General features: G+C 39.2%; 3 protein-coding genes across 3 annotated transcripts in view; 1 reads left to right on the top strand and 2 right to left on the bottom strand.

The window, feature by feature from the left end:
* LOC121381451 (glycoprotein-N-acetylgalactosamine 3-beta-galactosyltransferase 1-like) overlaps window positions 1-12,269 on the top strand; it is a 25,664-nt gene extending 13,395 nt beyond the window's left edge. Inside the window, exons 4-5 of the mRNA XM_041510770.1 lie at window positions 5,567-5,683; window positions 7,509-12,269. Coding sequence (XP_041366704.1) covers window positions 5,567-5,683; window positions 7,509-7,658 — 267 coding nt within the window. The 3' untranslated portion in view covers window positions 7,659-12,269. The remainder of the gene's footprint in view (window positions 1-5,566; window positions 5,684-7,508) is intronic.
* A 6,999-nt stretch (window positions 12,270-19,268) lies between these two features.
* Window positions 19,269-25,176, bottom strand: LOC121381887 (cGMP-specific 3',5'-cyclic phosphodiesterase-like). Its single transcript, XM_041511283.1, has 2 exons — window positions 22,993-25,176; window positions 19,269-20,519 (listed from the first exon to the last, which is right to left on the bottom strand). The coding sequence occupies exons 1-2, from the start codon at window positions 25,064-25,066 to the stop codon at window positions 20,065-20,067; spliced, it is 2,529 nt and encodes an 842-aa protein (XP_041367217.1). The 5' UTR covers window positions 25,067-25,176; the 3' UTR covers window positions 19,269-20,064.
* Window positions 25,177-32,023: 6,847 nt separating this feature from the next.
* Window positions 32,024-70,268, bottom strand: LOC121382387. The gene is made up of 19 exons (XM_041511975.1): window positions 70,142-70,268; window positions 69,024-69,301; window positions 67,187-67,405; window positions 66,106-66,255; window positions 65,251-65,360; window positions 64,495-64,613; window positions 63,830-63,951; window positions 60,304-60,436; window positions 58,287-58,405; window positions 57,512-57,646; window positions 53,099-53,281; window positions 51,493-51,649; window positions 50,824-50,927; window positions 49,293-49,412; window positions 44,884-45,018; window positions 38,728-38,919; window positions 36,885-37,092; window positions 34,943-35,237; window positions 32,024-34,040 (listed from the first exon to the last, which is right to left on the bottom strand). The coding sequence occupies exons 2-19, from the start codon at window positions 69,190-69,192 to the stop codon at window positions 34,032-34,034; spliced, it is 2,679 nt and encodes an 892-aa protein (XP_041367909.1). The 5' UTR covers window positions 69,193-69,301; window positions 70,142-70,268; the 3' UTR covers window positions 32,024-34,031.
* Between the last annotated feature and the right edge of the window lie 1,821 nt (window positions 70,269-72,089).

Raw genomic sequence — 72,089 nt, 5'->3', positions numbered from 1 at the left:
AATGATAACAGCAGTGAGAACTGTTAACTTGATATTTTTGTCAAAGTATATTTAGGTTACCAGCAGGTCGGTGAATTGTGGTACCTTGTGCATGGGTTAACACCGCAATACAAGGTACTGTGCTTGTCTCGGTGCCTGCAGTAACACGCTTTATTACCCCTCAGCAGGCACTCATAACGGGGAAAATAAAAATCAGAATTTCTCACTGAGGAATTATCATGCATTGGTCTAACGAACAATACTATTGGATTATTTGGCGCTTATAAACCAATGACCTTGTCGGTACTATATATGACGTCATCACAATTTGGCAAACACACACAATGACATCATGTAGTTTAAAGAGTTTGCGTTTACGGCTGTCTTGTTTTTGGTGTTAAAGTTATATCAAAATGTCATTTTAATGCACTTCATTATAGAGTTTGTACCAGAATAAAGAGAACTTTTGTTTTTGAAAATTATTTATGAATGTGATAAAATAACAAAGTTATAGCAATATTCAGAACTGTGTAAAGTGGTTTATATCGTTTCTATACATGTACGTGCATGTGTGTCGAAATAAAGCCTTTTAGAGAAAAAATAGCTGAGGTAATAAATAGAATAACAAACTCAGTACCAGTTATTATCAAATTTATGTCCCTTATGAAATAATTTTCATTTGTTATTCACTATAGCTCGTGACAACTGAAAAGTATTTCACTCATGACATAAATTTTATAATAACTGGAAACTTGTTTATTATGTATGTAGTAGGTGTACAGTTTCTGTTAAAGTTTGGTATGTCACAACAGTTACGTGAATTATAATAATACCAAATAGAAAATGCCACATTTCTAATCCATATCAACTAATGTTTATCTAGTTAAAATGTACCAGTAAGTTTGGCCCCAGTTGTAGGTTTTGGCAATGACTTGTACAATTAGCCTTGAGCATAATTAATACCCAGTGGGAGGAGAGAGCTTTTCTACAGATCTTTCTATCCAGACATTTCGTGTATACATAGTGAAACCTCTTTAAACCAGATGTCCATGGGACCAAGAGAAAAGTCTCCTTTTAAGAGGTGTCTGGTTTAGAGAGGTTTTGTTCTGTACTGATATTTAATAAGGGAAGGTGAAAAACATTTAGGTTTGAGGGAATTTCTTTTAAAAGCAGATATTACTGAACTTTGGTTTTGAGGGGTTTTACTTTATACGAGTATAACAATTTAGATTTATTAAAAGTCGTATTTTGAGATTTTCAGAATACGGGTATAACATTCAAAAAGTAGTACACATATTGTTTACAAAATAAAGATGAACGTTTAGTGTTATCATTAGCAAGATTAATTCAAATTTAATTTTAAGTATTGTCTGTTATTTCTTTTACATTCATCTGGGTATGAAGAAAACAAATCACCTGCAAACAGTGTGAATCAGTGAAGTTGTTCTCACATAAGTTTGTAGATTGATTTTTTTTTTGTTCGTACCCAGATGAATGTAAAAGAAATAACAGACAATACTTACAATTAAATTTGAATTAATCTTGCTAATGATAACACTAAACGTTCATCTTTATTTTGACTAATTTGTGGTTCATAAACGTGCCCATATAAAATGATGTTATCAGATATGATGTTCCCTGATGATGTAATTTTTACATTCATTGAGAATTAATAAACTACCGTTGCTACCAGGGCTGGATTTAGACTTTGGGTGGCCCGGGACACTTCAGGTTCAGGGGCCCCTCAACATAGAAATGAAATTACATGACATATAAAAAAAAAAACCCACCTAATTTTATGATTATTACATTTTTTTTAAAGGAAGTCCTTAGTCTGGGGGGGCCCCCTCTGGCAGGAGGGCTCGGGGCAATTGCCCCCTTTGCCCCCTTATAAATCTGGCACTGGTTGCTACATCTGGACTAATGGGATGACGTTAAATTGTAATGAATATAAGGGAAATTTAATTATTACAGATTGACAATTTAATGTTCTGGATATACATGTTCTTAACCCTGGCGTTTCCAGCTTTAATAGGAAAGACATTTTTATCATTAGTTATCTTGGAAAGTGATATTTTAATCAGTTTGTGAAATGCATGTATCTATGTCCATTATGGTACTTTGTGGCCAGCAGTGGAATATGCTGAGTCTGGCAACTAGCCAATGATTGCTGTAATATACAAATTATGAGACACACGTGCAATAGCTGACTACCTGTATGTATTACTAATACTGTTAATACCTATATCGTTATCTGTACACACGCATGTTGCAGGCCCTGACCTAGTTGATACAGGCAGGTTGTGTTCATGCAATGCTATTAAATGTAATCAGACCCGAATTTTATTACTTACAATGTCCGAATATCCGTAATTTTGTCCATCTGTGTGTGTGTATGTGTTATGATCCAGGCAAAATTGCATTGGCAAATCAAAGTGTTCATTCATCCGAGTGTACACTTTATCATACGAGCTTTGAGGAATTATACATTCTTTGTCTCGAGTGAATAAATGTAAACCCAAGCCTTTGACAAGGCTTTTACCACATTTATTCATGGGGGACAGATAATTTGTAGCTTTCAGTAGCAAGTTGGTTATTCTCTTTATAACCCATTATCACTTTAACTGGTTTTTAATGTAAAAATTCGTCTGCCATCTACAACAAAGCTATCAGCCATTACGTCATGTAACCGTATGCACATTATGTGACATAATGTACCGGTAAGTGATATGGCATTGCATGGCAGCATTCTTTTTACAGCCAAATGTTTACAATATGACTGTGGTTGCATCAGAAAATAATTATTTTTCTATGCTATTAAGGCCACTGCTTATAAAAAATAAACCATTTCATGTCTATGAAACAAATGAGTCAAAATTTCCATCTAAATCTTTGTACATGTGTGTGTTATCTGACTCATTAATGGATCAGTGGGTGTGACAGCAATCTGCACACTGCAATTATTGAAAACTATTAACATATTATTTTGAGTCCATATGGGTAATAAGATAAAGTATTATTGGTTTCAGTTTAATATTTTGTCTTACTTTTTGATCATGCATCACAGTGGAAGTTAGTTATGTCTAATGAGCGTCTTAGCTGAAACAGGTGGAGATAACTCTATTCCAGATGACGCGACGATCGACAGGGTCCCAGAAACCTGGTTTGTCTCTGACTGGCTTCAGGTTATAAGCAACCAACTGAGTGACTTGAAATTACGTACCAGTTTGTTTTAACAGTAAAGTAATATTTTAAATATCAGAATGTGTTTTGTTGCATTTTTCTTAATGTCTATCTAATTGGGAAAAGTACATAAAGCAAATTTGGGTGGCAAAGTTGAGTTTTTATGCGGCAAAGTATACCCATGCACACATTTTATACAGTGTTAACACGAACGCATTGAGTATGATACAAAATATATATTTATTACTTTTACTGTTAATGTCTTTTCCACCATATCTAAGTATATAAAATACTAGACCGCCCTGTGTAGGAACGTCCTGTATAGAGCCGTCATCACTATATATATATATATATATAACAACAAAAACACGAATACGATATTTACGGAAATATTATTCTACATTTTTCAGCTACGATACGTGAAACAAAATAGATTTTAATCATTTAACGTAAAAAATCTACAATTTGGATGTAAAACAAATCCATTCTAGTAAACAGTGAAACACCCTACAGTAAACAGGAAAAAGTGCGACATTTCTAACTGCTTTCAGGCGCATGCATTTGCAAAAAGTATCGTAATGCACATGTGCAGTTCCTCATTTTCCATTTTTAAGACAACTACATGTACATGAAAAAATTAATTATGCACAGTTGCCGAACACTTGATTTATTCAATTTTTTTGAAAGGAAAAATTCAATTTGTCAAGCATTCTGGTCCAGTCCATGTTTTATCAACACACATCGCTCACACTTGATGTCAATACTGATAGGCATTACATCCATACCTGCACATAGTTTGTAAAATATTTTCTTTTTTAATGAATTGATTTTAAATTAACAAAATTTATATACTCAAAATTATTTACAACTGTTATGAATGTATTATGAATACAATTCACTACAATAGAGGCACAAAAATGTAGCATACCTTTTGCAGATCGAATATAATAATTGAAAACAAATTCTAACAACAGGGGTCCTAAAAATCATAAAAATTAAATTCTTTGGCCTTGTTGATCTGGCACGTGTGAGGTCATGCGACACGCACCGAAAGTTAATTCGTCTTTCTCCATTTTAAGTCAATTTCTACCAGTCATGTGGATCCGATATCGGTAATTTTAAGGAATAAACAAAAACGACTTAGTAAAATTAATGGTTTTAGGGGTTTGTAAAATTTTGTATTTAGATACTTAGATACAACAAAAGGATGTTGATTGCGCGAACCGTGCACGAGAAAACAAAGTGAATTTGAAGCATAACGCAGTTAGGGACGTTGACGATACATATGCACATATACATTTTATTGATTATTATCCACAATATACATATATTTTCTTTATTATTACTGACTTCCACCCTCATATCTCAGTACACGTGTAGACAAACGTCAACTGGTAACGACTGGTAACCATTCACTGCAGCGTATACTATAGACCGTCCTGTGCAGAACCGTGCTGTGTAGGAACGTCCTGTACAGAGCCGATACGGTTTTGGTCCGTTAAGATCGTGGTATAACAAAGAATGACAAAGCAATGAAAAAATACAGCTATTGTCCGAGTTTGTTGGACCCTGACGAGTAACGCGCCACCTGTTTTATTATCTCCCCTGTTTTGAGCTAAGACGCCCATTGGGTTATATGTACTAAAACTTTGTATAATCTATAATATAATGTGCAAGGCCTTTTTTAACAGTTTCCTAATTTCATGCATCACAATGGAAGTTAGTTATCACTAATTGGGTTATATGTACTAAAACTTTGTATAATCTATAATATAATGTGCAAGGCCTTTTTAACAGTTTCCTATCATTCTGACCTTCTCCCCTCTTTTGATGTGCACTGCCGACAGCCTTGTTTGTTTTTACTCGATGCCGCACTTCGCATGAATCTTTTTGTGCTCTGGTCCAGTCAACTACTGAACACACATCATACTAAATATTGATTACAAAGATGAATTTCATGCAGTGGAGGGGCGAGATGTAGCCCAGTCGTAAAGCGCTCGCTTGATGCATGGTCGGTTTGGGATCGATCCCCGTCAGTGGGCCCATTGGGCTATTTCTCGCTCCAGCCAGTGCACCACGACTGGTACATCAAAGGCCGTGGTATGTGCTATCCTGTCTATGGGATGGTGCATATAAAAGATCCCTTGCTGCTAATCGAAAAGACTAGCTTATGAAATGGCGACAGCGGGTTTCCTCCCTCAATATCTGTGTGGTCCTTAACCATATGTTCGATTCCATATAACGTAAATAAAATGTGTTGAGTGTAACGTTAAATAAACCATTTCCTTTCCATGCAGTGGATGTCACTATCTTTGTCACTTAACCTATTATTGGAACTTTCCCTTGTTTACATCTAGTAATACATATCAGTACAGTGAACCTACATGTATGTTTGTGATTTCAGGGGCCCGAGTGCTGTAGTGACTATGCTATAACATTCCACTATGTTCCTCCCAACCTAATGTACGTACTGGACTACATGATCTACCATCTCAAACCATATGGCATCCAGGTGAAACAGGTGAGTTCTTTGCATCTACATGTAGTTACAGTATATAGTGTATGTACTTTATACCATTTGTCAGTGTCATGATAACAGGTGGTGCACATAAATGATCGACCATCTCAAACCATACTGTCAGTGTTCATATAAAACAAGTGAGTTTTTCACTTCTAATTAGAGCCTTAACCATGTGTCTAACGCCATATAACCATAAATAAAATGTGTTGAGTGCATTGTTAAATAAAATATTTCCTTCCTTCTAATTAGAGTTTAAAAATACTTGTATTTTCTGTCATCTCACAGTCTTAATAACATATGCTACTAAAATTTTGCTACAGATATTTTGAAAAACACATGCCAGGTAAAGCAAATCCATTTATTATGTTCGATTCGTGACATATCTAAATGTAGTTGTGCCTTTCTATGGTGATGTCAGGGCTTCTAGAATTTTTATAAAAAAAACTAACCATGGGATCAGGGATTTGAAAGACTTACTAGCCATGTTTAGAAATTCACTAGCCCTACTTTAAGGTAATACAATTTTACTAAATAATAGTAATAATCATATGTCACCTAAAGAGGGAGATAGAGCTTTAAAAAACTAACATTGGAGGTTGGGATGAGGGGCTTTATATTCATATTTACAAAATAGACTTAATTGTAACATTTGATCTTTTTTTTTCACTAGCCGTCAGGCATGGCAGTAGTAGTTATTTACTAGCCCAACATTGAATATCACTAGCCATGGGAGTGGGGCTACCATAATCTTGAAGCCCTGGATGTACATGCATGTGGTATCCAAATTGCAGTTTCAGTTCAGAGGAGCTTGATGGTTCCAGCTTGGCCTCTTGTTTTCTGGGGGTGCAATGTAGCCCAGTGGTAAAGAGCATGTCTGATGCACAGTCAGAGTTTGGGATCAATTCCTGTCAGTGGGCCCATTGTGTTTCTTCTTGTTCCAGCCAGTGCTTCACAGCTGGTGTATCAAAGTCCATATAAAAGCTCCCTAGCTGTTAAATCAGTAGCCTATGAAGTGGTGGTCTCCTTAACCATGTGTCCAATGCCATTTCTTACACACCTGTTGGTGAGAACATCATTTGCTATTTTTTATAACACATACTTGTTAACACATGTACACGTGTTAACAATTTCAAGACATACGATCCAATGAAAAAACAGCACAATCAAAATCGATTACACTGACATATTATATATTTCTGTCAGAAAGACATTTTTGGGTATGGCGCTATGGAATTGAATGCAACCACAGTCAACAGGGAGTATTGGAGGCCTCCCCCAGAAAGAAAATGGGTTAAGTTTAGAGTTAGTGTTAAGAAAATCATACAGTAATGATAAGAGTAACTAATTATGTCTAAAAATTAACTTAAAAAATAAAATCTGCAAACAAAATTTGGGTATGACACCATACCCGTTTTACCCTCTGGCAGAAATCTACTATAGTTAACCTGACAATCATTTGTCTGTGACGTTTAAGTGCAAGGGCTGTAAATAACTTTTAGATGAAAAGATGTTAAAATTTGCTTACAGCCTGCCTTTTGAGGATGTGTAAGAAATAGAATAATATATTCGTGTCCATTAGATACCATTTATCTTACAACTCGTTTAAAAATGCATTAAACTCACATTCGCTTGTTAGATACATTTTAAAACAACTCGTAAGATAAACAGTATCTAACGGACACTCATGTATTATTGTCTATATAACTATAATTAAAATGTGTTGAGTGTATCATTAAATAAAACATGTCTTTCTTCGTGTTTACTTTTATGATTTATTCTTGTTGAAACACCATTGTACTTGAGATTGTTTTGTTTTTTATTTCAGCAATGTCCAGCTGACACCAATAAACAAGTGGCTGAACATAAACACACAGAGAAGGAAGCCGACAGCTCTGAACTTCTACTAGACAGTAACACCATAGTGAAGCCAAAGAGTGCAGATATCAAAGTTAACACACAGGCACCAGGAAGCTAACACTCATTTGTCCCCATCATGTCTGGTTACCCGGTCTACACATGGTCTGTCTGCTTTTCAAGCAAACTGTATGTTAGGGAAGTGGTGAATATTTATGTATGTCTGTGTTAGGGAAGTGGGGAACATGTCTGTCTGTGGCGGAAGAGGTCACTATTTGTGTGTGTGTGACAGGGAAATGGCAGGGAATATTTTGTCTTCAAAGCTTTGATTAGCAAAAGTTGTTAATTGAATGAAAATATATTAGCAGCTACTATTTAATGTTTAGAATTGTGTAGCAGTGTCTGAAACCTGCGTAGTGAATTGCAGCACAATACTAGACGAAGTGTTCCCTGAATGGAGACAATCTCTGTTTGTTATGTGACTGCTGAATGAAAAATAGATATGATTGTTTAACATGGGTCAAGTATTTCAAAAAAAAAAATTTTTGTTAATGAAGTAAATCCATAACAGTTTTCTCTGAAGTTGCATATAATTGTGACACTAGTTTCGAGCATCACTTTATGGCTTTCAAACCAGCCCTTGAAATTCACACCATCTTGCGACCATTTGGGTATCTTGTAACAATTTAGTGCAGATAATAAAGTACAGTCTTGACCATGAGAAAAATCAAGGCATGCTGAAGTTTTGAAGTTTCAAATGATATTCATTAAAATAAATTATTGCTAGGTGATCAATTTGCAGCTCTTAAATCTTTCCAGTCATTCGACATTTTTGGCAAATAATAATAAAAATGCTGTCGCTGATCAATTTTGCCACAGCTTTTTTGCAGCATCACTGCTGATTGCTGTAGTGAATTTCAGGGTCTGTAAAACTAAAGATTGACTTGTCTAACTTCAATATTTCGGTAGTTACGCCATGGCTGGGTTAATCTGCTTTGCTTTGATTACATAGTGTACCTTAGAGATGTTCAAGGTCATTGCTTTAGCAGGGGTGCAGAAATGGAAAATATTTAACTAGCCTGCCGGACCAGAATCAACTAAAATTTACTAGCCCACCAGAATCACTACTGGTCCGCCAGTCTAGAGAACAATATATTATTAACAATATTATAATATACAGTGTCTTCAGTTCAGTTCATATGCATGTATATAGATATGTTGACAAAACATTATTAAGAACACTTAGTAAGTGATCAACATCACGTGGTAAACGAAATAAAAAAGACAGGTAGACCATCGGACTGGTAGTTGTATTTTTGAATTCGTCCATCAGAATTTTTACTCGCATTTGGCGACCGGGTCGAGTACTTTCTGCAAACCTGCTTTAGGGAAATGACAATATTACACAATACAAGTAGACTCTTACAGATTTGTATTAAATTGTTAGAAAAAAAAGAGAGGAAGAATCATGTTTATTATGTCCTTTATGTGCAACTGTAAAGTTGGTCAAATTATTGAAAAGCGTAAAAATTGGTATGTAAATCAAAAGGTTATTTTAACTCTATGTTTAAAAGTCGTTGTCCTGGCAAATTTTTATCTTTTACTATATTCATAGTTTTTAGAATGTAACAACAATCCACATGCTATTACAGGCATTGAAATAAGCAGTGTCTCTGGTAACCCATTTACAGGTTACCACAAAATATAGCCTGGTAAAGTATGGGTTACCGGTACCACAACTACACATGTATATGAAAGTTAGAATTGAATTCCTGGACGTTCAAAAATTGTATCGGTGCATGCGAACATCGGTACGAGAAACGAAATCCAGAAGTAAATTTATCTAGTGGGCGCTGCTTAAATGCAGATTGTCGTAATTGCTTGCAATTGCACAAGTGCACACAAACATCAGTGCAATTTTGTATGAGAAAACGAAACACGCACGTAAATTCATCTAGTGGATGCTGCTTAAACACGGAATGACTATAATTGCTTGCAATTGCACAAGTGAGCGTGAACATTGATGCAATTCCTTTTAAGAAAATGAAACGCAGAAGTCCGGAATGCATTGCCTGGAAACGAAACTACCGCCAATGTTGAAATTTGTGTCGAGAACGAAACACCGTTCTCGACTTTTCTTACATGCAGTAACCTCCTGGTAACCTGAACAACCGTTCTCGACTTATTTCAATGCCTGCTATTATATAACTACAAAAATTTCAGCAGATATTTCTCCCCTTTCTGTTTTTCTCAGGTTCACAGTAAATCTGAAGAGTACAGTTTCACTATTTTCCTTCAAATTGTCATTTGAGCTTTGTTCACCAATGATTGCTCTGGCATTACATTTGAGCTTTGTTCACCAATGTTTACTCTGGCATTACATTTGCCACCCCATCTTCACTACCATCATTCAAAAGTTTCAGATAGAAAGAAAATGTTTTTCATTTTTCAATAATTTCTTAGACATTCAGAGTCTGAGGTCGTGGGATTTAGCTCATGCAATGAGATGCTTGGGTTGTAGAATTGAATCTCTTTGGCAGAGTTTTGGTTTTTTTTACCCCTGGTATATCAAAAGCTGTGGTATGTGCTGTCCTGTGTGGAAAAAGAGATCCGTTGTTACTAAAATTCCTTTGAAGACCAAGCGTTACAATTGCCAAATGTTTGAAATCCAATTTGCAATGATTAATTAATCAATCTGCTCTAGTGGTGCTGTTAAACAACAACAACAAAAACGTTTGATATAATGTTTGTTTTTCCATGTATTAATTTCATTTCAACTTATTTTCATGGATATATCATATTAAGATTCAAGCACGCTGTCCTGGACACACACCTCAGCTATCTGGGTTGTCTATCCATTACATCATGTATTTAGACTTTGGATACTCAGGGGCGGATTATGCTTTAGGTAAGGGAGGGGGTGTTTCCGAAACAATGTGTAAATGTTTATAATTTGAAATTTTTCGTGGTGGAGTTGGGTTTTTTTAGCCCGGGGGGGGGGGGGTGTCCATACAACTGGGGAAACCCCCCATAATCCGCCCCTGATACTTCAACCATTATCTCATGCATGTGAATACAGTTGACTCATCAACACCATTACATCATGGTTATGATATGTTAACTGTATTTAGACTTTGGGTACTTCAACCATTATCTCATGAATCTGTCTGAATACAGGGTACTCATCTAAACCATGGTTCATTCCATTTCATGTTGATGTATGTTATCATTATTTTCCAATATCCACCTTTCATGTATTCAGATGTATAAATTTATTTATAATAATTTGGTGCTTTATTTATTGGCTTTTTAAAATTGTTTTTAAATGCCGTCTTCTTCTTCACGCAGGCTCTTACAGGCCTGCTGTTTTAACACCAATCAAAACAAGGTCTTATGATTTCATTGTGACTGGACATTCGTCTGTGTTGATTATCAAAATCTGTGTAATGACGTGTAAATATAGGGAATGACTGGTTATTGTCTTAAGATATCGGCTTTATCCTGCGATGGTTAGAATGGCAAATGCAGCGAGGTTTTGCCAAGCCGCATTCACCATTCGACCTGGGCAGGATAAAGCTGATACCTTAAGACAGTAACCAGTTATTTGTTTTATCCTGCAGTCCTACTGGAATATTTAGAAAATCATTATTTATTCCAGTTTTGTGTACGCAAATCGAGTATTATCCACCTAGCAAGGCTTTTTCCGTATGACATCATACATGTTACATGACATCATTATTTGTAAGACGCCAGCTATATTCTGTCATATTAATAAAGCATTTCTGGACTCATAAATAAATGTCCAAGTTTTGTATTGTTATCGCAAAGCTAAAAGTTATTTGTATTTACTGTACTTCAACAAATGATTAAAAGAGTATGTTTATTGAATGAAATACTCAAGTTGAGTCGGGCTTATGTCACGTGACCTATATTTTTTGTTCAGTGACAGAAAATATAGAGATTTATCTAGTCATCATATCTTGCCAAATGTATACAGTGATTACTGGATAAATAAAGAATAACATGTTAATCAGCCCTAAACATTCACATCATCGTGTGACTGCAGTTTAGTATTTGATTGAGGAATAAAATATTGTTTAAATCAACAAAGTCAGTGCCTGTTAATGATAAAAATTCTTTCACAGACCAATATTAAAACAGCTTTTAAGTTTATTTAACTTTATTTGCATCACCAAGTTTGAGGGCTGATTAAATGTTAGATGTTAGCTATATCCTGTAAAGATATGAAAGAGGAACTCTGCAAGGTTTTGTCAAAGGTTCCTGAACGAGATAAAGCCAATATCCTTTGTAATTAACCTGTTATTGTCTTTATCCTAAAGGCTTGCAGAAAATGTTGCAATTTTATTTAAATTAACTTATTAATTTAGGAATTAATAGGTTGTTTTAGCTCATCCAATGAAGAATAATGTTCTGAATTTGGTATGAAGTCGTGCTTCTGAACACTTCATTGTTTTGTGCAGCAGTTTCAGGCATATCAAAGGCCGGGAATAAATATGATTTCCCCCATCTCTTTTTGTTGGATTGCAGGATAAAAACAGTAACAGGTTAAGGATCAGGACTAGTTGTGGCACTTTCCTAATTCACCAATTGCCAATTTTAAAAGCAATTGGTGAATTTTATTTTAATTTGACAAAATAGGTTTATGTAATATAGATTGACATTTTGTTACAAAGTAACTGGTTTTCTGCTATTTTTGAAGTTTAATTGTTAACTTTTAATTGACACAAAACTTTATTTTTATATATCATATTAAAACTAACAATGTTAAAGGGACAGGCCCTAGTTTCAACCCGTGAAAATCAACACTAATAAGTTTAGTTAATCTACAAACCTGTAACACATTTGGATAAAGTTACAGTTTGAGTGAAACAGGAGTTCCTCTAAAAATAGACTAAAACTTGACTCCATAATTGTTACTTCTCAGACATTTTAAAAACATGAGAAATGCATTTCGTGATATTAAAAACACCAGGATGACCAAAAACACTTTGATTGTACGAAAATGGATAATCTAAACAACAAAATCTAAGTAAAGTATGATTTCAGTTATCAAAAACAGCTCTAATAGTAAAACATATGCCTTAGTGTTTAAAAACTAGGGTATGTCCCTTTAAAATATACAATTAAAAATCTAGTCCGAAGTAGATTAGTATGGTCAGGCCTGTCACATGACAGATGACATCTTGTTACTTGTAGAATTCCACTGTGCTTTGTTTAGTCATCATATTCCTCACTGTGACGAGTGACTGCAGGATAAAATGGAAATAGATATAGCTATCATGACTGATTTGCAATGCAAACTACTTAACTTTTAATTCAGGTAGGAAAAAGTCCTTAATCAGTATCTGGTTGAGGACAGTTATTTTTCTCAAGTTAAATGTACATATTCAACAAACATTTAGGTCCCAATTCAGTGTTTCTGCCAGAAAGAAATGTTTGGGTATGGCGCTATGGAATTGAATATTTGCTGAATGCAACCGCAGTCAACAGGGGGTATGCGTGGCCTCCCCCAGAAAGAAAATGGGTTAGGTTTAGGGTTATGGTTAAGAAAATCATACAGTAATGATAAAGAGTCATTAATTTTGTCAAAATATTAATTTTAAAAAAAACAATTGGGTATGGCGCCATACCCGTTTTACCCTCTGACAGAAACCCTGCAATTTACGAAGCCTGGGTTTTTTTTTTAACATTCAGGTGTTTTAAACATTGACAATACATGTAATTACATGCATGTCAGTCAACAACAGGCTTTGTAAATTCGGCTTTTACTGAACTGTAATTGGTAAATAAATATGTACATTTTGTTATGTTTACTTTATTATATTACTTTATACATGTATGTATCTATATTTACCTCATTGAAACCAACGATGTAAGAGGATATTTCATGTTTTTTGTCAAATATGATTTATATCTCATTGAGTGAAGTTTGCAATCATATCTCATGAGTCGCGCTTGTGCAACGAATGTCATATGATTGCAATATTCACCAGATGAGATATAAATCATTTTTGACAACAAATTTGAAATTTTCTATTTATTATATAACTTTTGGCAGTTTACCTTTATTTTTAAAATGTCTTCAGCAAAATAGTTCCGGCTTTCTTACAGTGAAGATAACACTTTCTACAGTGACGATAACACATTTTAGAGTGAAATAGTTAAATTTTAACTCTAAAATGTGTTATCGTCACTGAGTGAACTGATAACACTTTTATTTCACTGATATTTTAAGATATTTCACTAAATGTTATATAATAAATACCGGTACCTGTGTGTGTATGTTGTTTAAAATCTAACCACAAATAAAGAGTTGGGCTTATGTCACATGGTCTATAGTTTTGGTCATAGATCGAAACACACAGAAACTTATCTAGTCATTGTATCTTGCCAAATTATATTTCCTTGTTGTAAAATAAAGCAGGGTAGGACGTTCAGCCAACTGTTTGCCCCTAATGCTTGCCAGTATGCTTTTTACACTAAACCGAATGACCAACTTCAGGAACCGGTCAAAATACTTATAAAATGTTTAGTAAAGTAGCATTTGGCTTAATGTAGGCCAGCATAACCATACTTTGATTGGTAAGTTTTAATGGCTGACCAAACAAAGTCATAGTCATGTTATTTTTTCAACAGTTAAAATGATTTGTTCTTTAGTTGGAATAGTTGAATCAAATTAAATGCAGTGAAATGCAAATACAATTAGAATAATAAGGCATTTTGTGTTTGGCCTTTCTTCGGTGTTGGTACCAGTAATGTGGTTTTGAGAACAATCCAGCCAACCTTCTGGTGCACCCAAAATGATAAATGCAAACAGATATAGTAGTTACATAAATGTGTATTTATTCTTTGTTGTATATATGAAAATACTATAATAACCACCATCATTAAAAGAAGGCTACCTTAAGTGGAACCCACCATAAGCCTACTTCCAATGACTAAATTTAGGTCACAACCTATTCATTTTATTTACTGATGTCATATATGATTTACAAATGACGTCACATCGTATTTGAAACATTACACAATACTGCCACAGAGTATGATTCTTAACATTAAGTAAATCCACGAAAGGAGTTTTGATCATAGACTTAACAAAGTGTTGTTATGACGTTAAATTAAAAACCGTGTTTGTAAAACATAAAAGAAGGTATGTAATAAATACAGAACTTTACATACCTTGTTTTCATTTCCTATTTATTGAACTTGTTTATTTTGCGAAACAACATACCACTCGACCACTACGCAGTCTCGTCGTATATATTCTTGCGCAAAATAACTTGTGCAATAAATAGGAAGCGAAATCAACGCATGTGAAGTTCTGTATTATATCATAAATTCATTTTACATTGTACTTGCAAGGAAAACAATACCATTTCTTATTCTGATAAATGTACGTTATTGGGAAGAGACTTAAATAAAACAAAAAAGTTTCCAAATTGGGATTAATGGTTTGTATGTTTATGTAAGAATTTTTCATGGACAATATTAGTTGCGCTAAATGCTATTAGAGAGAAAACCGTTCTGAATATACCCGGTAACCGAAGAATTTTCTTTCGACAAAGGCTTTCAGCTAAGATGTAATAACATCAATAGGAATTAAAAAAAAATTGACTATTTTTCTGTGAATTTAAATAAAACCATGCGAAGAACAGCCTGGTAATTGGACAAAGATTTGATTTGTTTTTTGACATGTCAGGTTTCCGCAAATTCAAAATTTTGCATAACCTGTTTTGGTTTGTGTAACATTGTTGTATTATTGAAAAAAACAAAATAACATCCATGAATTGATTTTGCCAAATAAAACTACATAACCAATGCATAAACAGAATTTTCAAGTTAACCTGACTTCTCACCAATGGCATTTTTCCCTATTTAAATAGACTGGTCCGAACATCCCAACAGCCAATGCAATGGCTTAAAATCTTCTGCTTCCTGTTCCGGTCACATGACAGCAGCTTACTGTTTTTTACTCCTTCAACTTGTAGTCCATTCCTAGTGAAAATGGTACAAAAGAGCTGGAATTCTTTTGGCAAAGTTTTGTCTCCTTGGAGACGGGATGTAGCCTAGTGGTAGAATGCTCGCCTGATGCACAGTAATTATATGATCGATCCCCATCAGTGGGTCCATTGGGCTATTTCTCATTCCAGCCAGTGCACCATGACTGGTATATCAAAGGTCGTGGTATGTGCTGTTCTGTCTGTGGGATGATGCATATAAAAGATCCTTTACTGCTAATGGAAAAATATAGCAGGTTTCCTCTATGCCTGTTTTACTAAATGGTTGTCATCTAGTAGTCAATGATTAATATATCAGTGTGCTCTAGTGGTGTCATTGTACAAAAGAAACATCAACTTTTAATTAACTTTCTGGTTTCTGCTGATTTTCCCCAGAAAATGATTGTATACTGAGGCCAGCATGCTTTAATTTACTGTTACCCAAACAGATGGATGTGAGCACGTGCCAAATGGTTGGTGGAATTGGTGATTCAGTGTTGTGGGATTTTATACCATTTGTGATGTTATATTCCTTTACAAAGCATATAGTCACAATTGTATTTAGCTTTTTATTCTGTCTAGTGCATGTTTTATACTCATTTTAGTTGTATATTTTTTATATATTAAGCATGTTTTAATGCTTCAGTGTTTTGGGATGGGTTGTTTAAAAAGTTTAATGTAATGAAAATTACTGCAGGCCTCCAAAGAACTGAAATTTGGCTTATAGGTTATGCAAACACAATATCAGGTAACCCATAACTCGACATGACCATATAAATGATGTCTAAAATTTAATGCGACAAAAAAAAATGGGTTCTGCAGAACATGATTTGGTGTATAAGCAAGGGACACACAAATAAGGCCTGTTACTGACACCAAGTCTTCTAGGAGATCATAGGTCATGTAAATATTAATTACAATCAATGTGTATGGTTAGTGGTAATTTGTTTTAGTTGTTGCTCTTTTAATGGTGGGGAAGGGGGCTTTTCTTGTTTTTATTTGTGGTTAACAATCAATGTTGAACATTTCAAGATTTGTGTCAAAATAATAAACTAAAGTAGCCCTTTTTTTCTCTCTTTTTTTTCAGGGGTCTAGCTTCCATATACACAGGTACGCAGATGCGTACCACCTGAAATTACAATTTTTTTATTTTTTATATGATGTAAATGCATGTAGGCACAGCCAATAGCGATTTATTCCATCGCCGAAAACGTCTGTGTACCACCTGGAAATCCCAAGCTAGGCCCCTGTTTTTAATGCAGCTTTATGGTGTAATTAAACAATAAAATGTGTAACAATGTACAAAATGGACATACTGCTTTGCTGTAATTGACAATATGTTGTTGGAAGAACAGACTTACTTGACAATAGATGCGATTTCTATAAAACTGCTGTGATTTATTTATGATTGATTACCAACAACAATTGTAGTATTGTTTCGCTGTTACATCAAAATTGATCATCCTTTTATTCACTTCATACTTATTTGCAGTTTTTTGTAATCAGAATAGTTTGTTGAACATGAATGTCATGTTTGTATAGCCATTATTTATTGTCTGGTTATGGGCAGATCAATGTATTTTAGTATATATTTTGTAAAGTGCAAAGAAATAAATCTTATATATTTGTCAGATTGTTGTTTCATCCATATATCCATGTGTTGTGGCATGTGACCAGGATCTTTTAATGTCAACACTGGTACATATCTAGGGGGAGAGTGTTTCTCTCCCCCCCCCCCCCCCCCCCCCACTTTTAAATACACTCTGCAGGCCCCAAGATCATCTGCAACAGCAATTTAGTACAAATAATAACAAAGTAAAATATACTAAATACTCCATTATGGTATAAATGCCACTGTAGATAAGTTTACAACAGTTTTTAGGCATGTGCAAGGATTTTAGCAGGGATTGGGGAGGGTTCTAGACTGTTGACCGGCCCCGTTCCACGAAGCGATCGTAGAGCTAAGATCACCTTAAACGCATCAGGTAGATATGCACTTAAGGTGATCTTAGCACTAAAATCACCGTATATGCATCAGGTAGATATGCATTTAAGGAGATCTTAGCGCTAAGATCGCTTTGTGGAACGGGACCCAGGCCTGGTGCTTATAAAACATTTAGAGTCTGTACTTAAGATTAATAGAGTCTGAAACAGCAAGGTCATGACAACGCCATACACATTGTATGTGTGATGTCATTAAAGATAAAAGTCTAGACTCAAAAAGTTTTATAAACACAGGCCCAGATGTATGTACAATTGGGCAAAAACAAAAATCTAATTTTTATGATAAAAATGTACACTTTCAAACATCAAGTGATGTAAAAAGTCGTTTCTCAAATCACACCAAAGATGGCATGCTGGGCCAGTTACGAAACACCTCGATGACCTAAAATGTTTCATTACAAGTATGATTGGAATTTCCTGTGAGAAAATATGAATATATTTCCCTGTTATGACTTATGTGATCCCAGTTTTCTCCTGAGAATAAAAGAACGCATTTGAATCCTTTGCTGAAGTGAAAAAGACGTATTCCAAATCAGCAATATGTTTATTCCATAAAATATATCTGTCCGAGGCGGATCGGGGGGTGGGGTGGCAGGGGAACGGGCCTCCCAAAATTTTGCAATAGATATAATTTTATTATATATTAATTTTCATTGTTTTACGATCTCTTCCAAATCTTCATGCATGCGTAATTTAACGTAATTTGCATTTAGGTTGCAAAACAAAAAAAAAACAAAAAAAATACCTATGAGAATTTGCAATCGGTAGGAGCACGTTGTGTTGCGTACTCTTCGCGGGTACATTGAGACGTTCACGTGCACATCAATCTAATTAAAATTAGCTCCACTATTACATGTGGATCTAACACCAGCCAGTTGGAGCTCATGTCCACCAATCAAAACCTTACTTGCAGAATCCTGCCAGTGATTTAAAAATAATTTGAAAACATTCCGAATTATCCTAAGGGTATACGATATGTTTCATGTGAATTACGAATGCCTTATTTAGACCAGTAGAACTAATTTTAATCGGATTGCTAACAACACTGCGTAGTCCCCAATGTCCAGGTAACATTTCGTCTGTAAATAATAATTTAAATATTGATCAATCAAACTCGCCTTTTATAACGTTATTTGGGAGCATACAAATTCTAAAAATATCGGGCGAGTCTATTTTAGTGGCCGCAGTACAGCGAACCATACCAATACGTACGGGGTGGGTTATCAGTGTTCAATTTTACATTAAAAATTATTTATTTATTTATATAAAAAAAAACCCAACTTAATCAGTCTTCAGTTTTACATTACACATTATTTATTTTATAAATAAAACATGTTTTACGGCATTCGTAATTCACACGAAACATAGTAAATGGAAAGGAAATACACACATCCACACAGTAAAACGCACGTGCAGACTAAACGTGTATGTATTCAATACAAACAATTTTAAGTAATTAATGCTTTATATTATTATATTATTCCATAGCAGGTTACATAAATAATAAGTTTGGGCTTATATTTCAAGGCTTTATTCTTATTTTAATGTTGGTGAATAGTAAAGGTGAGTATACGCAGTGCCGGATTTATAAGGGGGCAGTTGCCCTGGGCCCCCAGACTAAGGACTTCCTTTATGAAATATTTTTTAATAATTATAAAATTAGTTAAATTTTTTTTTATTTGTCATGTAATTTCATTTCTATGTTGAGGCCCCCCCCCCCCCCCCGGTCTAAATCCGGCCCTGAGTATACGTGCAGGGAGGGGGAGGCCTAGACTGGCGAGCGAAGTTTATAGTGGGTGGAGTCCTGCCCCCCCCCCCCCCGCAAAACATGGGGGGGGGGGGACTTGCAAACGAACAGTCGCAAAACAAAATTACATTTAAGAATATCCACAATGAATCTGTCACAAATTTTTACTTAATAACAAAATGGATTCTAACAGATTCCGAGTGCAAAACTGCAAATCGACCCTCTTGACATCTTATCAAACATTCACAAAATTTAATGAATTATTAATATCGTTCTCAGCGGGGTGAAATTTAGATGATCATGATATTACAGTAAAATATTATTTTCAAGACTAAAGGAATTGTTTCTTCTCCCACCCCCTCTCTCTCTCCGTCTTTTTTTAATAATTCAATACAGATGCTTTACGGCAGTCGTAAAGTTTTCATTTGGTTTGTTAGTTTGAGGGGGTTTTGTTTTTTGTTTTTTAATAAATATTTTACAATGGCGTCTCTTTGTCGGGTATTCTTGTTTCTGTGAAACTTAATCATGATCCAGTATACAGGTATATATTTGGAACAAAATTAGTTGTGGTTCCTACTGCTGATCGCGTCTGCCTTGCCACAATGATCTGGCCTAGCCTACACCAATTCCTCTTTGTTTGTCAAACAGAACCTGTCACCACTGTTCTTCTATGCGACTGCTTCCCGTTTTGGGGAAGGAAAAAAACCCATCTTCCTCACTTTCCCCACAGAAGATTAATAAGGATTAAGAACGAGTCTTCATCTCGGCAACTTGGGCAGAGGGTGGATCGTTCTCGTCGACAAAGACGGCGCGTTAGGGTCGATGTCGATGTCGATGTCGATGTCGGCGCCGATCAGTTTGTTCCACTCGGCGCGGTTCCTCGAGCAGCTCTCGTACAGGAGCCGGAGCCGCGGCTCGTACTGGGAGAGGGAATCGTACAGCGGCAAGCACACCGAGTCGAAGAAGTTCATCTGGAGGCGGGGCATTTCGGACCGCCTCTTCCTGTCCATCATGGGCACCGGGTCCATGCCGAGTTTCTGGCGTTCGAGATCCCCCTGGTGGAAGAACTCGCCCACCACCTGCTTGGACGTCCTGAAGCAGATGCTCCACGGTTTGTACATGGCCGACAGGTCTGCGCCGGTCATCATCATGGCAGAAAGCAGCTGCTTTCTCTCGGGCTTTTTGAAGTTTCTGTCGCCCTTTTTGAGGATCTCTGCAAACGAAGAAGAAGAAGGGAAACAAATGGTGTACAGTAAAACATCGTTATTTCGATTGTTGGATGGACCGAAACACATGCTCGACATGTCGGTGTTTTCCAGACAAATTAGTCTTTGATTCTCGAAATAGCGAAGTTTGTATTTTATAGGCTATCCATCTCTTAAATGCTTTAAGAAAGCTGCGTCAATCTGGGGCCTAATTCATAAATGTCTCTTAGGCTCTGTCATCCTCTTTGCAAGTCTTTTAGCATTGCACTGCGAGATCGCAAAGTTGCGAGAGTTTAGTGCATTAGGCCCCAGGTCTCGAAATGCCCGGTGGCATTGCATTAACGGCAAAATATCACAGATTACAAGGTGACTGTAGATTCGCAAATAATTACAAATGAAAATTACACTCGTCTAACATGCTAAACATTGTAATTGCTAGTATAATCCCTGTACGACCATCGTTATATACAAAGCTATCCTGTTTTGGTAAATATCTCTCTCTCTCTCTCTCTCTCTCTCTCTCTCTCTCTCTCTCTCTCTCTCTCTCTCTCTCTCTCACGCTCGCTCTGTCCGTCACTCCCTCCCTCCCTCTCTCTCTCTCTCTGTCTGTCCCTCCCCTCTCTCTCTCTCTCTCTCTCTCTCTCTCTCTCTCTCTCTCTCTCTCTCTCTCTCTCTCTCGCTCGCTCGCTCTCTCTCGCTCTCTCTCTCTCGCTCGCTTGCTCGCTCTCGCTCTCGCTCTGCCCGTCACTCCCTCCCTCCCTCTCTCTCTCTCTCTCTGTCTGTCCCTCCCCTCTCCTCTCTCTCTCTCTCTCTCTCTCTCTCTCTCTCTCTCTCTCTCTCTCTCTCTCTCTGTGTGTGTGTGTGTGTGTGTGCGCTACAAAGCTATCCTGTTTTGGTAAATCTCCCTCTCTCTTTCGAGGTCAGATATCAAAGGCCGTGGTATGTGCTATCCTGTCTGTGGGATGGTGCATATAAAAGATCCCTTGCTACTAATGGAAAAATGTAGCGGATTTCCTCTCTATGACTGTGTCAAAATGACCATGTTTGACATCCAGTAGCTGATGATTAATAAATCAATGTGCTCCAGTGGTGTCGTTAAACAAAACAAATTTATTTATTTACTGGCACGGTCAGAAGAGATATGATTTCATCTTCTGAGTGTTATATGAGTGGTTGACTGTACCTATGATTTGGTTGTTTCGCCTATGAAGACCGACCTACTCACGAGGGAAAAGTTCATGTGCACTAAATAAAATGGCCTGAAACCATCTGCAAAGTTTGTAACAGATTTGACAAACATGGTGATACACCGTAATTGTGCAATGGAAAGAAATGTTTTATTTAACGACACACTTAACACATTTTATTTACGGTTATATAGCGTCAGACATATGGTCAAGGACCACACAGATGTTGAGAGAGGAAACCCGCTGTCGCCACTCCATGGGCCAGTCTTTTCGATTAGCAGCAAGGGATCTTTTATATGCAACATCCCACAGACCGGATAACACATACCACGGCTTTTGATATACCAGTCGTCGTGCACTGGCTGGAACGAGAAATAGCCCAATGGGCCCACCGACGGGGATCGATCCCAGACCGACCGCGCATCAAGCGAACGCTTTGCCACTGGGCTACGTCCCGCCCATAATTGTGCAATGTGTCTCATAATGTTTACAAGGATGATCAATAAATAATTTGTTGAAAACTATTTGATTTTCACCTTCATTGCCGTTAAACACAGACCTTCCATATCTGAGTCATAGAGATGTCTTTGCAATAGTTTTAATATAACAACTGTGTCTTAAAATACCATATTCTAGGAGTGTAAATTTACTATGTAGATAATCTTTCTCTTTTTTTCCATCAGATAGGATGAATAACTCATTTTTGGAAAAATTGCAGATAGAACCTTGTAATTCTCAGGCCACGATATTATAGCTTGTAAAGAGTTGTACATGTGAAATGCATTTCAAGTTCAGGGCTAGAAATAGGAAGTAAAATAGTAGGCCAACAGAAATATGTCCTGCTAGAAAAATATAGCCTGCTGGAAATATGATGGCATGTGGTTTGGAATAGCTTGAAGAATTAGGACCTTTGAGGTGTATTTCAGAGCATTATGAAATCAAAATATAGGCCTAATATAATCTGGAGCTAAGTAGCAAATGAGATAATAATTTATTGTACGTAAATCTGCCTTTTTTTTTAAATGACCTGCGACTTTTTGGTGCTTTCAGCAGGTGAATTTCTATGAATTTCCATTTAACCTGCTACGTCTAAAAATGACCGGTATTCTTCAGGCCACTATTTCGAGCCCTTGGGTTATATCAACCTATGTACAGAACAACAATAACATAAATATAGGCAACGTTAATTACTTAAGGTGATCGTTTCGTAACATGGGGCCCTGATATAAGATAAGATAAGATAAGAATTTGCGTAACACAGAGCAAAAAAACACACAAAAAAACAACAACCAACCTTTGAATTCGTCCCTCCTGGCGAAGTAGCGCATGAGGTCTGTTGACAGGATGTAGTGCTCCACGTAGCCGAGCACGGTCCTGTAGTCGGTGGAGCACAGCGAGGCGAAGATGTTGTTGCCCTCGCTGTGCAGCAGCATGACGCACTGGTTGAAGTGGTGGTTCTCCATCACCGACGTGCTGTATAGGAGCGCCAGCGCCGACTCCACCTTCACCTGGAACGCGTTGTTCGTGCCCCTGTGGTCGAGGTCGTGGCACAGGCAAGCCACGAGGAAGGCGAACACCTCGAGGTCGTCGAACTGCCGGACCAGCTTGCCCGTGTAGAGCATGGAGAACGCGCTCTGGCAGACGTTGAACGCATGCCGCCAGTTGTGGTAGATCACCGGGCGGTAGTTCTTCTTCACGCTCAGGATCCACTTGCAGACGACGGCATAGGGCACCTTGAACTTCCTCAGCACTTTTGACTCGAGAAACATGCGAATGCCCGCCTTGGCCAGTTCCAACTCGTCCAGGTCAATGTCGTCCATCGTGAAAGAGCACAGATTCCAGTGCTGCGCTGACTGGATGTCCGCCTGGACAAGGCTCTTCGTCTCGTCGGGCTGCGCGGCCACGTGGTACGACAGAACCTCCAGCGCAACCTTCTGCTTCGCCATCAGCGTGCTCACCTGCTCGTACATGATGCAGTTGTGGATGCCGAGACCGGTGAACACGGAGAACGCCTCGATCATCATTTCGTGATCTTCTTCGAACGAATCCTTAGCAAACTTATGTTGAATCACACCAATAATCTGTTTTTTGTTGTTGAAAATCGGTACCGTCGTGATACACGTTTGAACATCGTTGTCCTTTGCGAAATCGGCTGTTGCGTATTTAGACTGCAACTCGATTTGCTCTATGTGGGTGGCCTTTTTTGAGACTATGACATCTCGTGCTATGGCGACACCTACAGACATCTCCGGCTTTGTATTGATGGTGTAAACGTTCCTGTCATCTGTGGTTTCCAAATCAAACACGGTTGAGAACACAACTGCATCGGCGATTTTGTATTCTCTCTCGTACCTACCGTCTACCTTGTCACGTCTACCAAATCCAACGTCAGTATATCCGTCGAACGATTCCTCGAAATTTTGCAACAGATACACTGAGCATCGCTGGCTGCCTGAGAGGTTCTTGGCGTCCTTCAAAATCTTCTCAATCAGTTTCTCCAGGTTCGTCTGCTCGGTAAAGATGTGTCGCGCCAGATCCAGCAGTATCTGATTTCGACGATATTCCGTTAACGACATTTCGAACAAGTGGGCATTTGTTAGTCCAATTCCACAGAACATCAGATAGCGACGAAACACGGTGACGTCCTTCTGAGTAAACTCGTGAGGCGGCCCGCTGCATTTGTTAATGATTTCAGCTACTGCAATACATTCGCCATCCTTATTCAAAATCGGCATACAAAGGACGCTGTGTGTCTGATACCCAGTTTTAATGTCCACTTCTGTGTTGAATCTTGGATCGTTATATGCTTCAGGTATATTAATAGTTTCTTTGGTCTGTGCGACAGCTCCGGCAATACCCTTTCCAAGTGGAATACGAATGTTAGGTTTTTCTGAAGCAACGCTTTCTTCGAATGTTGTCGTTTGCGTCACATCAAACAAACTTGGGACCAAATACCTTTTATCACCCGTTCCTCTGACTAGAAACAGACTACCCCTATCACTCTTGGTAAGAACAGAGACATTCCGTAAAATTTTATGACATAGCATATCGACGTCCAGCTCATCTGAGATATCTTTAACCAATTCCATAAATAGGAAAGCTTCATCCGATCCTCTCAAAACATCTGGTGAAATAGGAGGTAACTGTCGTTTTACTTCTGTGTGTCGTTGGTCTAGCATATTAAGACTGCTTGTGATACTGGTTGCAAACAGCGTTGTATCTATTAAATACACTCCAAGTTTATCCAGCCTCCTCTGTGGTGCACTCTCTAGATAGTCCTTTAGAAAACTCTGGTGTTTATCCAGCCAACGCTTCGTTTTCTGTTTTTTGTTTCCTTTTATTAAATTTAGAGCTTTTTTCATCCACATTTTGCATAAAAGGGGAGCCAGTGATATTTATCCATCATTGTTTCGTTGTTATAGGGTGACTGCTTCTGAAGTTTTTCTAAGTTCTATCTTATCTTGAAATGAACGTCCAGTTAAAAAGTCATGACGTCATAAGATTATGACGTACTTCGTCCTGTTTCGGCGAACGTCAGCCACAGACTCATAAATCACAAACATTTTATTGCCAGAGACGGGATACACATAATGTACATGATCTTAACGCAAAATTTGAAAATAAATTGTTAATATATAAGAAAGTAAACTGTTAACCAATGTTGTAGCAGAAACGATGGCTGTGTGTGCACGTGTGTGTGCCCCCCCCCCCCCCCCCACCCCACCCCCACACACACACACCTTTTGGCACCTTCCTACGCCCGTGTTAACCAACAGTTATGGATGTACTGTGAAATAGTTATTAACATGGATTCTCTGACTTCAAAAACTACAAACATTTGGCCAGTTATATTGCAATTTTATTTTCACTAGTCATTAAATAAAAGGCCTATCGGCTTCAATTTTGTCAGTAGTAGTAAATTCATTAATTTGTAAAAAAAAAAAACCCACAATAACAAACAAACAAACCCCATTTAATTTAAATTTAAAAAAATAAAAAACAACCCTAATGTTTATTAAATTTAAAAATTTAAAAATATATTTCCATTAGTTTGCGAAGAATATACCAGAGAATCATAGTACCAAGTTTCAGAACTATTCGATCACAACTCTAGAAGAGTATAGATTTTAAAATTTTCAATGTTAAATTTCAATTACATTTTTTTTTAATTTTATAAAACTTAAAATTATAAATTTCCGAAATATATCTCTATTAGTTTGTGAAGACTGACCTTGGGAATACTTATACTCAGTTTCAGAACTATACAATCAAAACTCTAGGAGAAGATTTATCAATGTTAAATGTGTGTGTGTCTGTCTGTCTGTCTGTCTGTCTGTCTGCCTCTCTCTCTCTCTCTCTCTCTCTCTCTCTCTCTCTCTCTCTCTCTCTCTCTCTCTCTCTCTCTCTCTCTCTATATATATATATATATATATATATATATATATATATATATATATATATTAATTTAATAAAAGTTATAAAATTCTAAATTTCCAAAATATCTCTCTAGATATTAGTTTGTAAAGACTACCGCAGAGAATCATAAAATGCCGCGTTTCAGAACAATCCGATCTAGAAGATAGATAGACTTTCAAATTTTCACTTTAAATTTAAAAAACAATTTAATAAATATTCAGAAGTTTTCTAAATATTTGTCTGTTTTTGGAAGGTGCCCCAAAGGATCATTGTACCAAGTTTCAGAACAATTATGTCAAAACAGTAGGTGTAAGTAAGTGAACATATCGGGAGGGAATTGATTGAGATTTTCAAAGGAGGTTCGGGATCATGGCGTCCTGGAAAATTGAAAAAACTATAATGTTCTTAAATGCATTTTTCTGCATTGTATAAGTAAAACCGGCCTCAGTGGCGTCGTGGTTAGGCCATCAGTCTACAGGCTGGTAGGTACTGGGTTCGGATCCCAGTCGAGGCATGGGATTTTTAATACAGATACCGACTCCAAACCCTGAGTGAGTGGTCCACAAGGTTCAATTGGTAGGTGTACACCACTTGCACCGACCAGTGATCCATAACTGGTTCAACAAAGGCCATGGTTTGTGCTATCCTGCCTGCGGGAAGCGCAAATAAAAGATCCCTTGCTGCCAATCGGAAGAGTAGCCCATGTAGTGGCGACAGCGGGTTTCCTCTCAAAATCTGTGTTGTCCTTAACCATATGTCTGACGCCATATAACCGTAAATAAAATGTGTTGAGTGCGTCGTTAAATAAAACACTTCTTTCTTTCTTTGTACAAGTAAAACCGGCCTCAGTGGCGTCGTGGTTAGGCCATCGGTCTACAGGCTGGTAGGTACTGGGTTCGGATCCCAGTCGAGGCATGGGATTTTTAATCCAGATACCGACTCCAAACCCCGAGTGAGTGGTCCACAAGGTTCAGTTGGTAGGTGTAAACCACTTGCACCGATCAGTGATCCATAACTGGTTCAACAAAGGTCATGGTTTTTGCTATCCTGCCTGTGGGAAGTGCAAATAAAAGATCCCTTGCTGCCTGTCGTTAAAGAGTAACCTATGTAGCGACAGCGGGTTTCCTCTAAAAAAAACAGTGTCAGAATAACCATATATTTGACATCCAACAGCCGATGATAAGATAAAAAAATCAATGTGCTCTAGTGGCGTCGTTAAATAAAAAACAAACTTTAACTTTGTACAAGTAAAATTCATCATTACAAATATTGATCCAGTAGCAGGTCAGGTCATAGGGCTTAACGTGCACATTCAGAGCAAGCTGATTTAGCACACGTCTGCCATGGGCACAGGTGCCACCCAGGACAGAAAAGGGTTGGAGTGGGTGGGAGAAGGGACCGCCTGCTAGAGAGCAACTGCAGCCTGACCGGAATCGGTAACATGTAAATTCAGTAGCAGCAGCAGCAGTGTGCGTGGGTGTGTGTGTGTGTGTGTGTGTGTGTGTGTGTGTGCGTGCGCCCCACTTGCTGGTACCTTCCTACGCCACTGTTGACAAAGTTTAAAAGTTTGTTTTATTTAACGTCGCCACCAGATTGATTAATTAATCATCGGCTATTGTTTGTTTGGTTTGTTTAACGACACCACTAGAGCACATTGATTTATCAGTCATCGGCTATGGGATGTCAAACAGTTGGTAATTTTGACATATAGCCCCGTGCTTATAAACCTTAAAGTCTAGACTTTAATAAAGTCAGGACTTTAACTTAATGGCAACGTCATTCAAATAGCATTACGTTACAGTCTGGACTTTATTAAAGTCTAGACTTTAAGTTTTATAAGCACGGGCCTATCTTAGAAAGGAAATTCGCTACATTTTTCCATTAGTAGCAAGGGATCTTTTATATGCACCGTCACATAGACAAGATAGCACAAACCACGGTCTTTCGTATGGCTGGAGCGAGAAGAGCCCAATGGGCCCACCGACGGGGAAGTATGTTAAAAAGAAGGGCTTAAAGGCCCTCAATATCTTAAAAGTTATTTGCAAGACTGAATGGGGAGTAGATCGAAAGGTTATGCTCAGACTTTATAGACCTGTAGTTAGCTCGAAACTTGATCATGGGTGCATTGTGTATGGGTCAGCACGTAAGTCTTACTTGTAAATGCTAAATCCTGTACACAACCATGGATTTTGGCTTTGTCTTCGTGCTTTCAAAACATCTCATATAGAGAGCTTGTACGTTGATGCACACGAACCTAGTTAGGGTGCTAGACGTGCAAAGCTTTCTTTGCAGTATGCTACCAAGATTAAATCGTTGCAAAAACATCCTGCACATTAGGCGGTGTTTGTTAAACAAATATATGAAGTTATTTGATGCAAAGCCGAATGCCATTCGAACATTTGCATTAAGCAGTTTTTATCAGTTTCCAACATTGATTTAACTGACATATTGGAAACGGCTTCACATTTTGTTTTGCCACCTTGGTGTATCAAACCACCGAAAATTGTATTCGATCTTGTGCTGCACCTAAACTAAGATCACATAGGTGCAGTTATTTATAAACAACTTTTTATGGAAATCCAAGAGAAGTATCGCAATTACATTCCTGTTTACACAGATGGATCACAGGATGGGAATTCTGTGGCTTCTGCTAGTTTTTCTATCAGGCACAATAATTTACATGAAATTGCCCGATTCAGCATCAATCTTTACTGCTGAAACCTGGGCAATCATTAAAGCCCAGGAACAGATTAAGGATTCATATTCATCCAAATATATTATTTTCGTGTCTCCAAGCTTTACAGTACATGAAAATGGAGCATCTCTTAGTTGGGATGGTGATACGAAAGTGTGTCTTTTTATCAATTGCCAATAAAGATGTTATATTTTTGGGGGTACCCAACCATGTTGGCATTAAGGGCAGTGAAAATGCAGATGTTGTTGCCAAGTCTGCTTTGAATTTGCCTTATGTCGGTGTTAGTGTCCCCTACAGTGATTTTAAATATCATATTAACCAATATGTATTTTCGACGTGGCAAGATGACTGGGACGGAGCGAACAAGCTCCATTCTGTCAAGCCAGTCCTGGGAGAGTGGCAGTCATTCTACAGGCGGTGCAAGAACGATGAAGTAGTCCTGTGCCATGCCCGCATCGGTCATACATGTTTGACGCATTCATTTATTTTAACGAAGGACCCTGTTCCTCAGTGTGAACATTGTCAATTGACACCGACTGTGCGCTACATTTTGGTGGAGTAATCATCTGAAGCCAAGAAATGATATATTTGGCAACCGAAGTGTTTTGAAATCTTTTAAATTCCACCCTGAATTAATTTTAAAGTTTTTAAAACACTTTGATTTTTATACACAATTTTAAAATATACTTACCTCGATATTTGTATTGCATTGTTCTTTTCCCCAACAGCTCCATAGATTGTGGTTTTACACAATTATCTAAATAATATTGTCATGTACTTATCTTATGTGACACCCAATAGCCGATATGTATTTTTGTGCTGGGGTATCATTAAACATTCATTCATTCATTAATACCCCTCAATATATTTTAGGGTTTATTGTTTTGATTTGTTTTTCTTTTTACTTTATCTCCCCCACCACAAGAGAATGTATATCGGTTTAAAGGGACATTCCCGAGTTTGCTGCATTGCAAGATGTTTCCGACTAATAAAATATTTCTACGATTAAACTTACATATTAACAACATTTTCTTGTTTGGAACATCAGTGTCTGTATATTCAGTGTGTTTCTGGTCGTCTTAATATTTATAAGAAGCCCAAACTGGATTTTGTCTTCAAATAATTTCGTACGTATGAAAAAATCTTTTTTTAGGAAATAAAATGAAATTTAATCTTGTACAAATACTAGAGCGATCTAAAACACGTTTAATATACAGCCACTAATATTTTATGCAGAAAAATATATTTGATATGTACTTATAGTCGTCAAAATGCCTCTGTTAGTCGATAACATCTTTAAAATTGCAGCAAACTCAGGAATGTCCCTTTAAGCTGAACAAATATATATATTTTTTTTTTTATCAACAACACGATTTCAAAGAAACTCGTGATAAATTATAATTGTTTTTTCTTGTACAATTTCACAGCCAATGTGTGTAAGAAACGTATATATAAAAGAAAACAAACCACGTGAATATTGCATATATGTTTATTGTTTGGTAAATACAATTGTAGAATGGTCGTTTACTCATAGTCCAGTATGTCACTCAATTAGATAAAGTAAACATAAAATTGGCAAATAGTCTAAATTACCTGCGTCTATTTTCCCAGTGGTTGCAAATGATATTTTATGGATTTATTAGCTTGAAGTTATGACAGCACATCCCATGACCTTTGATATGTTTGCCTTAAAGGTAGGGTCAACTCAAACAAGAGCCTTATGTGTTGAAAAGATGCATACCTGGACCACCAATACATACTGACACTTTAACAAATGAAAAACGTGTAATTTTAGAGTTTATAAAAAAAAACATGATTATTCCTACTAACTGGGGGCAGCCATTTTGTTTCGTTTTTGTGACGTCCGGTGGTATAGCTTGGGGCGAAGTGACTCAGCTCTGTCTATCTCTATGCACAGTGTAAACAAATGCTCTAATTTACGACAAGGCACTTCGCTTTCATCAACATGACTTGTAAAACAACATAAATGACTTGATAGTATAATAAACTATTTAACTAAATATATTTCAATTTGCATGAATAGAAGGAAATGGAGTTATAGTATTTTTCTTTTTTTAAAAATCCAAAGAAAAAAATGCATATTATTAGGCTTATTGGTAGGGTACGTTCGAGCAAAAACGACCACTTATGATACTTTTCTTTTCTTTGGGACGACGTAATTGGTCAGTTTTGTGATTTTAGATGGGAAAGTCTACTTAATCAAGGGTTTTACAGAATTACTTACAGTAATAAAGCAGGTCAGCTGATAATGTCCATTACGATTTGAGGGTGTCCGCGTGGTTATCACACAATACCCTGTGATCTTAATAAAAGAGGCATGTCTTTTTAGTGTGTCTAGACACAGTGTCTGGGGACCGTCTAAATATACACCTGCCAATCAGGAACCACAGGTACCAGCCACGGAAAGAAAATACCAATTAACCAAGAAAACACTCCAATTATTATTTCAGTACATGGGTTAATTTATGTACAAAACATAATACAGTTATTTCAACACTTTGACAATGGTGGTTTATTTTGTATTGAAAAATAATATATAATTGTTGCTGGCTTACTGGGATAGCTATTATTACAGAACATTGCGATGCATCCGCAAAAATCAGGTATGTTTTGTGTCTTCAGTTCGAAGACTAATTCCTGACGTGACGCGTTAGGTATTATGTAACCACCAGCTTGCCAAAGGGCATATTCACTGGGATGGTACAAAATGGCTGCACCTGTTATATATAATAGCCGTCATATTTAACCATTTTATTAAGTAACTATACAATTATACTTGTTGATATTAAGCAATAATGTGCATTATATATTGTTGAATATGCATACCAGGCCAAATGCCTTAATTGTCCCCTCCTTTAAGTGAATACAAACAGGTATCCATGTTATCATTCTCATACATAAGATTTGTGAGGGCTTAAAGGGTCATTCCTGAGTTTGATGCAATATTTAAGATGTTATCGACTAACAGACTTTTTAACGATTGTAATTACATATCAAATATATTTTTTCTGCATAAAATATTAGCAGCTGTATATTAAATGTGTTTCTGATCGTTGTAATATTTGTATTAGGTTAAATTTCATTTTATTTTGTAAAAAAAAAAACAATTCATATGTACAAAATTATTTGAAGACAAAATCCAGTTTGGGCTTCTTACAAATATTAAGACGACCAGTTGAAAATACAGACACTGATATTCTAAACAAGAAAATATATTTAATATGAAAGTTTAATCGTAGAAGTATTTTATTAGTCGGAAACATCTTACAATGCAGCAAACTCAGGAATGTCCCTTTAATTGACACTTGTTAAATCACTTTTAATTTGTGGTGGTCTAACTTTCAATGAATTTAAGAATACAATGAAAATATAATATACATGTATACATACATATAAACATAATACAAATTTATTATACTATGTTTTCAATCAACGAACTTAAGTAACCAATGAAATGTGATTTTTTTTGTCTTTTTTTTTTTTTTTACAAAATTTCAGACCACAGGAATGAAGGCGTTCACAGTCATACATGTATCAATTTTAACATTCTGTTAAAAAGTTTGTAATTTTCTGTTTTTGTAAGTGTACTAATATAAATGTATTTAAAGAACAGCACAGACCTATTATATTTATCATCTCTTAAATATGGACAGGAACCGCATATTCTTCAAGACCACCACTTGCAGTAGTTATTAGTGGCTGTGGTATGTGCTGTCATGTCACTTCAGAGATGCAGATGCATGCACAGTTATTTTAGCAGGCTGGGGTCTATACTGTGGCTAGTGAATTTTATAGGAAGGTCGAGACAAGCTCCCCTGGAAAAAGCATTAAAAAGCAATTTGCTAGAGCTGGGTGGGTTGAAACCCAACACCCTCCCCTTCTTGAAATATCAAGTGGTTACTGTGACCTTTTCATCCACAAAAAACATAGGAACAGTTTTCAGTAGGTATTTTAAAATAAAAAATTGTGGAAAAATTAAGGTTTTCCATAGATCTCAAAGCCACATGATTTCATGGAAGTGATATGTTCCAGTAGCATGTCGGCAGTGTACTGATGAAAATCACAAAACTGAAAGTCCATTACACATAATCATATAACATAGTCCACCATCACCAAGACAGGTCTGTGTTCAGGAAACTGTGCGGAGGGGAGGGGGGGGGGGGGCTGAATCCTGCTACGTGATCCTGTGATCCTGTGATCCTGCTACATGAGAAAATACATTAAAAAAGAAAAACAATATTGTGCAGATTGGGGGGGGGGGGGGGAGGGGGGGGGAGTCGACCCCCAACCCCCCTGCCCCCATCTGCACACGCACCTACAAGATTACTGAAAAACATTTTCCTGTGGGTTCTGATGATATCAAGAGCACAGAACTGAAAACATGTTTCCCATAAAACCTGGAATCATTTGGCCTGCATCTCGGTCGCCTGGTGGCTAACAGACCAAAGACATATTCAGACATAGCAGAAGCAAATAGAGATGGGGTGGGGTGGCTGACTGAGATTGAGGTCACAAAGCAATGTTTTTAGGAGGTTCGGGGGAATACTCCCCTCCCCCATATAATTTTTAAAACTAGATGTCCTGAAATGCAATTTCCTGTATTTTACATGTAAAATTCATCTCTGCCTTAAGATTTACTACCAATATTTTTTATTCAGAATTATATAGCCCCCAACCAGCCCCACCCACCCACCTCCTTCCTCACCCCACCCCCTTTCTCCCCCCGTGCTTGATATTGACATCAGGTCTGCAGCTAAGCAGCTATCTGACAGTTGTTGGTCAATAATTAACTAATTGCTGGGTTCTCCTTTAACAAATGTCTCTAATTTCTTGCAGGGTTCTTCTTTAACAATTGTTTCTAATTTCTTGTCCATCAGATGATATTCATACACGATTATGTAATGCAAAATACATTCCGAGAAAAATACACTATAATATGTGTGTAGACATGTTCGGTACAACCCAATGTGTGACACTCGTATGTATGAATATTAGCTCCATGGAAGCACTGGTAAAGACAATTTAACAAAACAGCATCTTGTAAAGTGTATGCGTATATAGTCATAAAGTAGTATATATAAGGCAGTGGCTTTATATCATGAATTATTTGAATTAACAATCCATTAATATATTTAATAAAAAATATATAAATAAATTAAATTCGTCTTTAAAATCTGTTCCAGCATACACTGAGCTACCTATCATAATTCCTGAAAATAAAAGGAAAAGAAAACATAATTAATTAAAAAAATTATAATTTATGATAAAAGAGGATATTACTCATCAAAAGTCACCATAAAACAGAAAACAACTACCGGGTACTTAAAAGTGACGATAAAGAGTGAAAATAATTCTTTATAATGTGAAAATTTGTCTCCCACTGCAATTTTTAAAAGAATTGCCATGGGTGAAATGTCCCACCGACGGCTATTGTGAGCCTGCCTATGGCAAATGTTTTAAAAAGTGACAAATAAACATGACTGAAAGGCTATTTTGCTCTATGTAGATATATTTCAAATGTTAAATATTGGCAGACAATGTATACCAGGTGTATATATTTTATGCCATTGTTGAGGAGCTTTAGCAATGATAGAAAAGTGCCATCAGTGATGGTCTCTACCTTGGGCAAGTTATATCTCAACAACCGCAATTACTATCAGTGCTGTCATTAAGTTCAAGCCCTGCCCTATGACCTGACCTGACCTGACCTGACCTGACCTGACCAGTCTAAAATAAGTGAGGTATCCGTACAAAAATAATCTGGAATAACAAGGGTAAATTGCCATGAAAGTTAAACTTGATCTGTAACAGTACACGATAAAGCTATACACAAAATTTCAGCTCAATATCTCAAGGCATTGTGAAAAGAAAATATCCGGAAAACTGTATGTGGGACAGTTGGACAGACAGACAGAGAGAAGGACAGATAGATGGACAGACAGACAGACAGAAGGACAGATAGATAGACAGAAAAACAGAAAGAAGGACGAAGAAAAAACTTATAGCCCCACCCCCCCCCACCCCGGTAATGGATTAATAAGATAGATATGATCTTAGGTAAGCATATATACACTGACAGAAACCCACAACTAGCATACAGTCTGCAACTTACTGGACTTGGCGCAATGACAGCCCTCATGGAGAACACGGCACAACCTATATCTTCCGAAAACTTTGCCACGTCTTGCGCTTTGTAGCGCTGTTTCTGAAAGTGGTCTATGGTGAACACATGGACCGTTTCGTCACTACACACATCGTACGTCAGATGTGCTCGACCGCGGTCATAATACACACCGATGAGATCGCCGTTCTTCACTTGTATTCTTTCATCTCGCAAAACGTGAAGGGATCTGACTTCCAGTCCGTCAGGAATATTTCGGAAGACATTTTCTCCAACAAGTTCATAGCTGGAAAAACAAGATAGATACATATTTATAGGATATTAAACGAGCTTTCATTTCGTATCATGTTTATGTCCCGAGTGAAATAATTTTCAATTGTTACGAGCTTTAGTGAGTGACAATGAAAATTATTTCACGAGAGAAGTAAATATCATACAAAATGGTAGCGAGTTTAATATCCTATTTATTACCCATAATTGATCTTAATTTATATCACTCATTTTGTTTCGTTGACATTCCTGTAAGGTTGTAGTACGTCAATCGATGACGTCATCATGTGACATCAAAAGTGTTACGTCCCACTTGGCGTTCTAGTGGGACGTATCACTTTGATATGTAGCAAGGTATTTGTAACCATATTGGTAATAAATAGAGATTATTAGACGAGATTGAGTGTCATACTGATTTTAACAAAACAAGTGTCACAATTTTCGCACTTCCCGAGCGAGAGTGAGAATACGTGAATATATAATACATGAATCCTGACACCAGTTTCGTAAAATCAGTATGACACACATGAGTGTAATAATTTTTTTATTAACCATATTTTGTATTTTAATTTTTTTATGAACAAGAAGGACTGTCTCAAAATATTTCAACCACAATTAGAAGGAGATGACGAACTGATGTCATATTTCACATGCACAGACAGATGTCATTACACTTGTTATTACATCTGTGCTTCGTATGGATTGATAGACTCCATCATATGTAGTCATGTGGGATAGAAAAAGTACACCCGAGGTGGTGGAAATTTCGACCCAGGACGAGGCTTGACGAATCCCAGGGTCGAAATTTCCACCATCTAGGGTGTAGCCTACTTTTTCTATCCCACATGACCGCATATGATGGAGTATTTTTTTCCCATCCATTCGATAAATAAACCATTATTTTACACAAACGATGAAAGTAACTGAAAATTGAGTGGTACATTTTCATTGGCTTGCAGTGTATATTAAACATACATGTATACACCATGGTCACCAAAAGCCATAGGTGTATGAGCTCCTATTCTTGTAAGGGACCAGGCTGAATTTTTGCCCGAATTAAGCTAAAATACCCGAATTTGAATAACAATGTTTATTCATATTAGCATTAGTGCCAAACAGCTATATAGGGTTGCAAATAAATCACTACTAATTTTTAACATGGATTAAAACTAATATTTTTGGTAGAATGATTGAAATACATGGTTAAAAAGTTTCAGACCAGCTCATTCTGCCCAAATTTCTAGCGTTTTTGCCCGAATTTGAAGATCTGCACCAGTACTGGGAGGGGGCAGTCTCCCGAATCTGGATAACAACATTTACTCATATTAGCATTACTGCCAAACAGTTATATAGGGTTGCAAACGAATCTTTACACATTTTTACATGGATTACAACTAATATTGTGTGTAGAATGATGGAAATACACAGTGAAAAGGTATCAGGCCAACTCATTTTGCCCGAATATCTCTATCGTTTTTTGCCTGAATTTGAGGATTTGTTCCCACACTGTGTGTGTGTGTGTGTGTGTGTGTGTGTGCATGCATGCAGTTGCCAACCACAACCACCACCACCCCACACACACCCCACACACCCACCCTGTCTCGTATGGTTATGCCAAACACAAGTGATCGATGACACTGTCGTCTGTTACGCCTCAACTCACTGGTTTTCCCCGAGGTCCTCGACGGGCCTCCACACCTGGAAGGCGAGCACTCCCCCGGCCCTGGTGACGAACTCCCACCTGACGATCTGCCCGTTCCTGTCTACCCGCAGCTCATCGGTGTCCCCCGTGTAGTAGTGGTGTCTCTTACCAACACGTCGTCGCAACATGAGCTCCACATCACTGTTCGGTCCGATCGTCTCGTCAATGTCTGACAGACAAACAAACAAACAGAAACCGTTCACATGTCACACTTTTTTCTTTCTCTATATGCACATGTACTAAAAACATACGCCATGCAGTATAGAAAATAACCCACCTTTTTTTCCCCCATCTCAGTAGTAATACTTTTATTTATAATCCTTGGTAGACTTGGGGTTGTGAACAGATTTGTTGTTAGGAATATGCCTTTAAGATTTGGAATCAATGAATTTACCATTGGTCTGTCATCTTGTGTAAAGCTGAATTACATTTTCAAGTTGTAGGGAGAGGCCTTGATATATGCAGTTTGCCTGTTGGCCAATCCCCAACCAGCATTATAATTGGGAATAAATATTGTTTAAACCACACGCCATGTAGAAATCTTGTTTGTATTTTTTTATATTTTATACTTTCATCATACACTAGGCTTTTGGATGTCAAACATTTGGTAATTTTGATATATTATAGCCTTAGAGAGGAAGGAAACCTGCTACATTTTTCCATTAGTAACAAGGAATCTTTCATATGCACCACAAGTGCAGCGCAGTGTAAAAAATAGTGGAACGGCTCGAGGTTGCCAGACTCTCCTTTCAAATTCACCCATGAAGAACATTTTCACAGATACAACAAATATCAACAAAAAAGTGATACGCTGCCCTTGCGCCATCCCCAAAACAGAATAACATGTACCACTGGCTGGAAAGAGATCTAGCCCAATGGGCTCCCCAAAAGGGATCGATCTCAGATCGACCTTGTATCAAGCCAGCTTTTTACCATTGGGCTAGATCCTGCCCCAAAATAAGTATGTATGCACATGCACTTGAAACATGCACAGTGTATTAGTGTTCTTTCTATTTCCATCATACAGTAGAACAATCCCAGTTGTTTATATATTCTGGCGTACCTTTTATATTCTTGCAGGCCTCCTAGCCACATATTAAAATATAGGAAATATAGGAATTTGCATTCCAAAATATTATTTTATAGGAATTTTGAGGTCAAATATAGGAGTTTTATAGGAATTTTGAGGTCAAATATAGGAGTTTTATAGAAATTTTTAGGTCAAATATAGGAGTTTTATAGGAAATTTTTTGACCGATTATCATGATTAATTATAGGCATTTTACACATATTTCTAAAGACATTTACATTACTAATGGTATGTTCTTACCATGCGTATGTACACAAGATACCATCTACTGCCTCAACAAATATATACCAAGGCTTGCCAGCAGTCCACGCCGATATCCAGGATACTCTGAAAGTGGGTGCATCTTGTATCAGTAATACATCCTCCTCACCTCATCAGGTGAGCAGGATTTTGATTGGCACTTGAAACAGATCTCCCACATTCAAAGCATCTTCTGAATTTCTGACAGGCAAATTTCACTGCGAATATAACTCAGTAACATATTTTATACATCGGTATTTTGGCAAAGCAATTGAGTCAAATATAGAAAATATAGGAAATGAATCTCAATATAGGAGTTTTATATGATCCTATAAAAAAAAGGAGGAAATATAGGTCTGGGAGGCTTGTTCTTGCATACAACATGTGGTGGAACAATAAACTATGACGGTAGGCCTATCACATGGTTATTTTTTAGTTGAACTGCATACTGATGAAGAAAAAGCCACCTCTTACCGACACACACAAGAGGACTGCCGGTGAAGAATCCACAGAAGACGCAGGCCCGCGTTGCGTCGCCCGACACACGCTGGTAGCCGTCGATACAGGTGTGAGTGAACGTGTCTCCACGGGTGAAGCCCTCACCCTTTGTCATCTTCTCCACAAATGTCACGTTTGTGGTCGGCCGCGGCACCGAACACTTCTTATCTGCAAGATGAAACACTGTCATTCAGAACCAAGACAACTCAGTCTGCCATACTAGGCTCAGACTGCCAACTGTTAATACAAAGTTGGCCAACTGTTAATACGGAGTTGGCCAACTGTTAATACAGAGTTGGCCAAATGTTAATATGGAGTTGGCCAACTGTTAATACGGAGTTGGCCAACTGTTAATACGGAGTTGGCCAAATGTTTATACAGAGTTGGCCAACTGTTAATACGGAGTTGGCCAAATGTTAATACGTAGTTGGCCAACTGTTAATACGGAGTTGGCCAACTGGTAATAAGGAGTAGGCCAACTTGACAGTTGCATTGTAATTTTCACAACTCCCAACTTATGACGGGTGCACTCAGACTAGCATTCTCTTTTAAATATTAGTACAGAACATAACCTCTCTAAACCAGATACCTCTTAATACTCACCTTTTTACTTGGTCCCATGGGTGTTCAGTTTAGAGGGTTTCATGGTACAAGGCAATGACCTCTAGATCCTTAAACAACAAGTTGTGTTCCGGGCCACTCATGGAACCCTGGGGTTATGGTTGGTGGTCCCCCTAATTCTAGTCATATTGCTATGCCCATGTTAAGAATTGAGTCTAACTGACACATATATTACGGTACCACAATGAATTAGTCTCCATTTGTTCACTGAATAAATTGGCCTACCTTGTGTGTCCAGTGCATAATTAAGTGATTTGTAAATATTATATACTCTACAATAAAAAAATTCTAAGTATCCCCCTGAAAAAAAACAATAGACAGATATAAAGAGATTATTATATGAGCTTGTGTGTTGTACTGATTTTACGAAACGATTTTTCGTAAAACATATTTACGACTCACATACGAATGTAATAATTTCTTTATTATCCATATTATTATTGTTGTTTTCTTTATCTATAACAAGATCCAAGTCAAAATGTTTCAGCCACAACTTGAAGGAGACGACAAAATGACGTCATATTTCAAATGCACAGTCTGAGCTAGGACTGGAGAAGCAACGTCATGTTATGACGTCGCTTCCCAAAATCACGTCATCACACTTGTTATTACACATGTGCTTCGTATGATTATTATTAACTCGGTTATGTTGAACCATATGGTTTAACATAACAAAAACAAAAAAAAGAGAACATTTTGGAAGCAACAAAAATATTATATTTTTAAGTGCACTTTGTGAAAACACTGGCTATTCAATAAATAAAACACCACTACTCACCCATAGTGAAGATTGTTGTCGGCTCACGGAGTTTGAAATTATATTTTCTTGATTAGCTTAGCCAGCTAAACTTTATAATTGATTATTCTTTTGTTAATGTGTCTTTATGAGTTGAAAATCCCTTTTTTATGTGTGTAGGATTAAAAACAAAAGGAGAAAATGTTAATTTCAAACTCTATGAGCAGACGCATTCTTCACTATAGTAAGTATTGCTACTTTGCTTTATACCACAAACAAAGCTTTTACAAATGTCACATACATGTATATAGAATTTTTCTAATTTCAAAAACAGTTTCCCATTTTTAAAAGAACATCAAGTCAAGCTTGAATTACTCACAAACAACACCTTAAAGTCCTGAGTACACAACCAGTGTAAAGTGTTTCCGCCCAGTAGTGCCTTTTCGATGATGTAACATAAAAATTAAATACATTTTCTTATTTAGAATATCAGTGTCTGTATTTACAAGGTGTTTGTTGTTGTCCTAATGCTTGTAGTAGCCCAAACTAGATTTTACTTCCCAATAATTTTGTACATACTAAAAAATATATATCACAAATTAAAGTAAAAACTGAGTGCTACAAACATTAGTATACGACTGCAAATGCATTCGATATACAGACACTGGTATTGTAAACAAGAAAATGTGTTTAGTCTAAAATAGTAGTCGCCAACAAGGCTCTGTTACCGCAAACGTCTTACAATGGCTGCAAACTCAGTATTTAGTATGAAATAGTAGTCGCCAACATGGCTCGGTTATCACAAACGTCTTACAATGGCTGTAAACTCAGTATTTAGTATGAAATAGTAGTCGCCATCAAGGCTCTGTTACCGCAAACATCTTACAATGGCTGCAAACTCAGTATTTAGTATGAAATAGTAGTCGCCAACAAGGCTCTGTTATCGCAAACGTCTTACAATGGCTGCAAACTCAGTATTTAGTATGAAATAGTAGTCGCCAACAAGGCTCTGTTATCGCAAACGTCTTACAATGGCTGCAAACTCAGTATTTAGTATGAAATAGTAGTCGCCAACAAGGCTCTGTTACCGCAAACGTCTTACAATGGCTGCAAACTCAGTATTTAGTATGAAATAGTAGTCGCCAACATGGCTCGGTTATCACAAACGTCTTACAATGGCTGTAAACTCAGTATTTAGTATGAAATAGTAGTCGCCAACAAGGCTCTGTTACCGCAAACGTCTTACAATGGCTGCAAACTCAGTATTTAGTATGAAATAGTAGTCGCCAACAAGGCTCTGTTATCGCAAACGTCTTACAATGGCTGCAAACTCAGTATTTAGTATGAAATAGTAGTCGCCAACAAGGCTCTGTTATCGCAAACGTCTTACAATGGCTGCAAACTCAGTATTTAGTATGAAATAGTAGTCGCCAACAAGGCTCTGTTATCGCAAACGTCTTACAATGGCTGCAAACTCAGTATTTAGTATGAAATAGTAGTCGCCAACATGGCTCTGTTATCACAAACATCTTACAATGGCTGCAAACTCAGTATTTAGTATGAAATAGTAGTCGCCATCAAGGCTCTGTTACCGCAAACATCTTACAATGGCTGCAAACTCAGTATTTAGTATGAAATAGTAGTCGCCAACAAGGCTCTGTTACCGCAAACGTCTTACAATGGCTGCAAACTCAGTATTTAGTATAAAATAGTAGTCGCCAACAAGGCTCTGTTACCGCAAACATCTTACAATGGCTGCAAACTCAGTATTTAGTATAAAATAGTAGTCGTCAACAAGGCTCTGTTACCGCAAACATCTTACAATGGCTGCAAACTCAGTATTTAGTATGAAATAGTAGTCGCCATCAAGGCTCTGTTATGGCAAACATCTTACAATGGCTGCAAACTCAGTATTTAGTATAAAATAGTAGTCGTCAACAAGGCTCTGTTATCGCAAACATCTTACAATGGCTGCAAACTCAGTATAGAGTATGAAATAGTAGTCACCAACAAGGCTCTGTTATGGCAAATGTCTTACAATGGCTGCAAACTCAGTATTTAGTATAAAATAGTAGTCGTCAACAAGGCTCTGTTATCACAAACGTCTTACAATGGCTGCAAACTCAGGACAGTTCTTTTAACTGTTGCTGGTATGAAGGAAGAAAATGTTTTATTTAATGATGCACTCAACACATTTTATTTATGGTTATATGGCATCAGACATATGGTTAAGGACCACACAGATATTGAGAGAGGAAACCCGCTGTCACCACTTCATGGGCTACTCTTTTCAATTAACAGCAAGGGATTTTTTATATGCACCATCCCACAGACAGGATATTACATACCACGGCTTTCGTTACACCAGTTGTGGAGCACTGGCATTTTATTTGCGGTTATATGGCATCAGACATATGGTTAAGGATCACACAGATATAAAGAGAGGAAACCCACTGTCGCCACTTCATGGGTTACTCTTTTTGATTACCAGCAAGGGATCTTTTATATGCACCATCCTACAGACAGGATAGCACATACTACGGCCTTTGATGTACCAGTCGTGGAGCACTGGCTGGAACAAGAAATAGCCCACCGACGGGGATCGATCCTAAACCGACTGCGCAACAAGCGAGCGCTTTACCACTGGGCTACATCCCGTCCCTTGCTGGTACGAGGTATAAATGTGTGACGTTTCTTCACAGTGTACCTACCACCTTCTGTGTTACACAGGCCACAGGTGAACCGACCACGCATCAAGCGAGTCCTTTATCACTGGGCTACATCCCACCCCTTGCTGGTACGAGGTATAAATGTGTGATGTTTCTTCACAGTGTACCTACCACCTTCTGTGTTACACAGGCCACAGGTGAACCGACCATGCATCAAGCGAGTGCTTTACCACTGGGCTACATCCCACTCCTTGCTGGTACGAGGTATAAATGTGAGATGTTTCTTCACAGTGTACCTACCACCTTCTGTGTTACACAGGCCACAGGTGAACCGACCACGCATCAAGCGAGTGCTTTACCACTGGGCTACATCCCACCCCTTGCTGGTACAAGGTATAAATGTGTGACGTTTCTTCACAGTGTACCTACCACCTTCTGTGTTACACAGGCCACAGGTGAACCGACCACGCATCAAGCGAGTGCTTTACCACTGGGCTACATCCCACTCCTTGCTGGTACAAGGTATAAATGTGTGACGTTTCTTCACAGTGTACCTACCACCTTCTGTGTTACACAGGCCACAGGTGAACCGACCACGCATCAAGCGAGTGCTTTACCACTGGGCTACATCCCACCCCTTGCTGGTACGAGGTATAAATGTGTGACGTTTCTTCACAGTGTACCTACCACCTTCTGTGTTACACAGGCCACAGGTGAACCGACCACGCATCAAGCGAGTGCTTTAACACTGGGCTACATCCCACCCCTTGCTGGTACGAGGTATAAATGTGTGATGTTTCTTCACAGTGTACCTACCACCTTCTGTGTTACACAGGCCACAGGTGAACCGACCACGCATCAAGCGAGCGCTTTACCACTGGGCTACATCCCGTCCCTTGCTGGTACGAGGTATAAATGTGTGATGTTTCTTCACAGTGTACCTACCACCTTCTGTGTTACACAGGCCACAGGTGAACCGACCACGCATCAAGCGAGTGCTTTACCACTGGGCTACATCCCGTCCCTTGCTGGTACGAGGTATAAATGTGTGACGTTTCTTCACAGTGTACCTACCACCTTCTGTGTTACACAGGCCACAGGTGAACCGACCACGCATCAAGCGAGTGCTTTACCACTGGGCTACATCCCACTCCTTGCTGGTACGAGGTATAAATGTGTGATGTTTCTTCACAGTGTACCTACCACCTTCTGTGTTACACAGGCCACAGGTGAACCGACCACGCATCAAGCGAGTGCTTTACCACTGGGCTACATCCCACCCCTTGCTGGTACGAGGTATAAATGTGTGATGTTTCTTCACAGTGTACCTACCACCTTCTGTGTTACACAGGCCACAGGTGAACCGACCACGCATCAAGCGAGTGCTTTACCACTGGGCTACATCCCGTCCCTTGCTGGTACGAGGTATAAATGTGTGACGTTTCTTCACAGTGTACCTACCACCTTCTGTGTTACACAGGCCACAGGTGAACCGACCACGCATCAAGCGAGCGCTTTACCACTGGGCTACATCCCACCCCTTGCTGGTACGAGGTATAAATGTGTGATGTTTCTTCACAGTGTACCTACCACCTTCTGTGTTACACAGGCCACAGGTGAACCGACCACGCATCAAGCGAGTGCTTTACCACTGGGCTACATCCCACCCCTTGCTGGTACGAGGTATAAATGTGTGACATTTCTTCACAGTGTACCTACCACCTTCTGTGTTACACAGGCCACAGGTGAACCGACCACGCATCAAGCGAGTGCTTTACCACTGGGCTACATCCCACTCCTTACTGGTACGAGGTATAAATGTGTGACGTTTCTTCACAGTGTACCTACCACCTTCTGTGTTACACAGGCCACAGGTGAACCGACCACGCATCAAGCGAGTGCTTTACCACTGGGCTACATCCCACTCCTTACTGGTACGAGGTATAAATGTGTGACGTTTCTTCACAGTGTACCTACCACCTTCTGTGTTACACAGGCCACAGGTGAACCGACCACGCATCAAGCGAGTGCTTTACCACTGGGCTACATCCCACTCCTTACTGGTACGAGGTATAAATGTGTGACGTTTCTTCACAGTGTACCTACCACCTTCTGTGTTACACAGGCCACAGGTGAACTGACATTCGTGTCTGGCAAAATTCTGAAAGTCAAAGCAGAAGGTCGGCCTCTTCTGGAGCAGCTGCTGACAAGTGTGTCTTCTGTCTTTACACGCCGCGGGATCTAAACACAAGCAGGAGAAGAAGTTTGTTTTGTTTAATGACACCACTAGAACACATTGATTTATTAATCACCGGCTACTGGATGTCAAACGTGGTCATTCTGACACAATAATAGAGAGGAAACCCGCTACTTTTTTCCATCAGTAGTGAGGGATCTTTTATATGTACTATCCCACAGACAGGGTACTACATACCACGGTCTTTGATATACCAGGCATGGTGCACTGGCTGGAACAAGAAATAGCCCAATGGGTCCACCGATGGGGATCGATCCTAGACCGACCGTGCATCGAGCGGGTGCATTACCACTGGGCTACATCCCGCCCCAAATCAGGAGAATTAACCTCATGAATGAATGAATGAATGAAAGAATGAATGAATGTTTAACGACACCCCAGCATGAAAAATACATCGGCTATTGGGTGTCAAACTATGGTAATTCAAAACAAATTTGTTGATCAACATGAATATAAAAATTCAAGAGTCAAATAAAAACACAGTGTAAAGAACTGTGCAAAAAATACAAATATCACAGATATATAGAATTAAAATTTAGAATAAAAGTCGTTATCACGTAAAAACTGCAATAAAAGTTCTGGATGGAATCGAAATGATTCCATCACATTTCTTTGTCTAAATAAATCTTTTCGAGTTCCTGACAAAATTTATGCTTACACTCCACCAAAATGTGTCGCACCGTCAGAAGACACTGACAGTGCTCACACTGAGGTGGAGGATCTTTCTTGAAGATAAATGAATGGGTCAAGTAAGTATGACCGATACGGGCACGACACAAGACTACCTCATCCTTCCTGCACTGTCTATAGGAGGACTGCCACTCTCCCAAGACTGGCTTGATAACATGAAGCTTGTTCGCAACCGCACCGCCCCAATCACATTGCCAAGTCGAAAAGACAAATTGGTTGATATTAAGATTAAAATCAGTATAAGGTACACCAAAGCAGACTTGGCAGCAAAAATCTGCCTTTTCATTACCCCTGATGCCAACATGGCTGGGTACCCAACAAAATACAATGTCTTTATTGGCAATAGATAAAAATACACACTTTTGTATCACCATCCCAATTAAGGGATGGTCCAGCTTCATATTGCGCATTGACCTCCGGATGACAGATTTGATAAAGTAATTAACCTCATTAACAAATCACTGGTCATTAATCACTTTATCAAATCTGTCATCCGGAGGTCAAAGCCAGTGTAAGATACTTTCAACTAATAGGGCCTTTTTAACATCTACATTCATTCATTTGTAGTTATTTCCGTACTTATATCCAATTAATGTTCAAACACGCTGTCCTGGACAAACACCTCAGCTATCTGAACTGTCTGAACAGAGGGTTAGTGGTTAGTTGTTAGTGAGAGGAAGGAAGAAAGGAAATGTTTTATTTAACAATGCACTCAACACATTTTATTTACGGTTATATGGCAAGGGACATATGGTTAAGGACCGCACATATATTGATATAGGAAACCCCCGTCACCATTTCATGGGCTACTCTTTTCGATTAGCAGCAAGGAATCTTTTATGTGCACCATCCCACAGACAGGATAGTCCATACCACAGCCTTTGTTACATCAGTTGTCGAGCACTGGTGGGAACAAGAAATAGCCCAATGGGACCACCGACGGGAATTGATCGTAGATTGACATGCATCAGTACCACTGAGCTACATCCTGGCCCTGTTAGTGAGATAGAAGTCAGTGTAGTGGCCATACACCTACCTACCTATTGAGTTGATAAAACTCACTCTGGGTGTGAGCCGGTACCGGGCTGCGAAGCCAGTACCTACCAGCCTGTAGACCAATGGCCTGCCCCTGTTAGTGAGAGAGAAGTCAGTGTAGTGGCCATACATCTACCTACCTACTGAGTTGATAAAACTCGCTCTGGGTGTGAGCCGGTACCGGGCTGTGAACCCAGTACCTACCAGCCTGTAGACCGATGGCCTGCCCCTGTTAGTGATAGAGAAGTCAGTGTAGTGGCCATACATCTACCTACCTACTGAGTTGATAAAACTCGCTCTGGGTGTGAGCCGGTACCGGGCTGTGAACCCAGTACCTACCAGCCTGTAGACCGATGGCCTGCCCCTGTTATTGAGAGAGAAGTCAGTGTAGTGGCCATACATCTACCTACCTACTGAGTTGATAAAACTCGCTCTGGGTGTGAGCCGGTACCGGGCTGCGAACCCAGTACCTACCAGCCTGTAGACCGATGGCCTGCCCCTGTTAGTGATAGAGAAGTCAGTGTAGTGGCCATACACCTACCTACCTACTGAGTTGATAAAACTCACTCTGGGTGTGAGCTGGTACCGGGCTGCGAACTCAGTACCTACCAGCCTGTAGACCGATGGCCTGCCCCTGTTAGTGATAGAGAAGTCAGTGTAGTGGCCATACACCTACCTACCTACTGAGTTGATAAAACTCACTCTGGGTGTGAGCCGGTACCGGGCTGTGAACCCAGTACCTACCAGCCTGTAGACCAATGGCCTGCCCCTGTTAGTGATAGAGAAGTCAGTGTAGTGGCCATACATCTACCTACCTACTGAGTTGATAAAACTCGCTCTGGGTGTGAGCCGGTACCGGGCTGCGAACCCAGTACCTACCAGGCTAATGTCCAATGGCTTAAGCACAACACCACCAAGGCTGGTTTTAACATCTACAATTACTTGTTAAATGTATAATATTGTTTAGAATATCAGTGTCCATATATATATGTGTTTCTGATCATCCTAATCTTTGTTGAAGTTCAAACTTCATTTTACTTCCTAATATGTATTTTTTTCCTTCTTATGAAATATTTAGGAAGTAAATTCCAGTTTGAGTTTTAGCAAAAGTTGAACCAGGAGCACTTTGTATATAAAGACGCCAAGATTTGAAACAAGAAAAAGTATTTAATGTCTAACTTTGGTTGTTAAAAAAGGCCCCATTGGTCAGATGTACATGTAGGTAGGTAACTAGTTTTACGTGCTCATATACATACCACTAGGGTTTCGAACACGCTCATCCCATGTAGGTAGGTAACTAGTTTTACGTGCTCATATACCACTAGGGTTTCGAACACACTCATCCCATGTAGGTAGGTAACTAGTTTTACGTGCTCATATACCACTAGGGTTTCGAACACGCTCATCCCATGTAGGTAGGTAACTAGTTTTACGTGCTCATATACCACTAGGGTTTCGAACACGCTCATCCAGAGTCCGACCTCCGATAAGACTTGGGACAGGAATATTAGTCAAAGCAAGTGCTTTAATTAACTCAGTTTTAGTCCTACTCATTGGTCGGAAACAGGAGTAGGACTAAAACTCAGTTAGTAGAGCACTCGCCTGAGCTGCTTTGACCAAAGGATCGAACCCTCTTGGTGGAACCATTCTTAGCTTAAGTATTTTCACCCACCCCAACCGATGATTGTAAAACAAATTTTAACTTTTATAAGAATAAAATTAATGTCTTAAACTGACGAAGGAAGGAAGGAAATATTTTATTTAACGATGCACTCAACACATTTTATTTATGGTTATATGGCATCATACATATGGTTAAGGACCACACAGATATTGAGTGAGGAAACCCGCTGTCGCCACTTCATGGGTTACTCTTTTCAATTAACAGCAAGGGATCATTTATATGCACCACCCCACAGACAGGGTAGTACTTACCATGGCCTTTGATATACCAGTCGTGGTGTACTGGCTGGAACGAGAAATAACACAATGGGTCCACCGACGGGGATCGATCCCAGACCGACCATGCATCGAGCGGACGCTTTACCACTGGGCTAGGTCCCGCCCCTAAACTGATAAATAAACTCGATGCAGAGAATTCATCTGAGCCGACCGGCCTCGGTGGCGTCGTGGTTAGGCCATCGGTCTACAGGCTGGTAGGTACTGGGTTCGGATCCCAGTCGAGGCATGGGATTTTTAATCCAGATACCGACTCCGAACCCTGAGTGAGTGCTCCGCAAGGCTCAATGGGTAGGTGTAAACCACTTGCACCGACCAGTGATCCATAACTGGTTCAACAAATTCCATGGTTTGTGCTATCCTGCCTGTGGGAAGCGCAAATAAAAGATCCCTTGCTGCCCGTCGTAAAAGAGTAGCCTATGTGGCAACAGCGGGTTTCCTCTAAAAAACAGTGTCAGAATGACCATATGTTTGACTTCCAATAGCCGATGATAAGATAAAAAAATCAATGTGCTCTAGTGGCGTCGTTAAATAAAACACACTTCTTTTTTTTTTCATCTGAGTTACTGCTTACCGCCCAGTCTTGTTTGACAAACGAAGCGGTGTTTCTCATACCAGAAGCACCGAACATCGTTCCACTTATTAGTGGGGGTGATTATTGCACAGTCTTCATTCCCAAAGTTGTTAGGCTGCCCTGAAACAACAGTTTTATAGTTACTACAATTCTAGGGCAAATCCCCTCTTGGACAGTTCACCCACTCACACTCATCAATTCTCCGAGCATTTTTCCCCCGGTCATTTCCCTCCAGAACCTTTCCCCTTTGTCAACTCTACCTCCTCCTCCTATCCACCTTCCACTATATTTACATAAAACAGAAAGATCTAATAAATGTGGTTATACCACATGGGTGTGAATTATGTAAATTGAGTAAACACAACAGTATTGAACAAAGTAAAAGAAAAGTTAAAATATTAAATGGAGAAATAATAAAACTCTAAAAAGACATGTATGTTGAGATCTAGTCCTAATCTAGTAATCAGTTGCTACAATTAATAATAATCCTTGTGTTGTCTCTACTGGGGGAAACTGACCAGGGTGGAAAAGGACTGGGGGGAGATAACTAGGTGGATGGATGGATGGATGGATGGATGGATGGATGGATGGATGGATGGATAAATGGATGGATGGAAGGATGGATGGAAGGATTGTGATGGGTGGATGAATAAATAGGTGGGAGGGTTTAAGTAGGTGGGTTCAGTGGGTGGAATAGGTGTATGGATGAATAGATGGATGGTTGGGGTTTTGGATGAATGGATGGATGGATGGTTGGATGGATGGATGGTTGGATGGATGGATGGATGGATGGATGGATGGATGGATGGATGGATGGATGGATGGATGGATGGATGGATGGATGGATGGATGGATGGATGGATGGATGGGTGGGTGGATGGATGGATGGATGGATGGATGGATGGATGGATGGAAGGATTATGATGGGTGGATGAATAAATGGGTGGGAGGGTTTAAGTAGGTGGGTTCAGTGGGATGAATGGTTGAATAGACAGCTGGATGGTGAGGTGTTTTGTTTGAATGGGTGGATGGATGGATGGGTGGATGGAATAGGTGGATGGATGAATGGATGGATGGTTGGGGTTTTGGGTGAATGGTTGGGTGGATGGATGGATGGTAGGATGGATGGATGGATGGATAAATGGATCAATGGATGGTTGGACAGGTGTATGGATGGATGGATGGATGAATAGACAGCTTGATGGTGAGGTGTTTTGTTTGAATGGGTTGGTGCCTGATGGGTGGATGGATGGATGGGTGGAATAGGTGGATGGATGGATGGATGGATGGATGGATGGATGGATAAATGGATGGTTGGTTGGATGGTTGGATAGATGGATGGATGGATGGATGGATGAATGGATGGATGGGGTTTGGGGTGAATGGATGGATAAATGGATAGATGGGTGGATGGATGGATAAACCGATGGCTGGAAGAATAGTCTTTTGTTTGAATGGGTTGTGGATAGATGGAGAGTTGTATAGGTGGGTGTTGGACAGATAGATACAGACGGATGATTAGAAGACTTGCCTTTCTTCCAGTTTGAGTAAAGAACTTTAGTGTTGTCAGGCCACACCCAGTAACCCTCAAGTTCTACATCAGTCGCAGCCAGCCAGATTGTCTTCCCTTCCTCTCTGTGTATGTTATAGTTCAAAATGTTAGTAATAATACTCTCTCTCTCTCTCTCTCTCTCTCTCTCTCTCTCTCTCTCTCTCTCTCTCTCTCGCTCCCTCCCTCCCCCTCTCTCTCTCTCTCTCTCTCTCTCTCTCTCTCTCTCTCTCTCTCTCTCTCTCTCTCTCTCTCTCTCTCTCTCTCTCTCTCTCTCTCTCCTCTGTCTCTCTCATTTTCACTTTCTCTCTCTCAGGTCTCTCTCCTCCCTCCTCTCATTTTTATCTGTTCCTTTCTCCATCTTTCTTCCCCTCTCTCTGCTCTACTTCTCTCATTTCTGTTTGTTTCTTCCCCTCTCTCTCTCCCCTCTCTCTGCTCTATCTCTCTCCTCCCTCCATGCCCCCACCCACTCTCTCTCTCTGGCTCAATTTAACTACAAAAAAAAGAGACAGAAATCTAGATACTGGCAATTAGCAGCAATTTACTTTACCCATAATCAGAACCCAACTTTATCACAGCATTGATTCCTGTTAAACATCAACCCTTTCATTTCTCAAACAGTAAAGAAAACGAAAGCTATCCTCTGATTACTTCAAGTCCAAGACAAAAGCTTCTTCGCGAGCAGTCCTGGTGAATGCGATGGTTCCTCCGCGTGCCTGGCACTTCTTGGTGGCTCCGCTGTGATGCAGTCTCTGGTTGAAGTACCTGTAGCAGTTCCCTGCGTAGAACGACCAGCCCACAGCACAAGCTAAAGAAATTTGTTTGTCTTGTTTAATGACACCACTAGAGCACATTGATTAATTAATCATCAGCTATTGAATGTCATAAAATTTGGTAATTATGACTCACAGTCATCAGAGGAAACCCGCTACAATTTTCTCACTGCAGCAAGGGATTCTTCATATGCACCTTTCCCACAGACAGGAAAGCACATACCATATGGCCTTTGACCAGTTGTGGTGCACTGGTCGGAACGAGAAAAACCCCAATCAGTTGAATGGCACAAGCTGAAAACCAAACCTAGGGAGACAAGATTTAAACAATGCCTACTCAAAGACGACATCCCATGTCACTATATTTAATGTTCAATAACACTTTCTTCTTCCCTTTCTGTTTTTTGTTGTTGTTTTAGGATTTGTGTTGTTTTTGTTGGGGTGGGGGTTTTTGGGGGAGGAGGGGTTAGGGGAGTTATTCCAGTATAACAATCCAACAAAATAATCATTTTAACTATTAACAAATACTGATCAACCATTACTAAACCACAATTTTATCATCAGAAGAAAAGAAAAAAAACTTCAATAACGAGAACAAAGGAACGACTGTTCACTGACACACCAGCTCGTTGTTTGGTCACTGGCTACTTTTCATTTCAAATTATTTCCATGCTTATATCCAATTAAGGTGTCCTGGGCACACACCTCAGCCATCTGGGCTGTCTGTCCAGGACAGTGGGTTAGTTGTTAGTCTTACACCCTAGTCATCCAGGACAGTGGGTTAGTTGTTAGTTGTTAGTGGTTAGTGATAGAAGAGGGTGTAGTGGTCTTACACCTACCTGTTGAGTCATCCTGGACAGTGGGTTAGTTGTTAGTGGTTAGTGGTTAGTGAGAGAAGAGGATGTAATGGTCTTACACCTATCCATTGAGTCATTAAAACTCGCTCTGGGTGGGAGCCGGTATCGGGCTGTGAACCCAGTACCTACCAGTCTTATGTCCGATAGCTTAACCACGACACCACTGAGGCTACTAGGTCTCCAGTATATAGTGGTTGTTACATGAAGAAAATTATTTCTATTACATATCACAATTTTTTATTATTTGTTTTTACTACAGGTCAGTTTGTGCCATATTAGATGATTTGTGAATGCATCTGAGAAAAAAGTAACAAATATGAGAAATGGCAAAATACACCCCACCACCCCCACCCCCACCCCCACATACAGCTCTGTCTCCCCTCCCCACATTATAAATTTCCCTATTGCCCCATTACATGACTCATAGACAGAATGGGTACACTCCCCCCACCCTACCAATCCAAGCTCTTTTTACCCCACCAAATTTTATATTTGCCTGTTACCCTATAACATAATATAAACAGTATAGGTGCACCTCCCCACCCACCCACCCCCCAAAAAAAAATCCTGGCTAGGGATTCATGGTGTCTGTTTGAAGAGGTCGGACTGTGATGCCGATGTTCTCACCTCCACAGACGTACGTGCCGACCGACCACCTGCCGTCAGTGAGACAGCGCGCCAATGTCGTCCTGCCACTGCTGACACACTTCAGCTTGACAACCTCGCCAACGTTGTACGACGCCTTCGTGTTGTCAGACACCACAGTCCCGTCCTTCGCATGGTCCGGGCGGTGGCACTTGATCTCAGTGTCTACAAACACATCACAATATTTTATTCAAGAAACTATATAGGTCTATATCATAAGTGAAAATCAGGTGTTCCTTCAAATCTGGGGGCGGGATTTAGCTCAGTCGGTTGAGTGCTCGCTTGAGATGCTTGCGTAGCAGGATCATACCACTCGGTGGATCCATTCAGCTGATTGGGTTTTTCTTAGTCCAACCAGTGCACCACAACTGGACAAAGGCCGTGGTATGTGTTTTCCTGTCTGTGGGAAAGTGCATATAAAAGATGCCTTGCTGCATTAGAAAAAATGTAGCGGGTTTCCTCTGATGACTACGAGTCAGAATTACCAAATGTTTGACATTCAATAGCCAATGATTAATTAATCAATGTGCTCCAGTGGTGTCGTTAAACAAAACAAACTTCTTCCTTCAAATCTCTAATTTTTTTAAAGTTTTCCAGTCACATACATTTGTACTGGAACCATATCTCAAGTGGGGGTAGCATAATGTTCTGGTTCAACAAACTCATTTCAAAAATGATAGTGGCTTTTATTCATAAAGGGAACATAGACTTGTCGTCTGCTTGGTTATGCCGTAACCCGAGCATGCACTTTCTGGCATTGTTATATTAGCACTTCCAGTTATAGTAACTAAACACTAATAGTTTCTATATCGCTATTGGTATTAATGCTATATACATTACAATCATATTATACTAAAACTAGTGGGACAGACAGACAGACGGACAGACAGACAGGACACTGGACTTAGACAACAGGGTGTTCTGTTTGAGGAAGATACCACAACTAGGGGTGCACAGACACAGACTGACAGACAAACATACAGACAGGCAGGCCACTGGACTTACAAACAACAGGGTGTTCTGTTTGAGGAAGATACCACAACTAGGGGTGCACAGACAGACTGACAGACAGACAGACAGACAGACGGACAGACAGACAGGACACTGGACTTAGACAACAGGGTGCTCTGTTTGAGGAAGATACCACAACTAGGGGTGCACAGACAGACAGACAGACAGGCCACTGGACTTACAGACAACAGGGTGTTCTGTTTGAGGAAGATACCACAACTAGGGGTGCACAGACAGACAGACAGACAGGCCACTGGACTTACAGACAACAGGGTGTTCTGTTGGAGGAAGATACCACAACTAGGGGTGCACAGACAGACAGACAGACAGGCCACTGGACTTACAGACAACAGGGTGTTCTGTTTGAGGAAGATACCACAACTAGGGGTGCACAGACAGACAGACAGACAGACAGACAGGCCACTGGACTTACAGACAACAGGGTGTTCTGTTTGAGGAAGATACCACAACTAGGGGTGCACAGACAGACAGACAGACAGACAGACAGGCCACTGGACTTACAGACAACAGGGTGTTCTGTTTGAGGAAGATACCACAACTAGGGGTGCACAGACAGACAGACAGACAGACAGACAGACAGGCCACTGGACTTACAGACAACAGGGTGTTCTGTTTGAGGAAGATACCACAACTAGGGGTGCACAGACAGACAGACAGACAGGCCACTGGACTTACAGACAACAGGGTGTTCTGTTGGAGGAAGATACCACAACTAGGGGTGCACAGACAGACAGACAGACAGACAGACAGGCCACTGGACTTACAGACAACAGGGTGTTCTGTTTGAGGAAGATACCACAACTAGGGGTGCACAGACAGACAGACAGACAGACAGACAGGCCACTGGACTTACAGACAACAGGGTGTTCTGTTTGAGGAAGATACCACAACTAGGGGTGCACAGACAGACAGACAGACAGGCCACTGGACTTACAGACAACAGGGTGTTCTGTTGGAGGAAGATACCACAACTAGGGGTGCACAGACAGACAGACAGACAGACAGACAGGCCACTGGACTTACAGACAACAGGGTGTTCTGTTTGAGGAAGATACCACAACTAGGGGTGCACAGACAGACACAGACAGACAGACAGGCCACTGGACTTACAGACAACAGGGTGTTCTGTTTGAGGAAGATACCACAACTAGGGGTGCACAGACAGACAGACAGACAGGCCACTGGACTTACAGACAACAGGGTGTTCTGTTGGAGGAAGATACCACAACTAGGGGTGCACAGACAGACAGACAGACAGACAGACAGACAGGCCACTGGACTTACAGACAACAGGGTGTTCTGTTTGAGGAAGATACCACAACTAGGGGTGCACAGACAGACAGACAGACAGACAGACAGGCCACTGGACTTACAGACAACAGGGTGTTCTGTTTGAGGAAGATACCACAACTAGGGGTGCACAGACAGACAGACAGACAGGCCACTGGACTTACAGACAACAGGGTGTTCTGTTTGAGGAAGATACCACAACTAGGGGTGCACAGACAGACAGACAGACAGGCCACTGGACTTACAGACAACAGGGTGTTCTGTTGGAGGAAGATACCACAACTAGGGTGCACAGACAGACAACCAGACAGGCCACTGGACTTACAGACAACAGGGTGTTCTGTTTGAGGAAGATACCACAACTAGGGTGCACAGACAGACAACCAGACAGGCCACTGGACTTACAGACAACAGGGTGTTCTGCTGGAGGAAGATACCACAATTAGGGGTGCACAGACAGACAGACAGACAGGCCACTGGACTTACAGACAACAGGGTGTTCTGCTGGAGGAAGATACCACAACTAGGGGTGCACAGACAGACAGACAGACAGACAGACAGGCCACTGGACTTACAGACAACAGGGTGTTCTGTTTGAGGAAGATACCACAACTAGGGTGCACAGACAGACAGACAGACAGGCCACTGGACTTACAGACAACAGGGTGTTCTGCTGGAGGAAGATACCACAATTAGGGGTGCACAGACAGACAGACAGACAGGCCACTGGACTTACAGACAACAGGGTGTTCTGTTGGAGGAAGATACCACAACTAGGGTGCACAGACAGACAGACAGGCCACTGGACTTACAGACAACAGGGTGTTCTGCTGGAGGAAGATACCACAACTAGGGTGCACAGACAGGCAGACAGACAGGCCACTGGACTTACAGACAACAGGGTGTTCTGTTGGAGGAAGATACCACAACTAGGGTGCACAGACAGACAGACAGACAGGCCACTGGACTTACAGACAACAGGGTGTTCTGCTGGAGGAAGATACCACAACTAGGGGTGCACAGACAGACAGACAGACAGGCCACTGGACTTACAGACAACAGGGTGTTCTGTTTGAGGAAGATACCACAACTAGGGTGCACAGACAGACAGACAGACAGGCCACTGGACTTACAGACAACAGGGTGTTCTGCTGGAGGAAGATACCACAACTAGGGGTGCACAGACAGGCAGACAGACAGGCCACTGGACTTACAGACAACAGGGTGTTCTGTTGGAGGAAGATACCACAACTAGGGTGCACAGACAGACAGACAGACAGGCCACTGGACTTACAGACAACAGGGTGTTCTGCTGGAGGAAGATACCACAACTAGGGTGCACAGACAGGCAGACAGACAGGCCACTGGACTTACAGACAACAGGGTGTTCTGTTGGAGGAAGATACCACAACTAGGGGTGCACAGACAGACAGACAGACAGGCCACTGGACTTACAGACAACAGGGTGTTCTGTTTGAGGAAGATACCACAACTAGGGGTGCACAGACAGACTGACAGACAGGCCACTGGACTTACAGACAACAGGGTGTTCTGTTGGAGGAAGATACCACAACTAGGGGTGCACAGACAGACAGACAGACAGGCCACTGGACTTACAGACAACAGGGTGTTCTGTTGGAGGAAGATACCACAACTAGGGGTGCACAGACAGACAGACAGACAGGCCACTGGACTTACAGACAACAGGGTGTTCTGTTGGAGGAAGATACCACAACTAGGGGTGCACAGACAGACAGACAGACAGGCCACTGGACTTACAGACAACAGGGTGTTCTGTTGGAGGAAGATACCACAACTAGGGGTGCACAGACAGACAGACAGACAGGCCAGACTTACAGGGTGTTCTGCTGGAGGAAGATACCACAACTAGGGGTGCACAGACAGACAGACAGACAGGCCACTGGACTTACAGACAACAGGGTGTTCTGTTGGAGGAAGATACCACAACTAGGGGTGCACAGACAGACAGACTGACTGACAGACAGACAGACAGACAGACCCGACCAATCGACCGACCGACAGACAGACAGACAGACAGGCCACTAGACTTACAGACAACCGGGTGTTCTATTGGAGGAAGGTACATGGTACAGGTGAGTGCACACCTGGACATGACGTGAAGGCCGCGGGTACAGTAACCACTTTGTTTCAGTTCAACGCAGTTGTCCACTTTGTCAAACAGACGTTCTGCAAGAAAACAAACATTACTGAGACTCATTATTAAGAAACACTTCATGAATATGTTGGTTTACTAAATGTATGTGGATCTACTTACAATAAATTTGATGATAATACAGAAAACAGATTTTTTTTTATGGTCAATTATTAAACACAATTAAATCAAGCAACAGCAAAATTTATCACTAAAACTGTCCAGTACAAAGATGACAGCTTTTTTTCAAAACAACATTGGTTAATCCATTAGATTTAAGGCTGGTAGGTACTGGGTTCGCATCCCAATGCTGGCTCCCATCCAAAGAGTTTTAACAACTGACAGGGGAGGTGTAAAGCCACTACACCATCTTCTCTCTCTCACTAACAATTCACTGTGCTGGACAGACAACCCAGATAGCAGAGGCATTTGTCCAGGATAGTGTGCTTGAACCGTAATGAGATATAAGCATGGAAATAAGTTAAATAAAATTATGTGGCTCAGTCTAAACACTTATTTGAAACATTTTAAACACATAACTTAGCTCCACGAACCTTCTGTGCCAATGCTGAGAGCTTTCCCAACTGAGCTAATATAGATATAGCTACATGTACTATTAGTAGAAGTATTCCATATAAACACCAATACAGGAGCTACATCGTGTAAACTGTTTACCTGTCAGACACACGTCGCAGTAATCTCTCACACAATCGGTCTTTCTGATGTAGCACCAAGGTCTCAAACCATTTCCTGGGTTACGGCAGTAGTTGTAGTCAAGTCCAGAAAAAACATCCCTAAATCAAATCCATAAAACAAAAGCATTTGGTTCAAAGTAAGTACATGTAGGTTACCTTGGAGAAAATTGTCAAATGATTGGCTAAACCGATACACGTATAGGACTTGAAATAGTGGCCTGCGAAAAGCTAGAGAATAACACCAGGCCATAATTTCGAGCCCTGGAACCTATATAATAAATGTCATCTTGTTAACAGTGTAACTCAAACATTAAAGGGACATTCCTGAGTTTGCTGCAATTTTTAAGATGTTATCTACTAACAGAGATGTTTTAACGATTGTAATTACATATCAAATATAGTTTTCTGCATAAAATATTAGTAGTTGTATATTAAACGTGTTTCTGATTGTTCTAATATTTTTATTAGTTTAAATTTCATTTTATTTCCTAATATATATTTGTTTCGTACGTACGAAATTATTTGAAGACAAAATCCAGTTTGGGCTTCTTACAAATATTAAGATGACCAGAAATACATTGAATACACAGAACACTGAGATTCTAAACAAGAAAATATTTAACATTTAAAATGTAATATGCAAGTTTAATCATAGAAATATTTTGTTACTTGGAAACATCTTACAATGGAACAAACTCAGGAATGTCCCTTTAAATAACAATAATATTTTGATGGTGATGAATTATAAAGTATAACTATGAAAATATGTGGATTAATGTACTCAGTATTATAAACATATATCTAGATTACTGATAATAACAATTTAATATACGTTTGTTGACCCAACATATTTAATTATTTATGTATAGAATTCATTTAAATTAAATATTAATTTTTTTTGTTAATATATTCATGATCATAAATCACATGCAAAATGATGGCTACATAGAAAACAACCAGTTAATGACGAAGGTTATTGGCTTTGTGACATCACATGCATGGCACCAAAAGACATAATCTGCTAGTATATATTTATGATTTAATTTGCTTTAATCAGTCATCATAATCAGCCGATAGAAACAGTGGTTGCAGGATAAAAAATATAATGATCTAATTCCAAGACAAATTAAGCAATGTCAAGAAGCATATGGAATAAGCAAGGAACTGCAAGCTGGGAAATATTTTTAAAACTTGAAAATTGTTCTACCTGGAGAAATTCCTTAAGATGTGTAAAGCTGTGCTTTCAAAAATACCAGTGAAATATTCTGTGGTGGTTTGGGTTTTTTTTTCAGGGTGGTTTTTTTTTTTGGGGGGGGGGGGGGGGGTCATCGGAGCAATACATTTTAATTTTAATTTAATTTTTATAGATTACAACATCAAACACACCACAATAAATTCCTTTTACTATTTTAACTGAATTTTGTTTGCATATTTTCAGATTTTTTAGTCAGAATAAACCTCGAATAGGAAGGAAATATTTTATTTAACAACACATTCAACACATTTAATTTACGGTTATGTGGCGTTGGACATATGGTTAAGAACCACACAGATATTGAGAGAGGAAACCCGCTGTTACCACTTCATGAGCTACTCTTTTTGATTAGCAGCAAGAGATCTTTCATATGCATCATCCCACAGAAAGGATAGTACATACAACAGCCTTTGTTACACCAGTCATGGAGCACTGACTGGAACGAGAAATAGCACAATGTGTCCACTGATGGGGATCGATCCTAGACCAACCGCACATCAAGCAAACGCTTTACCACTGGGCTACATCCTGCCCAAACCTCGAATAGATTCACTCGACCTGCTAACAACTGAACTTTATAAAACAAAATTTTAAATAAAAATAAGTAAATAATTTATACAGCTGTTAAGTAAAACTCGTATACATGCAGTGCCACATAATGTTGGTCTGTTTGAGCCAATACCCAGTTAAACACACACAGCAAGTTGGTACGTTTTTTGTCTAAATCACTATGGCAAGTTACTTGGTTCTAAATGCATGATGTTTACACATGGTAACGTCTGTCCAGGGCAGGCAGGGTTCCATGCCGCGGGTGAAGTTCACTTTCCCCCGGTACGTGGTGCCATGGTCTCGGACATTGTAACACATCTCACTGGCTGAAAATAGACAGTTAATATTATATGTACGTGTACTGAATGTGTACAGGATTTCATCTATTTAAAACAGATCAAACATTTTTCCTATTTAATTTTTGAATGGTCTACTGGACTGAGATATTAGCAGCATTCTAAAATGGTGTTCATTGAACTAATTCAAAATGGATTTTGTTTGAAATAAATTGCAATACAGTCAAACCCATTTATTTGTATACCCACAGTGCAGCTCGATCATATGCAATTAACCAGGTTAGTTGATTAACTGATAGTACCGACTTTCACTTTGTAACAGTCATCCAACTACAAAAATGTGTGGGAGACAGTCTAGCACAGTGCGGTACTTCATACCGGAACTATTATAGTTAATACATGCAGTTGGATATATATAAAAATGTAAAAATAAATAATAATAATTAAAAAATAAAATTAGAGACATTTTGGTTTTAATCTGCCAGTAATCGATATTATTTTTTTAAACGTCTTTGTTATCTGTTGTTACTAGACGTTGTTGTCTTATATACTTTGTGCATAAAAAAAAATACTGATCATCCAGTACTGTAAACAAAGTGTATCAGCCAAGTAGTTTGTTTTGTTTTGTTTTGGTTTGGGGTTTTGGGGGTGTTTTTTTATCCCACTGCCCCCTTTCCTTTCTCTCCTTTAAATTCCATTTCATTTCTTCCCGATCTGGCAACTCCTCCTATCTTACAACTTCTTTCAATGTCCACCTCCACATCTCAGTCCTTGTGTCTCCAACCGCGACAGGTGCTTGTCTCTTGTGGCTATCTGTGCCACACACCTACCATTCCCCATCAGCTTTTAGCTGTGGGCTTAGTCTGAACACTTCGGGGAGTGTTCAGTAGTTACTTCTGGCATTGTTAAGAGGCACTTGTAACCACCTACTATGCACCCCTACTTCTGGCAGTCATTTATTAGTACCATGGGTCAGACCAGCTTTATTAGCAGCAGAGGACAAGGATACCAGGTGGGTGAATGGAAATACACAGAGACTGCACCCGTGGAGGAAGTTGAGACAGGTAAGCGATGGTGTGGACAGCTCAGAAGACAGAGTCGGAGGAAACTGAGAAAAAGGGTCGCAACAGATTGAAATCATGGGAGAAATTGGAAAGTTGTTTTTTTATATTAAGATAATGAGAATGATAGGCAGAGGGTGATAGATGAGAAAGATGAATGAACATGTAAGCCAGCTTTGACTGGATTTGAACCACTGTCGTTAGCTTGATTGTCCAGCAGCTTATCCACTAGACCACGGAGCACACTATTTAGCCATTTAGTTAATGAGATACACTTAAAACAACAGAACCATCACGCAGTTCATCAGTGCACATGTTTACAAAATGACGTCATTTTTCGGAATTACTGGGCCACTGATTGACCGAATGCACCTTACTAGTAGAATTACTTGACCATGTACGAAGTTGCAGTGAAGACTAGTCTGGTGTTCTTTACATCACAAAAGATGTGGCAAGCTTTGGCATTATTTGCGATCCCCAAATAATGACTTCACTATTGTTAAGCAATTAAAGTTAAACTTGGCCAGTGAGTCATTATCAGTTCCAGCAATCTCCATTGCAAGCATGACCATTCTAACACAACTGACTGACCTTCATGCTGTGGTCCGACTGATTGGTGTCTAATAATATACATGTAGCAGATACTTTTAGTGACCATCCATAAATAAGAGGGTGTTTGTTTTTTGTTCTTATTTTTTAACAATCCAACCAATTCAGGCGCATGTGCCGGGAGTTCAAAAGTTTAACAGCTTCGTATTTATCAGCAAGTGACAAATCATTTCTTGTGCATTTAACAGACATAGTGTACACTGCATCTAATGAATAAGTGAACAACAACCCTTTCTCGGTCACATTTATTAAATACACAACCGCCTAGGATGATTGATCTCTAAACCTTTAATTACTAAGGCTTGTTAGTATAACATAGTTAACACAGAACAATGATTGCCCTGAACCTGTCAATCGAATACAGCCTCAACAGTTGAGCACGCACATGTGTACAAGCGCACAGGCAGTACTTCCAGAAATAATAGTCTTAAATAATAATAACCTTGTGATCGACAGATTAACTTGCTTGTTGTTGAGATGGCCTCTGATTAACAGCAATGTATTGCAAACAAAACATTAGGAGATAGGTTTATTCAACTTAATTATGTCATACTTAAATCTCGTAGTAGGGCATTGTGACTGACACTACACACATTGACTGGCGATTACAGTTGGCTTACCACACATGTGACACAGTGAACACAAACAAAACAGATTAATTGCCAATTTATTTCAGCTTTTTTCAAAATTTTGATAGATTTGCTCAATACTCTGGGACATTAATTATTTAGTTATTTTCATGTGCAATTAACCGATATTTAGTTTGTAGTCCATGCAATTAACCGGATGTTTTGTAGTGTTTAAAGGGCAAATGGTTCCGTCTTGGGTGAAAATAGTCGATTAACCAAATTATGCTATAAAATGATATGCAAATAAGTGGAGTTGACTGTATTTAAAAAATGGTATGATATGGTTCACTAAACTAATTTGTTTGAGATAATTGCAATCTTTATTTTTTTAAATAATGGTATGATAAGAATTTGGTCATCACGATGTCTGATTATTTTATTGTTTTAAATAATGGTATGATAAGAATTTGGTCATCACGATGTCTGATTATTTTATTTTCACTATTGCCAGACATTAAAAATGTGTTAGGGGCGGGACGTAGCCCAGTGTTAAAGTGCACACTTGATGCGTGGTCGGTTTGGGATCGATCCCCACCGGTGGGCCCATTGGGCTATTTCTCGTTCCAGCCAGTGCACCACGACTGGTATATCAAAGGCTGTGGTATGTGCTATCCTGTCTGTGGGATGGTGCATATAAAAGATCCCTTGCTACTAATAGAAAAATGTAGCGGGTTTCCTCTCTAAGAATATATGTCAGAATAACCAAATGTTTGACATCTAATAGCCGATGATTAATAATCAATGTGATCTAGTGGTGTCGTTAAACAAAACAAACTTTAACTTTATAAATGTGTTAATATTTTCATTATGTACAAGGAGACAAAATAACAATATCAATGTTATCAATATCTGGACAATAAGTAGAATTACACTACTTTAAGGTTTCATTTAATCATTGCTAGTATTAAAATAATATTATTTCAGGATTTAAGCACGGTCATGTCAAGTAGTCCCGTTCCATGGCACTTGTTTTAATAAAAAAAAGTATGATATAATAGTAAACTTTTTAGAAATAGCATATACAACTAAATTTAAAATAACATTAAAGAAAATATTGTTACAAATAAACATATTATTGCATGATAACAATCCCTGCAAAGAAACTTCCCAAGAAAACTACTTACGAAATATGACTTTAAACAAGGCTTTAAATCCCTGCTTTTGTTCTTCCATGTCGGTTCTTAAGGTTAACTTGATCATGTTAAAAACACTGTGAATGCTGCGTTCAAAGCCATCTCCACAGTACCTATAAATACACATATATGGTAATGTACAAAATGAAGGAAGGAAATGTTTTATTTAACGACACACTCAACACATTTTATTTACGGATATATGGCGTCAGACATATGGTTAAGGACCACACAGATATTGAGCGAGGAAACCCGCTGTCGCCACTACATGGGCTACTCTTTTCGATTAGCAGCAAGGGATCTTTTATATGGATCATCCCACAGACAGGATAGTACATACCATGTCCTTTGTTACACCAGCTGTGAAGCACTGGCTGGAACGAGAAATAGCTCAATGCCAATGGGTCCACCGACGGGGATCGATCCCAGACCGACTGCACATCAAGCGAGCGCTTTACCACTGGGCTACGTCCTGACTCATGTACAAAATGAATAACAATAACATGTGTAATATGTAATAAAGAACCTATAAATACAGATATACGGTAATGTACAAAAGTAATATATCTAATAAACAGTGATATTGCATTATGAAATTGTTGACTGGCCCAGACTACACCTGTAACTGTGACATATGTCAGAGAAGTCTTACTTACATTGCGCCAGGTTGTCCGATCCTAACATGGCCAATCTCCAGAGAGTCTCGGCACCGGCCGTTCACTTCTTCCAGCTCAAAATTATCAAAATTCAAAACAATGGTTGTGTTTGCAGGAGACTGAAAATTAAAAATTGTTTTAATTAAATGCTGGTAGCTGTTTGGAACATGAACCCTACTTTCCATCACAAAAATACCGATTCAAACAGGACCACAAAAATAAGAAGCTGACATATTATGAAATATCATCATCAAGAACTAAGATCTGCTAAAAACAGCAGATGAATGGAAATTGTTTTTTGATAGGCTATATAGCCAATGTGAGTGCTAGCCAAACAAAGATGTATGTAACATCTAATGGATTAATAAGCTCACACAAAAGAAATATAAAATATTGCGGGGTTTTTTTATGCTAAACTCTGTGACATATGACGATATTACCGTGATGAGGGTCAGGGTGTAGCCCAGTGGTAAAGCATTCACCTGATGCGCAGTTGGTCTAGGATCAATCCCCGTCGGTGGGCCCATTCGGATATTTCTCGTTCCAGCCAATGCACCACGACTAGTATATCAAAGGCTGTGGTATGTGCTATCCTGTCTATGGGATGATTTATAATAAAGATTCCCTGCTACTAATGGAAAAATTAAGCAGATTTTTTCTCTAAGACTGTCAGAATTACCAAATGTTTGACCTCCAATAATCAATGTGCTCTAGAGGTGCCATTAAACAAACAAAAAACCTTTAACTTTATATAACCTTGATGAGCCAATGACAACGCAGGTCACTGTCGTAATCCTTGGGGAAGTTTGGTGATACGAGGATCATCATTGGTTCGTCTTTCGTCAACTTCAGGACTCCGCCACAGTCTGCAATACCAAGTAGAAACAGTCACCAAGCCTGGCATGGTTAGTTTACTTTCTGTCTCGACATATTGTTTGCTTCTTGCAAAACAGATGCAAATCAGTTTCTTTTTTTCCAAGAAATAGTATGATGATCAATTTATTTCATATTTTTCTAACCTTAGACATTAGCATTCATGGATTACACAGGTATTTTCTTTATTATCAGTAATTGGTTTCATGTCCACACAAACTGCCACATAAGTATCATTGGAAAAAACAACTTGCTTCTGTTCATTTTTAACATCCGACTCACTGGCATAGGAAGTGGGGGGGGAGGGATTGGGGGGGCAAGGGGGGCATGTACGCCCCCCCACTTATCAGATATTTTGCTTTGTATTTGCTTTAATATAAAGCAAAATATCTGAAAGGGGGGGGGGGGCGTACATGCCCCCCTTGCCCCTCCCCATTTCCTATGCCAGTGTTTATAATAATGTAAGTGTGTAAATATAAATGTGTGCCCCCCCCCCCCCCACACACACACCTTTTGGCACCTTCCTACGCCACTGTGACTTTAGCACACACATGAACTGTGATTGATAAATAGTATGATCAGAGAAAATATGTTGTCTACAGATGTTGAATATTTGTGAGACAAAAACCCAGAAACATAATTTCAGTGAATAAGCACAAGGAAAACTAGAACTGAAAGACGTTGCATCCACTTTTTGAAATGGCGAGGTGTGAGGTTTGTACTTACTATAATACTCACCTGAATTATACGGCCGATAGTAGCAAATTGGAATATACACTACACTTTTGTACCACTGACGAGCTTGTGGGTGTATGCCATGAAAGGTTTGTACATTTTTCCCTCTTGGTAGCGTTTTCACAAAAAATTCTTCTTTCGTTCCATACATTCCTGATTCAACAAAGAATAAAAAAGAGGAAATGTTTTATTTAACGACACACTCAACACATTTTATTTACGGTTATATGGTGTCGGTTAAAAAAAAAAAGAAGATACTTTTTATATAACATACATAATTGTAAATTAATTGTAATTAAGTTACTGAATATTTAAACAAAATGTGATTAATAGTCAATCACAAAATGATTTTCTAATTAAATTATTAAAACAAGGGGTTAAAAATAACTGAACAGTCAGTGAACATCAGTCAAAATAATAAATGTTTATTTCATTGAAAAACACACATGCGGACAAATCACTCATTGATTGACTATTTTTCAGTGCAGTGAATGGAAAAGGTACAATGTAACTGCACTGTATCAATAAACTCATGCTTGTGAAATTATGTTAAAGGAAAACGGGCCTAAAACATTATAAATGTATGTAGCTACACACATTTTAGACAAAAAAGGCTTTGTAAATTAGGTCACTATGTATACAGTATACTTAATAAAAAGGGAGTTATAATCCTCAAACAAACCCATGTAGTATCAAGGGACAAGGTTTAACATTAGCCATTAGGTATCTAACATGTGGTAACTATGACGACAGAGACTGAGAGGAGAAGGAAAGAAAGTTTGTGTTGTTTAACTACACCACTGGAGCACATTGATTAATTAATCATCGGCTATTGGATGTCAAATATTTGGTCATTCTGATACGTAGTCATCAGAGGAAACCCGCTACATTTTTCCTAATGCAGCAAGGGATCTTTTATATGCACAATCCCACAGACAGGATAGCACATACCACGGCCTTTGATATACGAGTTGTGGTGCTCTAGCTGGAACGAGAAATAGCCCAAAGAGCCCACTGATGGGGATCAATCCCAAACCGACCGCGCAACAAGTGAGCACTTTACCACTGCCTGAGAGAAGAATACCTCTAATGCGCTGACATGTTTTGTACTGGTTCCGATAAAACAGCAGGATGAATGGCGTGCTGTTAGGAAGCACCATTTCATCTTCTAGGTAGCCGGTGTTTTTGCAACAGAACTGAAATAACGGGTTTCGTCCAAACTTTCCATCTGGTAATGGTCCACTGGTGAATTTGGCGTTTTCCGGTGCCTGGCCGTAAAACTTTAAGCTGCCCGATTCAAAATCTGTAAACCAAAACAATGCTGAAACTTCACACAAGGCAGGTGGGCTCAAACACTTGAACATATAAAAACATCTACAACATACACTGAGTTGGTGTGTTTGTATGTCTTCTCCATGTTGAGACATGTTGAAAACAGTAACTAAATGGAGTTGATTTAGATGTATGTTTGTATGTCTAGATGTGTGTTTGTATGTCTTCTCCATGTTAAGACATGTTGAAAACAGAGCAATTAAATGGAGTTGATATAGATGCGTGTTTGTGTTTGTATGTCTTCTCCATGTTGAGATATGTTGAAAACAGTAACTTCATGGAGTTGATTTAGATGTGGGACTGTATGTCTTCTCCATGTTGAGATATGTTGAAACCAAAATAACTTCAACAAATTTGTAAGATGTCTATATGTCTTCTCTGTGTTGAGACATGCTGAAAACAGAGTAACTTCATGGAGGTGTGGAAATGTGTGTCTTTATGTCTCCTCCGTGTTGAGATATATTAAAAACAGAGTAACTTCATGGAGTTGGTGAGATGAATGTTTGTATGTCTCCTCTGCATCAAGAAGGTTGGAGAAGTACAAAGACTATAGAAAAAGATGTGAAACTAATTTAAAAGGTATCTCATAAACTGTACCTAATTTGAAAGACATGTAACTAAACAGTCATAAACAAACACAAGTGGATATATTCTACCACTGACACGTTCCACTACCAACACTTTTTACCACCAACACGTTCTACCATCTATACACATTTTACCACCAATGCACGTTCTACCACTGGCACGTTCTACCACTGACACGTTCTACCACTGACACATTCTACACGTTCTACCACTGACACATTCCACAACCGACATGTTCTACCACTGATACGTACTACCACTGACACATTCTAGCACTGAATCGTTCTACACATTTTACCATCGACATGTTCTACATGATCTACCACCGACACGTTTTACCACCAACACGTTCTATCGCCAACATGTTCTACCCCGACATGTTCCACCACCAATATGTTCTACAGCCAACATGTTCTACCACTGACAGGTTCTATCACAGACATATTCTACTCTACCACTGACACATTCTACACGTTCTACCACTGATGCATTCTACTGCAAACACGTTCTACCACCGACATGTTCTACATGTTTGACCAATGACACATTCTACCGCAGACACATTCTACCACCTACATGTTTTACCACTGACACATTCTACCACCTACACGTTCTATCACCAACACACTCTACTCTACTACCAACATGTTCTACTCTACCACCGACATGTTCTACCACTGACATGTTCTGCCACCAACATGTTCTACCACCTACACATTCTACCACCAACACACTACTCTACTACCAACATGTTTTACTCTACCACCAACATGTTCTGCCACCATGTTCTACCACCGACACACATTCTACCATAGACTCACATTCTACCACAGACATGTTCTGCTGCCAACATGTTCTACCACAGATATGTTCTGCCGCCAACATATTCTACCACCGACACACGTTCTACACATTTGACCACCGATACGTTCTACACATTTTACCACCGACACACGTTCTACCACCGATATATTCTACTACTGACACATTCTAGCACAGACCTTCCGGACACTCGTCTCCCCCCCTCAGAATGCAGTAGTTTCCCCGCGGCCACGTCTTCTTGGTGTTCTGCCGCGTCTCGTCGGCTGTCCTCACGCAGAAGCCATAAGTGGACCCCTCACGGGAGAACGTGGAATTCATGTGGACACTGGGGGTTTCCACTCCTTCCATGGTTTGGGGAACCAGTGGGACACTGTGCCCAACTCAAACCCATCCGGACACCTGTCGTCTGCCGCAAACAGTGCGTATTCTCCACCTGGCCATAGCACGGCTTTTGGTACTGCAAGTGAGAGAAGGTAACTTTTACAATGACATGAATGAATGAAAAGCTAAAGTTTGCTTTGTTTAACGACACCACTAGAGCACATTGATTTATTACTGATTTAATCTATTGCACAAATTTGAGTTACTGATTTATTATTTATTATGTTACGACATTTTTTTTTTTAATCTATTATACAAATTTGAGTTCTTGATTATTTATTATGTTACGACAATTTTTCTTTCTTGGAAAATCTATTGCACATATTTGAGTTGAGGAGACTAAGCTAGATGCCATTCCACTTTAAAATGGAGCCACAAGGTTCACTGATAGCAATCAATTTTAAAATCTACTGCAGCTCAAGTGAGCACTCACTCATTTAGCCCCACCCCACCCAGAACTGCTATAAAGAGACATGCACCATCCTGGCATGGGCAGACACTGGCACCCATGACAGCTTGTTCTGAAGGAAGAAAGGAAATATTTTATTTAACAATGCACTCGACACATTTTAATTTATGGTTATATGGCATCGGACATATGGTTAAGGACCACAGATATTGAGAGAGGAAACCCGTTGTCGTCACTTCATGGGCTACTCTTTTCTATTAACAGCAAGGGATCTTTTACATGCACCATCCCACGACCTTTGATATACCAGTCGTGGTGCACTGGCTTGAGTGAGAAATAGCCCAATGGGCTTACCGACAGGGATCGATCCCAGAACGACCGTGCATCAAGCGAACGCTTTATAAGTGGGCTACATCCTGCCCTGCTTGTTCTGAATGTACACGTAAAATCCTATGACCTGACCTGACCTGACCTGACCTGACCTGACCTAACCATCTACTTCCTTACTTTGGTGTATAACCGTGGAGCAGCCAGTCGCTGGATCGAGGCCCTCTGGACACATACACTTACACCTGCCGTTAATCACAGACAGGTAACCATCATTCACACACTTCATCTTGAAATCTCGACAGTACTGACCTGTAACACAAACACAGTGATACATGTTAAACTTGATCTGCAACAGTACCTGATAAAGCTGCACACAAAATTTCAGATCAATATCTCGAGGCATTGCAAAAGAAAAAGTCTGGTAAACAAATTTTCATATCTCCTAAGTACAAGGGCCATAACTCTGTCAAAAATGGGTAAATCACCATGAAAGTCACTCTTGGTCTGTAACTGAACATGATAAAGCCGTATACAAAATGTAAGATTAATATCTCAATTAAGGCATTGTGAACAAACCATTCAGAAAACTATTTTTGGGACAGATGGACAGACAAAGGTACACAGACAGACAGATAGAAGGATGGAGATGAAACCTATAGTCTCCCCTGGTTGGACTGCTAGGGGACTAAAAACACACAGTGCATATACGTCTATACATTATATAAGATATACACACATACGCAACTGCATGATAACGTCACTTTAATTTCACTCCTGATTAATGATAAGCTGAACACTGTGGGGACATCTTACCTTGACAGTCATACGTGGTGACGATCTCATTAAACATGTAGAAGAATGATTCACTCAGATACAGGTCTTGGAACAGCATGCTCTGGGTATCCCGCTGATCTTTGCTAAAATCCTGTAAAGATGTAAAACGAAATTCCACAGAATTAAATTAAATGCCTCACCTACTATAAACATTTCTGATGCACGGTGATGAACATCCATAGGTGCAACTATATACCAAGTTTCAATGACCAATAGGACTTATAGTTTGTAAGAAATTTATCTTTTTAATATACATTTAATATCTAGACATCTCAAAGTTTGGGAGCCTTGACATCATGACCGCACAATAAAGATACAGGGCCGAATTTACATAGCCTGTTTTAGACTTATACACGTGTAACTACATTTATCCTATAACTTACCCATGATATCCATGTCATAAACCCATGTGATAATTTAATGTATTAACCCGGTTAATAATGGTATGCAAATTTGGGTAATGTATTACTGTGGATGGGTCATTTGCTTACAAGCCAATAAGATCTGTATACCTGTATATCGTGATGTTAAACTAATTTGTGCTAATCATGATGACATCATATTAGCAACTTTAGTACTGTAATTTACAAAAAATTGAATTACAATGTTATTTTAGAAGTGTTATAGGATAAATAGAATTCACTACTCGTGTGTTTAGTATGTAAAATATCAACCTCGTCTAGTTAATCGGTATTTGTCTCGGCAGAGCCTTAACAAATACTGATTAACATAGAGGGGTTGTTGTATTATGATGGAGTGGGGTGGGGGGCACAATATCTAGTGGAAGGAACATAATCTCTAGTGGGGGGTGGGTTAGGGCAGAAGCTATATAATTTTTTTTTATCTCAAGTGGAGGCCACACGCCACCCCATACTCTTGCTGTTTTCCATTTTTCAGTTGTGGCTGTCACACCGCATGACTCCCACAATTATATGACAATCTCAAACCCTGAAATTTTTTGGGTAAATATGTTGTAGTGCACACACACACACACACACACACACACACACACACACACACACACACACACACACAAAACACACATACACACTCACACAGACACACACACACACACAGACACACACACAGACACACACACAAACACAGACACACATACACACAGACACACACACACGCGCAGAAACACACACTACACACACACACACACACACACAGACAGACACACACACACACAGACACAACCACCGCGCCAATGAAATAATATCCACAAATGTCTTCATTTTTTCATTTAAAGTTATTTTTATGCTTATATCCAGTTAAAATGCACAAA

This window comes from Gigantopelta aegis, chromosome 9 (genome assembly GCF_016097555.1).
Source record: "Gigantopelta aegis isolate Gae_Host chromosome 9, Gae_host_genome, whole genome shotgun sequence".
NCBI lineage: Eukaryota > Metazoa > Mollusca > Gastropoda > Neomphalida > Peltospiridae > Gigantopelta > Gigantopelta aegis.
Note: the sequence above shows the minus strand (reverse complement) of the source record. Positions and strands in the feature narration are given on the sequence as shown.

What these genes read in the sequence shown, in the direction of transcription:
- LOC121382387 (XM_041511975.1), bottom strand. Translation starts at nt 69,192, where the DNA reads ATGGAAGGAGTGGAAACCCCCAGTGTCCACATGAATTCCACGTTCTCC. An exon ending in AACATGTCAGCGCATTAGAG is followed by an intron (nt 66,256 to 67,186) that starts GTATTCTTCTCT and finishes TTGTTGAATCAG; the next exon opens with GAATGTATGGAACGAAAGAA. An exon ending in TTACTCAAACTGGAAGAAAG is followed by an intron (nt 49,413 to 50,823) that starts GCAAGTCTTCTA and finishes CTGTTGTTTCAG; the next exon opens with GGCAGCCTAACAACTTTGGG.
- LOC121381887 (XM_041511283.1), bottom strand. Translation starts at nt 25,066, where the DNA reads ATGTGGATGAAAAAAGCTCTAAATTTAATAAAAGGAAACAAAAAACAG. An exon ending in CAGGAGGGACGAATTCAAAG is followed by an intron (nt 20,520 to 22,992) that starts GTTGGTTGTTGT and finishes CTTCGTTTGCAG; the next exon opens with AGATCCTCAAAAAGGGCGAC.